Raw genomic sequence first — 72,089 nt, forward strand, 5'->3', positions numbered from 1 at the left:
GCCATTTTCATATCCACTCGCACTCCTCACCAAACTCTTCGGTTCCTTCAGTTTTCATCTCAAGTGAGCATCATGTCTTCTTCTTCATATTCTTCTTCCAAATGGTCTTCTTCTTCTTACAACTAGTTTTCTTCTTCTGGCGCCAATTTGCCTGGTTCACCTTCCGGTCGGCTAGGTATTACGATCATCCCGTCACGTTTACCTCCAAACCATCCCCCTCTACACCTATAGTTATACCTTCTTGTTCTCATTCTCCTTCCCCTCTAATGACCGCTCATTCTATATGCCCGACCACTATGAGCGGTCACCCCTCTTCCTCAACTCCTATATTGCTCATTCCTCTTAGAGCAATTCCTCTCCCACCTTCGGTTTAAAGACCCTTCTTCCTCTACCACTATCTCGCTTATTCCTCTCTAAGTAGTTTCTCACCTCCTTCGGTTGTAAGATATAGAATCCCCCCCCCCCCCCCCTCTCTTGAACTTCCATTCTCGACGTCAACAACCTCTGTTTTATCCGAGCGATGCTCGGTCCATCCGCCGATGTTGTACTAGACAACTCGCGTCTAATCCGTAATCCTCTAGAGGGAGGTTACGTAGGGGTGTCTTTGCAAGCCATTCTCTATAGCTTCCGCGTTCCCCCTCCTCCCCTTTTTAACGAGATCTATAGATATTTTAGTATAGTCCCAGGTAAGCTTCCTCCCAACTCCTTCCGTGTGCTATTTGGTTTCTTTACCATTTGCCATCGTCTAGAAATCCGTCAAACACTCTTCCATTTTGTTTAGCTGTTTCAAGTCACCGTGGTGGGCACTTAGTTCCTCCCCCCCCCCCCCCCCCCCCCCCCCCCCCCCATATCTCTATCTCTCAGCATGATACTTTGTGCTTTCTGGATGGTTTAGATACTTCTATGAAGTACTGGAAGGAGCAGTTCATATTCATTCGATCGGCTAACGGATCCTTCGATTTCTTGACCAATTGGCCTCAGTCGTATTATAAACTTAATCGTCTTCCTGAGCGATACATATTCGTTCGATCGGCAAGTGGATCCTTCGACTTTCTAACCCTGACCAGTTGGTTGCCAACCACAATCCCGCTCGCTAGAGCAATTCTCATCTCCACCCGCAGACCAGCCGTAATTACTCGCATTGTTGGGGTTATCATTGATTCTTCACTGATTGCCACTGTCACCGCTGTTGATAAGAGAAAGCAGTTAGATTCAGAGTCCGCTCAGAAAAAAAGTTGGGGTGATTCCTACCGACAAGACCACCAAACATCTTAGCAGGAGCTACAACCGCTGACACTAACGGTGGAATGTTGGTCTGATTCATCCATGGTCAGTAAATGCTCCAACTTCAACCCTTTAGATTGGACCGACAAGGTGGTTTTTCTTGTTGACCTGCATACACTTGTGACCACTAAGGATGAGAGTCTTCGCATGCTCTTTACTACTCTCTTCTACCGTGTAAGCATATTTTTCGATTGGATTCCGTTCAACTGCCTTGCTTATGACTTTTTCTTACTTTTTCTACAGGCCATTTCAATCAATGTGGAGGTCCACAAGCGGGCTAAGGTGCATTCCTCCGAGGTGGAGGTTTTGTGTAACACCCCCGATTTCCAGGCCAATTTAAACTTAAACGTTCAGATAATCTAACCATAATATAAGCATACATAGCGGAAGTCTTAACTATATAAAAGCTGGAAAACTAAGAGTGTTATGCCATGTCCACGCTAAGGTGAACGCACAGGCGAAAACAACATCCACATCATCAGTCTAAAGGAACAAGGTCAAACCATACACAAGTCCAAAATCCAACATAGAAGGCACACATGCCCAAAAACAAACTACAAAGTCTAAGGGATCTATACTATCTATTAGTAGGTCGCGCTCGCCACTACTCGGGACCTGAAAAGCACATAAATAAATGGGACGACGCCCGGTCAGCGAATGATGCTGGTAACCCACTAGTACATGTCAAAAGCATATATAGATAGATAGTATATACAAAATCATTTCGAAACGTAATACTGTATATAGCGGTTCAAAACCAAAGATGGAAGCCAACCACAAGACTTAATATCACTCACAACCGGGACAAGGGGGAACACATCCCAAAAACACATCAAGACACGAGCAACAACGGAATAACTCAACCGATACGGATAAACATCCACACACTGGCACTTCATGCCACAATGACACTTCATGTCACGAGTTCCAAGTTCCAACCTTATGCCCTATTCCAACCTTATGCCTACCCCCGGCCTTATTACGGTTCCAACCTTTACCTCTGAGTGCCACCCTATACTTCCAAGTCCAACCTTTTGCCTCCGGGAACCGTCGTTCCCCCTCCAACAACTGCCAAACTAAACCGCCGAACGCATAGTACACGAAGGTGCATTGCAAGGTCACATAACAAAACCGCCAAAACCGTGTGAGCTATACTCACGATAACAAACCACCAAACTCATGCATGGCCACCACGAGGACCACATCTGTACCTTGGTGATTAATATCTCATTCCATTAATCGTGCAATCCAGGTACAGCCATACACACATTCATCATAGGAATCAATCAATGGATCACAACAAAGATATGAAACCATACTCAACAAGAAAGGATCACCATCCGACAAAAAACGATGATCAACACAAGTTATCATCCACAATAGGAAAGGACAAACCACACACGCTAGCATTTCAACATCAAACCAGCATGCTTATCAAACGGATAAACAAAACATAGTTCCGAAGAACATACAAGACTCATCATGGTTCAACGAATCACAATGTTGAAAACTTAGCACGATTCAAGACACCAAATTCTACATGAAATCCTACCATATAGTTCTAGACATACGAAACATCAAGAAGTCACTCAAAAGCCCAACAAAAGAACATCGGGAAGCCAAAACATCGAATACCGAGTCAAAAGAATCACGGGGAACAAATCACCAACAATCAACACATACGTACCCGCGGGTGGGGCCACGGGTGGACCCCCACCCGTGGTTCCGCCCGCGGGAACCATCATCCCATGCCCTTGTACCCCGCGGGTGGTGCACTACCCGCCGTTCCGCCCGCGGGTACATGCTATACCACAAATTAATCCCTTCGGGGATTTTCAACACCAAGCTCAAATTCAAGTCCAAAACACCCAAAATCTCACCAAATACAACAAAATGACTTGAATCAAAGGAATAGCCAAGCAATGGCATACAAGAACCCTAATAACAAGCTCTAGATATGCATTCTCACAAGACAATGCATCAAATCTCACATTTCATAGCATAATCACATGTAGAAGTCATGAAATCATCATATAGGTAAGTAAAATAGATTTTGTAAAGCATGGGTTACCTCTTGAAAACAAATCCTTCACTTAAAACACTCCTCAAAGCCCCTAACATGGTTCACCTTCAACACCCACTTCAAGAACACACCAAAAGATCATAAAGATTTCATCTTTAGGAAAAGATACCTTAGAAAGCACTAAAAACACAAAAGGAACATAGATCTTACCCTCCTAGATGCTCAAGAGTAGGAAAGGTGGAATCTTGGAGACAAAATTTGAAGATCTTGGAAAGCCTCAACTTAGCTTGGAAGAAAAGCTAGCTAAATTTTAGAGAGAAGGAAGAGCTTATGTTTTGAAAGTGTAAGGGAAAGAATGCAAGGTGTCTTCTAGGTTAGCTTGTAATACAAACATGAGGTGAAATGTCTTCATTACCCTTACTAAGATGAAGAAGTGTAAGGGAACAAGAGAACTATTCTCAAAGCTTTAGGTACAACACCTTGACTTGGGTTGACTAGTCAATTACTAGTCACCGACTATTGAATTTTTAGGAATTTAAAGAATAATTCACCAATTAGATTAGGATTAATTACTTAATTAATCCCTAAATAGAATTTAGATTTGCGGGGTGTCACATCCTCTCCCCCTTAAAAGAAGCTTCGTCCCCGAAGCTTGGGTACGACGAATCAAAGCAAAAATGGTAAAGGAAACAACAATGTGACAAGAGTGTCAAGAACATCCTTTTGGTCAAAACTTAAAGAGTTCAAAGGATACCAAAACAAGTAAGGAATCATATCATTGCAAGGATTGAAAGCATTAACCAACGGAGATATTGAGCACATCAAACTCTAGACCAACACACCCTCAAAACTTCTAGCCAACACCACGGCTCTAAACAACTAGCACTTAAGGCAAGCCACAAAACTAACTTCTCAACTAAACAAGCAAGCAAGAACGAGCACACAAAGAAAACAACAAGCAACTAGCAACCGGTGGCAACAACTAAGAAGATAACGACAAGCTAAGGAAAGGTAGACGAGATTACCACAACACTGTGCTAGAACGACTCGCTCTCTAATTCATCGGTGCCCTCCTCAGACTCCTTGTAACACCCCGAAATTTTTCAGTTTTTAAGACGTATATGATAAAGGAAAATCTCATTAAATCCCAAAACATGATATAAAGAGTACGGGGTGTTATGCCACACCTGAGCTAGAGAACTCAGGTGCACAGGCTAACTAACTAATATCCTTAATAATGTAAATGCATAAGTGTGGAACGCAGGCCGAAGAGGAAACTATCTACTTCTACGCTCCAAGACTCTAGCGCGCTCCAGTGTCTACTCCTCTGTGCCTGAAAGCCAAATATATCTGTTCAGCGAGAGATGCTGGTAACCCACTCCAAAGCGTTGAAATACAATACATATAGGCATATATATATATATATATATATATATATATATATATATATAAGAAAAACCATTTCGAAGCATGAAGATATATCCTAAGAGACTCTAGCTTTTAAAACGAGGAAATGACTCGATAGATAGGGATAAGCGCAGTCAACAGTTATACAATTCACAAGCATAGAGAAACAGACTCGACAGATAGAGATAAGCACAGTCAACAGTTATACAATTCACAAGCATAGAGAGACAGACTCGACAAATAGAGATAAGCACAGCCAATAGTCATAACCAAGCATATACGGTTTACTAGCATGTATCCTATGGTCACGTTTTCATAGCATTCGTAACGTCAAACCATCCATATCTCATCACATAGCACACTTTGATGGCGCCACAGGACCAATCGCATGCCCATACATGAGGGTCAGCGCATATAGCTCTGACACGGCCCCGCAGCACCCTGCCCCGTATCGCAACACGGAGGGGTCGATCGCAACCGACCGATGAACCGCAGCTCATCATAATGTTTGATCGCAACCAAACAGTGGACCGCAGCCCAAGAGTAGTCATACCGCAGCCAGGAATATGAACTGCAGCTCATGTAAAACGTTTGATCGCAACTAAACGGTGGACCGCAGCCCGAGAGTGTAAATCTGACCGTAGCCAGCTTCTGAACCGTAGCTCAGGAATAACCAATTTGATCGCAACCAAATTGGGGTATCATGCACACATAACACATAGCAAACACATGCAACCCACATTGACACATTGGGAAGGGGGAGAAATCGTATAACGAAACCTATGCGTGATCATCCACATACTAAGAATACACCTAAGGGGTTCATACTTCTCACACCTAGGCCAACGGGATACCAATTCAACTAGCATGCAATATATAAGACTTATTCAACCTACGAATGGTAACCGAACATCAAACTAGACATGGGGACGATAGACGGAGTCCGTTGGGACACCACGGGGGTCGGGGGAACATCAAACGGGGAAGCCGGGATCCCGAAGTGGGACAATTTCCTGCGGGTAGCCGGTGGGTGAGGGGTCACCCGCCGGTGGCAAATTTCCGGGCAGCGGGTACCCGGCGGGCAGTCGCCTGCCCGCTGCCGGCGATGTCCATCCTGGCCGCGGGTTGGTGGCGGGTCCCCTACCCCCCACTGACTCTTTTTCACCAATAACGCCCCTGGAACCTTTGTGGAACCCGAAACCATGCTTAGACACTTTAAAACGCAATTGATGGCAACACGTAGACAATTAACGGATCAAAAACGGGAAACATACGTCACATATCCTATCATGATTTCTACACATAATTAACACCCCAAACATGCGAATTCCCACCCAATACATTGAGAATAACATCATAAGAGTTTCACGTTACATCCTAGGGCTCTAATCACAATTAAATCATCAAGAACGTAACCCATCTTTTAATATCAAGAAATATCAAGATTCGTCAAGAACATCACACAATCATCAAGAAACCCTTATCATCATCAAGAATATCAAGATAAAACCATATCACCAATTATCAAGATCACATCATCAATATCATAACAATTTACCAAGACACAGTAATATAGGAGGATGCCTAAGAGGGAGATCATAGCTAGGAAAGGTTTTGTCGAGACATGGGTTACCTCTTAGCCTTAATTGATTTCCTTGGCTATGAAGGGTCTTTCTCTAAGCCTTTCTTCTTTCTTGATTTCTCCTAGGGGAATTCTTGGAATTCCTTGTGTGGTGAGAGATTATTGTGGTGGGGTTCTAGGTGCCTCCTATGTCCCCTATTTATATGTCTAAGAGTCCTAATTAGGGCCCAAATACTATAGGCTCCCTAGCTCTATTCCTTTTAGGACTAGGGGTTGGGTTTTTAGAGGTGAGGTCCACGGACTATGGTGGGCCTTTTCCTAATTAATTATTGTAATTTAATTCTTTCTTTGGGTAATTGGTTAAATGATTAATTGGTTTTAGGGGGCGTAACACGGGGTGTTACACTCCCCCCCCCCCCCCCTTACAAGGGGCTTCGTCCCCGAAGCCCTGTGTGTTAATCCGTTCTTTCACCCCCTGGACATCCCTCATTTTGGCCTCCTGGTTAGGAACGTGGCCCCACGTTTTGTCTTAGCTGGGGTGGACTGGACTTCTGGTGTTGTGGTGATAGGAAAGTTTGGGTCTACCTGGGTCTCTTGCTCCGGAGCTGGATGCCCTGCAAGTGCCCAAGGTGGCCTCGATTGCTACCACCCTCTGATCTAATACGCGTGTCGTGCGGATTAAGGACGAGAACCCTTCCTCCATGATTTGGTTTTGCCGGTTGAGTTGCGCTAGGATGCGCTCATTGACCGAGCCCTCGTTTTGTTCCCTTGGGTTCCCTCCTGATCGTGGGTGTGCCGATGGGTTAGGCTCGTCATCCTCCCCCTGATCCTCATCTCCCTTTAAACCCCCACAATCTTGCATTGCTCGTTTGAGTTTTTTGTTGGAAATGTCCAATCGGTCGACCAATTCCCTTCGCTCCTCCTCGGGTTTTAGGCAAATTTCTTCGAGGGTGAGGTATTGTCCCCCTTCAGTGTAGTAGATATCATTGCGGCGGAGGTTCTGGGCGTTAAAGATCATGCCGTTTACAGTCTTGACCTCCGTGTGGCTTAGGTCCACCCCCTTTTTCTCCATGATCCAACTTAGGATCATCCCGTAGGGCAGGCTAAGTCAGTTGCTCGTCTTGCAAAACTCCATGTGTTTTAGCATGAGGGCCGGTAGGTTGAACTTGATTTTGTGTTTCAAGAGATAGGCAAAAGTGCACTCTAAACTCCCCACGTCCTTGCTCTTATTGTTTGTGGGCAAGAGGCTGTCGGTTACAATCATAACCAATATCTTTTGCTCCGCCGTCAGCCACTTCCTATTTGGTCTCGTGGCCGAGGTGAACCCTTCCTCTTTCCCGAGTAGGTACCCAAGGTAGTCCTTGTACCCCGTATTCTGGGTATCAATCCACCCTTTTTGGCCGTAATTTGACACACCCGTGGTGGTCAATTTCAAGAGCTTGGCCAAGCGGCCTATGATTTCCTTGTCGCGGACCTTGGTGGTGATTTCTAGTTTATCACCCCATTTGGTGGCTACTAGATGTTGATAGAATTCTTTTACCAATTCGGGGTACGTATCCCCCTTGATGGTGAGGTACGTATCCAAAAGCCCTTAGTGATTAAGCATATCGACCAATTCCGGAGAAAATTGGTCAGGTTCAAGGGCTTTACCTCCGATTACGATGTAGCCGGTGTTGCTCCACTCCGGGGTACGGGTTCCGAGGGGTTTCTTTGGCATTGTGAAACTTCTCTCGGTGACGAAGTTTTCAGGTGAACTTTCCGGCGGGACTCTGGCGCGTTTTCCGGCGGGTTTCCGGCGGCGCGTTTTCTCCGTTGGCAAGGAAGGCGGCGGCGAGCTTGGCTCCGGTGATGGCTCGGCGAGGGGAGGTGGCGGCTTTGGGGTGGAGTCGGGCAGTGCGTGGCAGCGGGTGGCGTCCAGGCGAGTGGCGGGCGGCGCTGGTGTTGCAGGTCCTCTCCGGCGGTGACGGCGGCGTGTAGCGGGGTGCGGCCTGGGCGGTCGATGGTGGTTCGGCTGCTGGTGGTGGTGGTTTTGTGGGTCCGGCGTTGGGGGGGCGGTGCGGTGTGTGGGAGAGGGGAGGAGAGAGGGAGAGGAAGTGAGGAAGAAGAAGAAGAAGGGTTTTTGATTTGGGGATTTTGTGGGTTTTTGGGATTTGTGGGGGTTTTAAGAAGGGAGTGTTCCCTTGAGGTTTCAAGAAGCACCCTTAGCTTAGTGGTCAAGACCTTGGTCTTGTATGTGGGAGGTTAAGGGTTTAATTCCCATTGGTAACACTAGGTTTTTTGATGGTGTGGTCCTTGTCTTTTTCCTTCTTTTGTCTTCTAGTGGTGGGAGGCTCGGCTTGTTTGTATAATTTTAGTTCCACCCCCGTAAGTAGGATCGAATTTCGATCTAATCTTTTATTTATAATAATTCCGAAGTAATTAAGCTAAGTAAGTAGTCCTACTACAAAGGTGGTTACAAGGAAATTTGCCAGTTTATCCTAGACAGAACTCGTCTTCTTGGTTTTCTTCCGCGGGGTTTGCGTGGTCCTCGTCTTCTGGGGTTAGGTTCCCCCCCTCGAGGTTGTTCTCGCTCCCGAGTTCGGCCTGGGTGCGGCTCATGACGAATATCTTTCCGGGAGCGCCGTAGTTTCCTTGGTGAGTGGTGCCCCCGTGTTGACCCGTGGTGGTGGGGCGTGGCCTTTGGGGTTGAGTGCACTGGAAGGCCTTGTGTCCTTCCTCCCCGCAGTTGAAGCATCGCCAGGGATTGCCCATGCAATCCTTGCCTCTATGGCTTTTGTTGCATTTCGGGCAAGGGGAGCTTCCTGTGTTAGCTCCATTGTTCCCTAGGGGTGGCCTTTGGCCGGCCAGGTTGCTCGGTCTTGTGTTGGTGTCGTTTCTTGTCCTTTTTACGGGTGGCGTTCCACCCCCGGTGCTTCTTTTCCGTATCTGTTCTTGGACCCCGCGTTGTAGCAGTTGGATTCGATAGAGATTTGCGGCACTGGAGTAAGCCTCGTTGAGGGTCCGGGGTCTGCTTACCACTAGTGCTTTTCGAGCTTCGAAGTTGAGGCCCGATACGAATCTCTCTATTTTGGTCACCTCCGTGGGGACTAGTTCCGGTGCGAAGCGCGCTAGTTCTAGGAATCGTTTATGGTATTCCATGACGGTGGTCGTTCCTTGTTTCAAATGGAGGAACTCTTCGTGCATAGATGCTTTTACGTGTGTTGGATAGAATCACTCTCGTAGGTGTGTTTTGAGGTTTTCCCAGTCGAACCCTGGTTCTTGTCGGTAAGCGAGTCCCTCGTGGATCCACCAAAGGTCTGCCTCGTGTCCGAAGTAGAACGAGGCTATCTCCATGCGACGTTCCTCTGGGCATTCTACTAGCCCTAGAATTTTGTCGAGGGTCCGGATCCATTCCTCCAGGATTACGGGGTCTTCTTCCCCTGAAAATGTGGGGGGTCGATGATTCGAAACTTGTCGGGCGACGTCCGAGTTTGTGTTTGATGGAGGTGGTGGGGGTCTGTTATTGCGAAGAGCCACGTCGCTTAGTGCTTGGGCGACTTGTGTCAGTTGCTGCAGGGTTTGGGTTAGAGGGTCGTGTATGTTGGGTTCTGGTGTCCTTGATTGCCTTCTGTTGGGTGCCATGTTATCGTCCTTCTGGGTCAATGTTTATAGGGATGTTAGGTGAGAGTTTTGTATCCTTACCTTGGCGTGATAAGCGGAGAGAAAGTTCCCTTTAGATAAGTGAAGGGTAAGGTGAGGGAGAGTTATGTGTAGGTTTCACAGTCTCACCGCGCGTCCTAAGGTTCCTGAGTACTATGTTCCTAAGTACCTAAAGTTCAAGCCTATTGTCTTAAAGTCTAGTCTTAAGAGTCTCCTAGGGTCAAACTAAGGCTCTGATACCAATTGTAACACCCCGAAATTTTTCAGCTTTTAAGACGTATATGATAAAGGTAAAATCTCATTAAATCCCAAAACATGATATAAAGAGTACGGGGTGCTATGTCACACCTGAGCTAGAGAACTCAGGTGCACAGGCTAACTAACTAATATCCTTAATAATGTAAATGCATAAGTGTGGCACGCAGGCCGAAGAGGAAACTATCTACTTCTACGCTCCAAGACTCTAGCGCGCTCCAGTGTCTACTCCTCTGTGCCTGAAAGCCAAATATATCTGTTCAACGAGAGATGCCGATAACCCACTCCAACGCGTTGAAATACAATACATATAAGCATATATATAGATATAAGAAAAACCATTTCGAAGCATGAAGATATATCCTAAGAGACTCTAGCTTTTAAAACGAGGAATAGACTCGACAGATAGGGATAAGCGCAGTCAACAGTTATACAATTCACAAGCATAGAGAGACAGACTCAACAGATAGAGATAAGCACAGTCAACAGTTATACAATTCACAAGCATAGAGAGACAGACTCGACAGATAGAGATAAGCACAGCCAATAGTCATAACCAAGCATATACGGTTTACTAGCATGTATCCTATGGTCACGTTTTCATAACATTCGTAACGTCAAACCATCCATATCTCATCACATAGCACACTTTGTTGGCGCCACAGGACCAATCGCATGCCCATACATGAGGGTCAGCGCATATAGCTCTGACACGGCCGCGCAGCACCCTGCCCCGTATCGCAACACGGAGGGGTCGATCGCAACCGACCGATGAACCGCAGCTCATCATAATGTTTGATCGCAACCAAACAGTGGACCGCAGCCCAAGAGCAGTCATCTGACCGCAGCCAGGAATATGAACCGCAGCTCAAGTAAAACGTTTGATCGCAACCAAACGGTGGACCGCAGCCCGAGAGTGTAAATCTAACCGCAGCCAGCTTCTGAACCGCAGCTCAGGAATAACCAATTTGATCGCAACCAAATTGGGGTATCATGCACACATAACACATAGCAAACACATGCAACCCACATTGACACATTGGGAAGGGGGAGAAATCGTATAACGAAACCTATGCGTGATCATCCACATACTAAGAATACACCTAAGGGGTTCATACTTCTCACACCTAGGCCAACGGGATACCAATTCAACTAGCATGCAATATATAAGACTTATTCAACCTACGAATGGTACCCGAACATCAAACTAGACATGGGCACGATAGACGGAGTCCGTTGGGACACCACGGGGGTTGGGGGAACATCAAACGGGGAAGCCGGGATCCCGAAGTGGGACAATTTCCAGCGGGTAGCAGGTGGGTGAGGGGTCACCCGCCGGTGGCAAATTTCCGGGCAGCGGGTGCCCGGCGGGCAGTCGCCTGCCCGCTGCCGGCGATGTCCATCCTGGCCGCGGGTAGGTGGCGGGTCCCCTACCCCCCACTGACTCTTTTTCACCAATAACGCCCCAGGAACCTTTGTGGAACCCGAAACCATGCTTAGACACTTTAAAACGCAATTGATGGCAACACGTAGACAATTAACGGATCAAAAACGGGAAACATATGTCACATATCCTATCATGCTTTCTACACATAATTAACACCCCAAACATGCGAATTCCCACCCAATACATTGAGAATAACATCATACGAGTTTCACGTTATATCCTAGGGCTCTAATCACAATTTTAAATCATCAAGAACGTAACCCATCTTTTAATATCAAGAAATATCAAGATTCGTCAAGAACATCACACAATCATCAAGAAACCCTTATCATCAACAAGAATATCAAGATAAAACCATATCACCAATTATCAAGATCACATCATCAATATCATAACAATTTACCAAGACACAATAATATAGGAGGATGCCTAAGAGGGAGATCATAGCTAGGAAAGGTTTTGTCGAGACATGGGTTACCTCTTAGCCTTAATTGATTTCCTTGGCTATGAAGGGCCTTTCTCTAAGCCTTTCTTCTTTCTTGATTTCTCCTAGGGGAATTCTTGGAATTCCTTGTGTGGTGAGAGATTATTGTGGTGGGGGTTCTAGGTGCCTCCTATGTCCCCTATTTATATGTCTAAGAGTCCTAATTAGGGCCCAAATACTATAGGCTCCCTAGCTCTATTCCTTTTAGGACTAGGGGTTGGGTTTTTAGAGGTGAGGCCCACGGACTATGGTGGGCCTTTTCCTAATTAGTTATTGTAATTTAATTCTTTCTTTGGATAATTGGTTAAATGATTAATTGGTTTTAGGGGGCGTAACACGGGGTGTTACACTCCTCCTCGTCTCCTCTTCGGCTCCAGCTGGCTTCTATCTGATCTAACCTCTGGTGAACTGCCACGAACTGCGTCTTCATAAAAGCAAAACCCTCCTCTAACATCTGGTTTTGTTGACGTAGCAAGGTGACTACACGCTCCTCGTGCGTCATAGAATCATGCTCTCTCTTCGTTCGGGCTTCTCTCCTCCTTCGGTTCTCTTCACTCTCCGGATCACTTTCCTCCACCTCGTCAGCTTCTCCCGCCTCCGGTTCCTGTTCTTGGCCTTCTTCTTCTTCATCCCCCACATCACCTCCTAGGCTCTGGACCGCGAGGTTCAACTTCCCGACAGGAATCTCGAGCTCCGCAACTAACTCATCTCTCTCCTCGGGGGTTTTCCTAGCAACTTCTTCAAGAGTGATATACTCACCGTCGTCCAACTGGAACAAGTTGCAACTTCGCAGATTGATAGCATCCAACACCATCTTTCATACGGGCTTCGGTACACAACCATCAACACTCACGCCCTTCCTAGCAAAGATCCAACTAAAAATCATCCCATAAGGTAGGTTCTTCCGGTTGTGGTCTCGACAGAAAACCATGTGTTGCAACATCAAAGCAGGCAGATTAAACTTTACCATATTCTTCAGACAAAAAGCGAAGGTACACTCTAGCTTTCCCAACAACCGACTTTTGTTGTTATTGGGTAACAAACAATCCGACACAAGCATCACCAAGATTCTTTGTTCAGCAGTCAACCACTTCTTCTCCGGTCTCGAGGCTTGAGTGAAACCACTCGTGCGACCCAACAGGTAACTCAAATAGTCCCGGTACCCCATGGTATCCGTACTAATCCAAGAGTTACCACTGTACTGTGAAACTCCCGTAGAGGTTAAACTTCAGACAAAACCACTTTCACGCCCCTCACTTTATAGGTGATTTCAAGCTTTCCTCCATCATTTGTCACAACCATGTGACGGTAAAACTCCTTATCTAAGCTTGGGTATGTCTCGGCCCTTATGGCAAGAAACCCATCTAACAAGCCTTGATACCTAAGCATATCCAACAAAGAACTAGGAAAAGATTCCGGGTCGAAAGCTTTACCTTCTAAAACGAGATAATGGGCATCCACCCATTTCACTTTCCTTGCCAAACTTGTTCTCCTAGGCATGATTGAAAGGTGAACCAAAGCTCAACAAAAAGACCCAAGGCTTTCCTCCTCTTTCCTTCTTCTTCTCTCTCTCGCGCTGCTCTCTCTCCCTCCCTCTCACTGCTCTCGGTTCTCGGTAGCACAGCAGGTCGGCGGCGGCACGGCTCCGGCGACGATGGCGTCAGCGGTGGCTCGGTGTTGTGACGGGGAAGACGACGGGCGGTGAAGGCAACGGGTTGGGGGGGTGGTCACGGCTGAACACACGGATAGAGGGGAAAGAGAAAAAGAAATTGGGATTTTAGGGATTTTGGGGAAAAAATTGGGAAAAGAAGATGATTTAATTTGGGGATTTTATGTAGAATGGGAATTTAAGGATGAAATAGGATTAAAATTGGGTACAATTCAAGTAATACAATTAGCTCAAGTGGTTCAAAGGTTGGGTTGACAAGTGATACACCCGGGTTTGAAACTCAAGGCTCACAAATTAAAATCGAAACCCAAGGAATATTTAAATAAATTTAGGTAACTTCTCAAGAAGGATGGGTTGCAAATTATAAGTCTAGAGGGGGGGTGAATAATCGAACCCAAATTATAAGTTTAGAGGGGAGGGGGGTGAATAGACTTTCAAACTTTTTTGCACAGCACAACAGAAACAGAAACTAGATTGTTAGAGTATGAATGTTAGAGTATGATGCGCGGAATTAAATAAAGTGTGTGTGAGATGTGAACAGTATATCTATCGTGTAGAGCAAGTAAAGAGCAGTAAGTAAAGAAAGCAGTAAAGAACACAAGACAATTATAGTGGTCCGCGAGGTGGTGTAATCCTCCTACTCTACTTGCTCTTATCTCCAAGAGCAATTCACTATATCCACCACTTCTTGGTTCCAAGATACAATGAATTTCGTGATCTAGTGCTTTGATCACCAAGCCCGCACTAATCACGCCCAGTGACACCACACTGCTGTTTCGGGTTTCACATCGCCGCGCTACTATCCCAGGATTTCACGACTCCGCGTTACTTTCCCCCCGTCTTCCACACTCCGGTAGAAACGTATCCCGTGATCTAGTGCTTTGATCACAAAGCCCACACTAATCACGCCCAGTGCCTCCGACACTGCTGCTTCGGATCTCACAGCTCCGTGTGACAATCCAGGATTTCACAGCTCCGTGCTACTTTCCTCCCTTCTCTTGTTTTGCTCCAAAACAAGTGTTGTCTTGCTTCCAACTTCTGAGACTCTGTAGATGATCTTCAATGATGCGCAGGTCTCTTTGATGAAGATGAAACACTCTGGAATGATTTCTCTTGAACGCTCTGAGTGTTTTCTCTCTTTGAGTGTATCAAGTAAAGCACTTGATTTTTATGCTCTGTTTAGCTCTGTTTAAGAACTCTCAGAATATTTTTCTTTTGAAGCTCTCTGAGTTCTTTTTCTTTTCTCACTTCCCACTTGAAGATTTTTGGTATGCTCTGTACCAAATGAGATTTTTGCTCTTTGCTCTTTTAAGCTCTATTGCTCTATTCGTTCCCCTTGATGAGTTCGTATGTCTTGCTCTATCTTCAAGTCTTTATATCTTCATATCTTCATCATTTTATAGCTGGTAATGAGAATCTGTCCGTTGGAAAGAAACGATCTCATTTTTGAATTCTTGTATCTTTTGTCAGAGATCTTATCTTATCTTCTGCAAAGTGTCAGAAGAGATAAGGTAGCCGTTGGTAGAGCTTCATCTCCATGTAAATGATTTCCCAACTTCATATGATATTCCTCTGGTTTTCTCACGTTTAGTGGAAATATCTGGGTCTCTGTTTTGTGTAGAATGGCTTTTCTGATCAGCTCTGAAGTGGTCCTTGTATCTTTGGGATTTAAAAATATTCTTCAATTTAATCCCATACTAGTTAGACTAGTATTTTTCCTTGTGAGAATATTTTCACTGTAAGTTTTTCTTCATCTTCTTCATTCTCACATCTAGGTGTTCTGATGTTTCAAACTGGCTTTGAACTTCCTCCCAATTTGAATTTCTCCTTTATAATTGACACCCAATTTCAATTGACTTCAATTTGAATTTCTCCATTGTAATTGGCTCCCAATTGACTTTGACTTGCAATTGGCTCCCAAACTTCTCCTGGTGCTTCAATTACTTCCAATTTTGAATTATGTTGACCTTGATTTCCAAATTGGCTCCTAGACTTCTCCTGGTATTGAATTTCATATCAATTAAATTGCTCCTTAATGTCTTCTTTTAATTGGTCCCCAATTTGAAATTGCATCACATACTACAACTTGATTTGGCTCCCAATTTCAATTTTACATTGGCTCCCAACTTGAATTTTGGCTCCCAATTTCAATTTTACATTGGCTCCCAACTTGAATTGATTTCACTGCCAATTTCAATTTTACATTGGCTCCCAACTTGAATTGATTCCATGTGAAACTTGCTCCCAATTTCAATCAATTTCTCTGAAACTAGCTCCCATTTCCAATTTCTCTGAATTAGCAATCGAATTTCATATCAATTCAATTGCTCCTTAATGTCTTCTTTTAATTGGTCCCCAATTTGAAATTGCATCACATACTACAACTTGAATTGGCTCCCAATTTCAATTTTACATTGGCTCCCAACTTGAATTGATTTCACTCCCAATTACTTGAATTGGCTCCCAATTTCAATTTTACATTGGCTCCCAACTTGAATTGCTTTCACTCCCAATTTTAATTTTACATTGGATCCCAACTTGAATTGATTCCATGTGAAACTTGCTCCCAATTTCTCTGAAACTAGCTCCCATTTCCAATTTCTCTGAATTAGCTCCCAATTTCAATTCCTAAAATTGCTCTTGTAATTGACGCCCAACTCCATACTTAATTAATCTTGGCTTCTCAAATTTTACCTTGTAAAATTGTTAATGGTGAGATTTGAACTTGAGCCATTTCACATAACATATCAAGCATCTTCCACTTCATCCATATAGCCTATTAGTTATATCTCCAATCATCTTTGATGTACTCCTTTCTTTCCATAGATGCTTGATCTTCAAGTCAAATTCATGCAATCTTCTAATCTTAATTTTCTTCGACGAAAATTCTTCTGGGATATCTTATTGAGTAGTAGCGACGTGAATATTATATCATTCATCTTCTTCTTCAATTTGTCATTTTCTCCAGACAAATTCTTGATTTTATGCTTTATATCTTCTTCTTCTATTTTCATGCATCTTCCTCTGTTTTTCTCTTTTCCATATTAAATAATTTCTCTATCATGGTCTAAGACTCTACTACACCAATAAAATAAAATTGGGGGATCTACAAATACATATTTGGCATATCAAAACTATTACACTATTCCTTACAGTGTGTGTGTGAATCTACATTTATATAATATATATTACATTTAATATTTATATTTAATAAATATAATGTATTATATAAATGTATATATATTTAATTAATTATATTTTTTATCTATCAATAAATATATATTTAAACAAATTATATGCGCACACACACACACACACACACACACACACACACACACACACACACACACACACACACACACACACACATATATATATATATATATATATATATATATATATATATATATATATAGAGAGAGAGAGAGAGAGAGGGTTGCATTCAAATACAAACCCCCTTAAAATACAAACCCCCCCCCCCCCCCCCCCTTAAAATACAAATTTGAGCTCGTGCACACATTAACATGCTTACATGCACACAGGGCGCACTGTCAATAATTTTTGGGATTAGCTCGTGCACACATTAACATACTTACATGCACACAGCGCGTAGGTGGAAAAATTGCAACCATCCATCAAAACTCGTGCACACATTAACATACTAACATGCACACAGTGCATAGGAAGAAAAAATGACAACCATCCATGCGTGAGTGTGTAATGTTAATGTGCGTGAGTTTTGTACTTAAGGTGTGTGAGTTTTGTACTTAAGGTGTGTGAGTCTTATGCCTAAGGTGCGTGAGTTGTGTGCTTAATGTGTGTGAGTGTGTAATGTTTAATGTGCTCCTGTTGCTCCTGTATATATACGTCTTCGTCTTCGTCTTCCCTTCCTACCCTTAATCCTCTCTTTTCCTCTCTCTCTGTTCTTCACCATATACGTTTTCATCTACGTCTTCGTCTTCTCTTCATATTCCCTTAATCCTCCATTCCACTCTCTCTGTTCTTCATCATATACGTCTTCATCTTCGTCTTCTCTTCCTAATAAAACAGTTTTCCTCTTTTCCCTTAATCCTCTCTTCCCCTCTCTCTGTTCTTCATTGCTTCTGATAGCGTGAGGTGTGAGTTTGTGGTTTGAATGTATTTTGTTTATAGCTTCCTGTGCGATTGTGTTAAAACTCACGCACATTAAGCACAAACCTCACGCACATTAAGCACAATACTCGGACACATTAAGCACAATACTCAGACACATTAAGTACAAAACTCACGCACATTAACATTACACACTCACGCACATTAAGTACAAATCTCAGGCACATTAAGCACAAGACTCACGCACATTAATCAACCGCACGGGAAGCCACAAATGCATCTGATACCTTCCCTATATATATATATATATGCTGCATTATATACCCATCACCAATATATCGCAGGATTCATCATGACAGGAGCTTTTATATATATATATATATATATATATATATATATATATATATATATATATATATATATATATATATATATATATATATATATCCAAGTCCACTAGAAAGGTATTCGTGAAAAAGAGCAGGTTAAGACATATCTTCTCGCTTTAGCTCTTCGCTCTTTGCCAGACACTTACTAAACTGCTCCGCTGCAGGTGCGTATGAATATTCATAGTGATACGTAAATCTTTCCTAAAGCCTGGCTTTGAGCCTTCCTTGAATGTGGCACTGAACCCTGGTTACTTTCGGTTGTGTATGGTAGTCCCAATGCAAGTCTTCGTAATTTTCTGTGGCAGGATTTGGCTAGCAATAGTATTGATCTTTCTGATCCCTGGCTTGCTGTAAGAGACTTTCACTCTGTCACCTCTTCTACGGAAGTCAGTTCAAACAGCCGAATCTCTAATAGACGTAGTGCTGGTTTTGTTGAATGGATTTTTTATCATGGTTTGATTGACATGGGGTATTATGGCTCTAAATTCACTTGGAGTAGGGGGTAACACTCTGAGTGCTGCTAGACTTGACCGGGTTCTTTGCAATCCGGCTTGGAGAGAAATGTTTGAGAGTGCCTCTGTGTCTCACCTCCCTAAGCATCAGTCTGATCATTGTCCTTTATTGGTCAGATTGGAGAATATATATATATATATATATATATATATATATATATATATATATATATATATATATGTATATACATATATATATATATATATATATATATATATATATGTATATACATATATGTATATACATATATATATATATATATATATATATATATATATATATATATATATATATATATATATATATATATATATATACATATATATACATGTATATGTATGTATATATATATATATATATATATATATATATATATATATATATATTTTAACCTAATACAGTAGATTTTTATTATTATACAATAAATAAATAACAACACAATCCAATTACCTCTCTAGTTTGGTAAATTTCATTGATAGTTTTATATCTTGAGCATTACATTGGGTCTGCTCCATCACTGGAAAGGATTCAATGCTCCTCATGGGTGTTTGCACACCACGAAGACTTAAACTAAAAATAGTAAAGTCATAAGAAACAAATTTTTAAAAAAAAATAGTACAATACTTAAAAATAAATTACTATTACCTCTCCCTAAAATCCAAAAACTCTTGAGATTGCTGGTTAATAATGACTTGTTTCACTTCATATGAACTTCAGAGCCTCACCTCGCCATCTAGATATATTTAACAAATTTTACACATATTTTATACAGAATAGTGTATATATAAGTATATATGTACTTACTCGTGGCATCTCTCCTAATTTGACAGAATTGCAAGATCACCACCATTGGTTCATGACTACTTGCATTAAAAAATGGCTCAATCTTACCAACATGATCATCCCATAGAGTACACCTATCCAGTGTAAAAGTTGAGGGAAATTAGATTTCTCAAACTTTTAATACCAAAAAATAAATAAGTACCTAACGTTTTATATATATATATATATATATATATATATATATATATATATATATATATATATATATATATATTTAATTGATATATAATACAGATTTAAATATATATTAAACAATTACCTTAAATCCTCAATGATAGTCTATAAGTCGAGTTGTTTTCCCAGAAATCATTTTTTCTTGAGGTGAGTATATTTCAGCCACTTTCCCAATTACATCTGTAATGCAATTTAAAAACAAAATTTAACACACTGGAACCAAAAGAAAAAAAAAAAAAAAAAAAAAAAGGGTAATTTCAACGTAATATACGTACCAACCAACAGCTTATCATTAACACCTTCAATTTTTAGAGCCTCAAATGGTGTGAGACGGAACATCTGACTTGGAAACTCAATTATTTTGAATTGCTTAGCTATAGTCTGGTAATTGAACTTGATCATGTAGTACTTGTGAGGGGTTGTCCTGTACATGTAGAAATTGTTGATGACCAAGAAATTCTTAACAGCCCAAACTGAACCTTCCTTAAATTTCTGAATAGACACCGGCATTGAAGGATTTAATTTTGTATCAACAATGTATTTAATTCTTTATTGATTTGTATTTGTATAATCCGAAAAGTTGCATCCTTATTTGTTCTTTTAAATATATCCTCTAATTTGTATGTATTTGATTTGAATTCTGAACAGACTTAAATTTTGAACAGACACGACATTGAATTTGTTAATTCAATATATATATATATATATATATATATATATATATATATATATATATATATATATATAACATTCAGTAAATCATAATCATTATTATTACCCTTATTATTATTAGTTTGTATAAGGGTATTATTTATGTATTTAACAGCACGTTTGGTTCACGGAATGAATTTTAAGGGAATATGCATGTTATTGCATTGGGAATGAAATAGAATAGGATTTGTATTACATTGTTTGGTTCACTAAAGAAATGGACTTTAGGAATATTATTCCAGTGTTTGGTTGGCTTAAGGAATACAAATGGAATATATGTTTAAATGGCATAAATACCCTTATACAAAATATATAATATGATGGTAGTGGTAGTTATTATTGATTTTTTTTTGCAAATGCAAAGGCAGAATCGAGAGATTGGTACCCAACATCCGGAAAAGGATCTGCTCGTCGACGTTTTCTGCATCATCAATTGTTCATAGCTACAGATTCAAGCAGGCTATTGTGGTGGGGAAGGCTAGGTACGGACTGGGATGGTCCAAATCTAACACTCCCGTGCTGACCCGGAGAACGACGCCGTTGATGAGAGCCGCCGGTGAGTCCTCGAGGTCTGAGGTGTGCCAACGTGGAGAACGATGATGAAGAAGGAGAAGCATATCATATTAAGCTAAATCAGATCCCGCCTAGTCTCTGAGGTGTGCAGTTAATTCATCCTCATTATTTTTTAGGATTTTTGTCTGTAAGATAAATCAAATTAAGCTATGGAGTAGTATAATCAGATGAAGCAGATGATGTTTATATTTATGTTTATGTTTCTGAAACTTGATAATCTTAAATGAAATATTTATTGATTATAACTTTGAGTTTTTCATCCTCATTATTTTTATGAATTTTTTTTTTTGTTGCTCTCTGTAAGCTATTTCAGATTCAGCTATGAAATAGAATAAACAGAAGATGATGTTTTAATGTTTATTTTGTATCTTAAAGACAGCAAAAATGGCACATATTCACTTGCTTGAGATTTGACAAAACTGAATTTTTGTTGATTATATGTGATGAATGAATGTTTTACGTAGATTCAAACTCTGACAGTTACACAGAGATAAAAGAGATAGAAGACTATCTAACTAACCCCACATAATAGTTGTGGGTTACAAGACTAAATCAACTCTAAATATAATGTTACATATAATTATACTAATAATGTAACACTACTAACATACCCCCTCAAGCTGAAGGTGGTGGAGACACAACATTAAGTTTGTCCCTCAAAGAGCTGAAGCGAGCAGAAGCAAGCGGCTTGGTGAAGATGTCAGCAAGTTGATCCTTCGTAGAGACGAAATTGACCAAGAACTCCCCTGTAGAGACCTTGTCACGGACAAAATGATAGTCAATCTCGACGTGCTTAGTCCTGGCATGAAACACGGGATTGGCACACATGTAAGTAGCCCCAAGATTGTCGCACCATAATGTAGCGGGGTTACGCGAATGGAGCCCAAGTTCCCGAAGAAGTGACATAACCCAGGTAACTTCAACGGCCACGTCAGCAAGACCTTTGTACTCTGCCTCAGTGGACGACCTAGCCACAGTCCGCTGTTTGCGAGAAACCCAAGAAATCATATTAGTCCCAAGAAACACGGCGTAGCCGCTAGTTGACTTCCTGTCCACTGGGCAACCAGCCCCGTCAGAGTCTTAATAAGCACGGACATCAGAAGAAGGTGACACAGAAAGTCATAAGCCGTGTGTGATAGTACCCTTCACATAACGAAGAACACGCTTCAGCATGGCCCAATGTTCATCAGTAGGAGTGTGCATGAACCGACAGAGTCTGTTGACTGCATAAGAGAAATCCGGGCGAGTGATAGTGAGATACTGTAGTGCCCCAGCCAACCGACGATACTGAGTCGGGTTCTCATAGGGATCTGTAGTTGGTGTTGCAGACTTCGTCACTGCTGCTGGAGTGGATAGAGATTTGCAGTCCGTCATACCAGCACGAGTGAGAATATCCTCCATGTAACGACGTTGAGAAAGTAATATGCCGCCATCTAGGGGAATAGTCTCAATGCCGAGGAAGAACGTAGGGCTTCCTAAATCCTTGATTTTGAAAGTGGAGGAGAGGCGACGTAGTGGCTCATCAAGGAGACTCGAGTCGTTACCCATCATGATGATGTCGTCTATGTATACAAGTAGATAAATACGTGAGTCATTCAATGTGTAATAAAATAAAGATACATCAGTTTTGGAGGCCACAAATCCTGACGTCAAAAGATAGTCATGAAGCCGATTAAACCAGGCTCGGGGGGCTTGCTTGAGATCATACAAGGACCGCTGTAGATGACAAACATAATCAGGGTGAACCGGGTCTTCATAACCCGGCGGCTGACGCATATAAACAGTCTCCGTCAGCAGACCGTTTAGGAAAGCGTTGTGAACATCAAGCTGGCGAAGTATCCACCCACGGGATACAGCCGTGGCAAGCAAGATACGGACCGTTGTCGGTTTAACAACCGGGCTAAATGTTTCAAAAAGGTCCTCGCCGGCTACTTGATTAAACCCTTTGGCAACCAGTCGGGCTTTATGGCGTTCAATTGTGCCATCGGCTTTCCGTTTAGTACGGTAGACCCACTTATAGCCGACAATGTTCATACCAGGTTTGGCCGAAATAAGACACCAAGTATTGTTATGTAAGAGGGCATTGAATTCCTGATCCATAGCATCACGCCATTCTGGATGTCCAACTGCCTGGCTATAGCACGTGGGATCTGTAGAGACCGTAAGAGCCTGAAAGGGCTCATCCGTTCCACGGGTTTGATGACGGAGCCGCATAACATGACCTCATTCTTGAGGTTGTGCCCGAATGCGCTTCCGAGCCCGTGGTCCGCGACACGGCACCGTAGCAGCCCCTGGCTGCTCTTGTATAGCTAAGGGCGGAACACATACGGCCAGAGGTGGCTCATTCAAGGGTATTGCAGTATGCTCAGTCGGTACCAAGGGACTAGATGCCCACGGCGTAGACTCACATGACTCATGTGGAGTAGCCGTGTCCTGTGTACCTGTTGCATAGGGAAAAACGGTTTCGTCAAACCTGACATGGCGACAGATAAAGGTCTTTCCCGATATTAGGTCCATGCATCAATAACCTCTATAGGACGTGGGATACCCTAGGAAGACACAGGGTGCAGAGCGATATTCTATCTTGTGGCGATTATAAGGCCGCAGATAAGGATAACACCTGTACCCAAAGACACGAAGAAACGTGTATGGAGGTGTTTTGTTATAGATGGACTCATAGGGACTGACGTGTTTTAGTGCAGACGACGGTAGACAATTTATAAGGTAGGAAGCAGTTTCAAAAGCGCAATCCCAATATTTTAAGGGTAACTGAGCTTTCTGCAAGTAGAGCTAGCCCGGTTTCGACAATGTGTCTGTTCCGACCCTCTACTCGTCCGTTCTGCTCATGTGTATAGGCGCAAGACTGCCTATGCACGATACCTAGAGATTGAAAAATTGTATGTAACCGGCGGTATTCGCCCCCCAGGTCAGACTGAATAGACTTGATAGAACGCGAGAATTGGCGTTCTACCATGACACGGAAAGACTCAAAAATCTTATAAATGTCTGATTTTAACCGCATAGGGTAAAACCAGCAAAAACGAGAGTGATCGTCTACAAATAAAACAAAATAACGAAAACCCCCGGCAGAAACAACGGGTGCCGGTCTCCAGATATCAGTGTATATTATGTCAAGTACATTATTACTACGGGAAATAACCCTATCTAACGGGAATCGAGATGATTTCCCGAGTTGACACGATGTACACAACCGCGGCATACTCGACTTTGTGGGAGTGACCGGACACTTTTGTAAGATACGAATTTGAGCCCGCTCATGTGGATGTCCAAGCCTACGGTGCCAAACATCAGACGTGGCACGAGCGGTTATTAATGCAACTGGTGACCGAGACAATGACAATCTGTATAAGCCTCCCGTGGTAGGACCCCTAAGGAGCACCGCCTTGGTTTGACAGTCCTTCACAGAAAAATGATCACGGTGAAACTCAAAAAACACGTTATTGTCAATGGTAAACCGATTAACAGATAATAACGGTAATGACAAGTCAGGCACATGAAGGATATTATGTAACTTTAACGATTTAGACGCGGAATGTAACGATGCATGGCCAATATTAGAAATACCCAAACCTGAACCGTTGCCAACACGCAACACATCCCCGCCGGAGTAAGGCTCGGAATGAGCCATCATCGATGCGTCGGGTGTGGCGTGCGGCGAAGCCCCTGTATCCGGGAACCACGCGTCGGGCGATGCTGTCTGCGAAGCTTCATCGGCGGAAACAGCAGCGTGAACCTGCGGTATCGTGGCTGTCCAGTGTAGCGCTGGTAACAATACACGGCAGTATGTCCTTGGGAACAACATATCTGACAGCGGGGAACACCACCGCGTCCTCTGTCGTTGCCGCCGCGGCCACCACCGCGACCTCGTCCTTGACCGGAACCCCCATGTCGAGGACCACCATTGTGGTGATTGCGCCCACGGCCGGCGACCAACGTCGTGTGCGACCCACCTGCCGGAACGCCGGACTGTGAGAATTCATCCGCCCAGATGAATTCTTGGGCCTGAAGAAAATCGGAGAGCTGCGGAATGGAGACCGGGGTCCCCGAAGCAGCGAGCGACGATGCCATGGACCTGAACTCCGGCCTGAGTCCTCGGAAGACATATAAATTCTGTCATCCAAGGACACAGGTCGGCCAACGAGAGCCAGATCCTCCACGAGTAATTGCGCGCGGCCTAGATATTCCCCAGGTGAGCTATCTCCTTGGCGCAAGGACTGGAATTGCGCAAGAAGGTTCAGGCATCTCGCCCGGGTGGATGATCCTAGTGCAGCGGTGATGGACGACCACACCTCATGCGAGGTACTGCGCCCCACGGCGAGGTATAAAACCTCATCGGCCATGGAAGATATGAGTAAGGACATGATCGATTGATCCTGCTGTTCCCACAATGCGTGCGCCGGATTCGGCGAAGTGGTGGTGGTGGTGCCTCCCGAGCCTGCTTCACTCGTCGCAGGTGTAGTCACGGTCGCCGGCGGACATGGCGTGTCACCCGTAACGTAGCCAAGCAAGCCTTGCCCTCGGAGAAAGGGGACCAGTTGGGTACGCCAAAATAAATAGTTTTTAGTGGTAAATTTCATTGACACAAAGTGATGTGCCGTAGATAATGTGTTTGGGGTAGTCGGAGAGGAGCGGGTAGCGGCCGTGACTGTCCTTTCACTGGAGTTCGTCGACATCGTGAGGGGAGAGGAGAGAGAAAAGTCTACCTGGCTAGCTGATACCAGATGAATGAATGTTTTACGTAGATTCAAACTCTGACAGTTACACAGAGATAAAAGAGATAGAAGACTATCTAACTAACCCCACATAATAGCTGTGGGTTACAAGACTAAATCAACTCTAAATATAATGTTACATATAATTATACTAATAATGTAACACTACTAACATATGTAAGCTTGAGTTGATGAGTTGATCCTCATTATTTCGATGATTCTTGTTTGTAATCTAATTCAGATTCGACTATGGAGTGGTATAAATAGCAGATGATGTTATAGATGCAAATGGTGGAAGAGAGGAGAAGATAGAGAGAAAGATAGCCTAAAAATTTTTAGTTTAAGCAAGGGTAAAATAGAGAATAAAATATATAGCCTAATACCTAAGGGGAGCCAGGAATCTCTATTCCCCTTGCAAGGAGAATAGATCATTCACAGGAACAGTGTTTCTGGGAATAGAAAGTTTTACCAAACAAAGGAATATGTCTATTACTGAGAATGTTATTCCATTGCAGGCCTATTTCGCGAACCAACAAAACGTTATAATACAATTTCAAACTCTATTCCTACACAAAACAATAGAATACAATTCATGTTCTATTCCTTACCTATTCCATTCACTATGGAATAACATTTCTATTCCCTCCAAATTCATTCAGTGAACCAAACGTGCTGTAAGAGTTTTATTGTGGTAAAATAACCATGAACTTTATTGGTACATTTCGCAGGTAGACCCAGAACAACTACAACATCATCCTTAGTAATTTTGAACTTGTTCCCATTGCGTAGGTGCACCGACATTTCCCAGGGTGAAAGTTTGACACCAACCAGTGCCCCAGTCGCAATGGAATATCTGTAATCTGCAAGTCAAGAAAACCCCCCAAGCCAATATCCCTCACATTCTAACGTTGGCGTGGCGTGAATGCCCTGACCAGGTGTACAAGTTCCTTCGACATCCCACGCACCTTGATGTTGGGGAACGAACCCACCTCTACCACCAGTGCAACACCCCGAGGGACAACACCTATCCCCACAAGGTGTCGTTTGAAAATCATCAACCGATTCGCTCCCCTCGTCGCTAATAGACACTACGCGTTGTATTTCCCGCGCTAGGTCATATAATGAAAAAGGAAACTAATAAGTGCGAGTGTAACAAAAAGGAAACACAACTAAACACCGCTACAAAGAAAACATTTCCACAAAAGAAAAAGAAAAAAGAAAACATGCAACCAAACTTATATTAAACACCATATAGCAGTCCACTTATAGACACCTGAGATGCACTACCTACAGCTGGCTTGCATTACAATCCCCACAGTGCTGCACAACTAACAAACAACTAAAATAATAAAGGAAACAATAAGATTTGATGTAAGAATGCACACCAAATAAACAAACTGATAAAAACACCAAAAAGCAATTCGGAGCATAGTTAAGACTATCAAAATTACGATCTAATTAAATGAAATTACACTCTCTGCTACCCCCAACACAACCTTAGCAGTTCATCATTATAGGGAACCAAATTCTAGATACCTCAAGTGAACTACCAGCAGCTGAAATGCATTACAGTTCCCACAATGGTGCACAACTAAATAAATGGCCAAGATGAGTACACAAGTTCACATTATAACAGAGGTTCACAAATGAAGATATGTATATATATATATATATATATATATATATATATATATATATATATATAATCGCACTCAGGTGCGAATGCTTCACCCATGAGCGAAATAGGAATAGATTCTGTCCGTTCACGTGTCCAGATCTAATGGATGAGAAACACTGATTTTTTTAAAAAAGCGCGGTGATATTTTCGTAAATAATTGAACATCGAAGTGCAAGTAAATGTATTACAAGTGCATGTAAAATGTATTATAGGTGCAAGTAAAAATTTACACTGAGTATCAATACTAAGTGCACCTATAGTTATAAGTAGTTGCACCTATAGTTCTAAGTAGTTGCACACAGTTATAAGTAGTTGCACCTAGGTGCACGAATGTTTGCGGGTGGTTTTCAGGGGTATTACTACCCGCTGAACTCAGATCAATGAATGTTAACAAGGCAAAATTGCATGCACTTATAAGTGAAAGTAGGTGCACCTATAGTTATAAGTAGTTGCACCTATACTTATAAATAGTTGCACCTATATTTATAAGCACACCTAAGTGCATGAATGTTTGCGGGAAGTGAGTGCTAACAAGACAAAATTACATGCACTTATAGGTGAAAGTAGGTGCAATTGTAAGTTATTTTACTTGCACTTCGATGTACAATTATTTACGAAAATGTCACCGCGTTTTTTTAAGCTATTAGATCTGGACACGTGTCGCGCGATAATTCGTTCGCATATTCCTTCCTGGGGACTTATTCGCACCTGAGTGCATCCATATATATATATATATATATATATATATATATATATATATATATATATATATATATATATATATATATATATATTGCTTATGATTAAGCATGTCAGCCTAATGTAAATGCCCCTCCAAAACCATTACCATCCAAGGTTTTTGTGTGAAATTGCCATGGATGACTTGCCTTGAGAAAATTTTCTGGTCCAAGCGAATTTGAATCTACGAGACAGGACCTCAACATTGACATTCGTGAATGTGACAGTTAATTTCCTTGGAGATGTTAAGAAGCACGCTTGAGTTTGCACATCGAGCTCTCAATGCGTGGTTGGTGAGGTGATCCCTTAGGTTTCCTCCCGACCTGATGGAGACGGTCGATTAGCGACTAGGGGTCTGTTGGGGCCGTTCTCGGTTGGGGCGATTTGGGTGCCACAAGAACCGTTTGTGTGGTGAGAGTTGGATCTTGATCTTGCCATGGTAGTCGATCGTGATAGTCTTGATAAACCAGATAATAAAGAACACGTTTGAGCTGGTACAGCAGCTCTCAACAAGAGCACCAATGATGGAATTAATTAAACAGGGGGTCCGGATTAATTAACCCGAATGAATAAATGAATGTAACAAGTATGGGATTAAAACGATAATAGGGGTACGAATATAGTCACGGGGACTGATATTGTATTAATTGACTATGTAAAGCTATTACAGAGGCATGAAACGTGTAATAACAAGACAAGAAAGTGTTTAGGACACAAAATAGAACATGCCCTTAACAAGACAATTATTAGGCTATTTAAGTAACACCCCGTGTTACACCCTTTAATTCCAGATTAATTATTTAATTAATTCCATTAAAGAATAGTTAAAAAGGATTTAATCTGATCAGGATCCCTTAATTAAGTAATGTGGTCCACGAAGGACCGTGGACCCTTAATAAGAACTTTAAGTCTTTTAGGAATAAAGAAAGTGGGTCTTTACTACTCAGATTCTGATTAGGAATCCTGGACCTATATACCTGTTAGGAATAAAAAGTAAGCTTTTACTATTCAGACTCTGATTAGGATTCCTAACTCTATAAATAGGGGATTAGAAAGCAATTAGAACCCTCACCACCCATATTTGTATTACACGAAATTATTTCCAAGAGATTCCCCACCACCAAGCCTAGGGAGATCAATCAGATGGAAATCTTAGAGAAGAACCTTAATAGCCAAGGGGGGATTAATTAAGGCTAAGAGGCCCATGTCTCAACAAAACCTATTTTCCTTGCTATATCTTATTTATTAGTTCCTTTGATAATCGTATGTGTAATTCTTTGATTGAGTCTTGATAGAGCCTATGCTTAGGATTTATATTGTGCTTATTTGATAATCTTGATGTTCTTGATATTGTGATTGACTATATGTATGATCTCGTATTTTAATTATGTCTAGAGCCCTAGGGTTTATATCGTAAATTTCGTATTATGACGTTCTTGGTATATTTGGGTGGGATTGTGCATATATGATCGGGTGTTGAGTCTAGTCTAGGACTGGTGTTTAGGACTTTGCATATAGATTTCTTGATATTCTTGTGGTTCCGGATGCTCCTGAACCATTATATGATTAATGTTGGGTCTTGGCATGTTTAGGATCGTGTTAGAACGTATTTGGTATGATTCTTGGTTTAATTCCGTTAATTGAATCCGTGGTGTTGTCGTTATGTGTTTGAATGTGTCTGGACATGGTTTCAGGTTCCACAAGTGATCCGGGGACCGAAAAGTAGCCTGTGTATCAGTAAGGGGTATGTGGGGGAATGGGTTCCTGCCCGCACCCGCTGGAACAGTGAGTCGCCGACCACCCGCCACCCACCCGCTGGAAACTTGCCTTGGTTCGTGATGTTTTTCCCAGTTTGTTGTTTCCCCGTGTCCCGTTGTACCCCGTTTGTCGTATATGAGTCTCGTTTGATGTTTTGAGTACCGTTCTAGGAATTTATGTGTAGTACGTGTCATTGTTGTTATGTCTTGACTGTTATTGATTGATTATGTGTTGCTTGATTGAGTGGTGATGAGTATCGTGGTCATTGCGCAATGACCGGTGTGACTGATGATGATGATGAGATTGTGATTGGTGGAAATGAATTGTTGGCGGTTGGCACCACTTGTGCCTGGTCATTGTACTAAAGATACAGGCCTAGCGGTTACTGTGCTAAAGGCACAAACCCACCTTTGACCTGCTTGCCGTTGAGCATGGGTCAGGTTATAAGTGCTGCGGTGTCATGTCAGGGTTATACGCGCTGACCCCTTGATATTGGCACTAGAGGTGCGGATCATGCGAATGGCACTGCGGCACTATCTAGATATGTTGGTGGTTGAAAGGTGGTTTATCGGTGAGGGCATGTAGTTGCCCGGAGGAATAAGGGAGGCGATATAAGGGTGGCTTGGAGGTATAGGTTGGAACTAATATAAGGACGGAGGGGAGCTACAAGGTTGGAACTTAGTATAAGGTTGGAAGATGGATTGTGTGCTTTGATGATTACTTGCTAACTGATTGTCTTGAATGTCATTGTTGTCTCTATTTGTTATTTATGTGTCTATCTGTCTGTTACGTCTTGTATCGTATTCTTAGGACGCATGCTAGTCTTTATGATTATTTTATACTGTTGAGTCTGTTGACGTATCTTGAGTCTTGATCTTAGATTTAAATTAGTGTCTCGTAAGTATATATGTATTCCAGTTTCAAAATGATTTCTTATATCTACCTATATTGTACTTAACGCGTTGGAGTGGGTTACCAGCATTATTCGCTGACGGTTGTTACACCGAATGTTTTTCAGGACCAATTGAGTAACTTCGGAGCGCGCTAGTCGGATTCGTGGACTTAGTTTAGCTAGTTCTAGCCTTGATGAGCCGGCCTGCGTGCCTTGATTTACATTTGGATATTCATGATGGTTTATGCTTTGTAAGATAGTTTAGCCTGTGCATCTGGGTTCTCCAGCTCAGATGTGGCATAGCACCCCGACTATTATGTTTCGTTAATGCTCTGTTTGGGATTAAAATATTAGATTCGCCTTTATTTTATAGGTTTTAAACATATCAAAATTTAGGGGTGTTACAATTTATGCAAAGGAAATTCCAACCAAGTACGGCTAAATTCGTGGAGGGTCACGGGACTAAATCCAAGCCCATGTGGTGGGCTGTGAGACTAAGTCAAGGCCCATCATTCTAGGCCCGGAGGTAAGCTCCGGGCTTGAGACTCTTCTTGAGCTGTTCGAATTATACATTTCCAAAACCGGGTCTCTATCACTGCAAGTGACAAATCATTATTAATAATTGATATTATAGTATAAATAGTATGAGTCTTTCTCCCAAAAGTTTGAATCTCTAATCTCAAGAGCTCTCACACCCCGACATAGCATTTAGAATGTTTGGCACCTCTCTATGTGATCGGGTAGTGGAGAACGGGAGATTGAGTTATTATTTTGAAGCTACAAAATAAGCATGACTTATTTACTATAACTAAGAGGATAATAAACATATCTTAACTATAATAAAGCTATATGGTTTGGGAAGTAATTAATGTTACAATTAATGTCACAACATCTTTTACTATTAAAAAAAAACATTTGAAAAATAAAATAGCTATTTAAAATATGAAACGATGCAATATTAATTAAATTTTTGGCTTTACAATGAAAGTATATTTGATATGATTTTGTTATTTATGGTGCTTCTTGCGATTACAATATTAATTAAATTTTTGATGAAAGCCTATTCGATATCCGAAACAGTGCAATTAATGCAACCTCTACATATAATTTTTCTCCTATAAAACACCCCAGATCAAATCCATATGAGCGTAAACTGCAGCAATTTGTCCTACCATTTGTGTATTTTCATGGACATGGCGGCGGAGGAGACAAAAGACAGTAGAATGTAGAGGAGGCTCTAACAATCACACCTACCAAAAAAAAAAAAGAGTAAACAAAAGAGAAGAATCATGGAAAGTAGTAGAAAAATGGAGCCAAACATTAAGGAACCCCCTTCTACAGGTAGAGATTGTGGAGTGTACTTTTCTATCTTCTCAAATGCTTCAAAGAAAGGGCAAGCGAGAATGGATGAAGAAAACAAATGTTGCGGGCCGTGGGTCAATTATTGGACTTCAGAATTTAAAAAAAAAAAAAAATCATTTGAGCCATAAATAAAAATTTAAATATATAAATGTATATATCATATGGGTCTTTAAATATTTTTTTTGGATTTCTAAACTTAGAACTTTTAAAAGAAAAAAAAAATCCATTTGAATTATCTCCACAAAACAAGTGGTCTTGGGATTATAGAATGACATTTGAGTTTATGGAATGACATGTGCATAAAAAATATATTATATAATCATATAAAAAATGTGTTCAATTAAATTTTAAATTTACTCATACAAAATTTGAAATTTGCTTTCTAAATGTAATTATCTCAGTTATTATTCGTATTGTGAAAATTATAATATAGATGAAATACAATTAAGAATAAATCAATGTAATTATGTAAATTCTCTCTATAAGTTTATTTGAATATGCACATAATTAGAGATTATATTAACCGTACAAAATTTTAATTTTAATTTTAATTGTAATTTTGTATTCTATAAAAACAATAAATACTTGACCAATGGAAGCTCAAAAATATTATTATATTAAATAATTTAAAATATTTTTATTTTTTGTATTTTTTATTTATATTTATAATAACACAATTTTTTTTCCGTGCTACGCGCGAGTGAATTACTAGTTATTTTACTATAACTAAAAGGATAATAATTAAGAATGAAGTATTTTCCTCTTTCGTTGTCTCCACATTCTCGTCAGTTGATATCAGCAGCTTGTAGTTTAAGTAAGAGGTCTCATGGTTTAATGGTTAGGACATTGGACTTTGAATCTAATAACTTGAGTTCAAATCTTGGTTTACTTGTATTATTTTATTGTTTCGATTTGTCAGTACAGGTTTAGCTCAATGGTTCAGTCTAAGCAAGAGGTCCCATGGTCGAGTGGTTAGGACATTTGTAGCTTGTAGTCTAAGCAAGAGGTCTAGTGGTTAGGACATTGGACTCTGAATCTGATTTGTCAGTACGAGTTTAGCAGCTCAATGGTCCAATAGACATTATATTATTTGGAAAAAAAGACCATAGTTCTTGTCATTCTCGTCAGTTGATATCAGTAGCTTGTAATTTAAATAAGAGGTCTCATGGTCTAGTGGTTAGGACATTGGACTCTGAATCCAGTAACTCGAGTTTAAATCTTGGTGGGACCTGCCATTTTATAGTTTCGATTTGTCCGTACGGATTTAGCTCAATGGTTTAGTAGATATTATTTGAAAAGAAAAAAAAAAACCATGGTTCTTGTCATTCTCGTCAGTTGATATCAGCAGCTTGTAGTCTAGTGGTTAGAACATATCTAGTTTTGATTTGATTGTCCAGACATTATTTGAAAAAAAAAAAAAAAAAAAAAAAAAAAAGGACCATGGTTCTCGTCATTCTCGTTAGTTGATATCAGCAGCTTGTATTATAAGTAAGAGGTCTCATGGTCTAGTGGTTAGGACATTGGACTTTGAATCCAATAACCCATGTTCAAATCTTGGTGGGACCTTGTATTTTATATTTTCGATTTGTTCGTACGGGTTTAGCTCAATGGTTCAGTAGACATTATTTGTAAGAAAAGACCATGGTTCTAACTTGTGTGTGGGAACAACAATGTACATTATGTTTTAAAATAATATAAAAACTGTATGTTGAAGGTGAGCGCGTGAAAAAATAAAATTAAGCAAAACGATGTCGTTTTTTTACCGTGGTCCAACAGCTGTTTGGACCACGGTCCACGCAATAACTATTGTGTGGGAACATGGCATGCCTCAATTTTCAGAGGACTCAATATTTATTTTTTAACACTACTAAGTAGTTTTAAGATGTTTTTTTTTTTTAATTTTATTTTTCTGTTTGTTTGGACTTTTGAGATAGTAGGTTAGTACGATTTTTATGATTGGTTTTAAAAATTGCACTTATACTTTTTTGTAGTGTCTTATTTATTTACAAGAACGAGATCACAAAAATCTAAAAAATGGCTTGGTGGAAATTATGCTCAAAGTTGACAGATCGCCTTGTGCGCAGGGGCGGAGCCACCCCTACCCCAAGGGGGCCCTGACCCCCCACCCCACCCCACCTCCATTTTAATAAATATATAGGTATATATTATTATAATATGGATAAATTATACTTTTGGCCCCCCTCCTAATTTTTTTTTAAAAAAATAATCTATTATGTATATATTTTTTTTGGTGATAGCCACACATTGTGGTCCGAATCTTTCTCTGTCCGTTTAACGGTCCAAGTCCACCCGGTCCGCTTCGGGAGGCACAGAAACTGGCCCAAAGGGAATCGTCACTTGTGGGAATCGAACCCAGGTTATCCCAGAATTCTCCCCCACAAAGAGAGCTCATTTGCCACTTGAGCTACCCTATTGGGTTATTATGTATATATTAAATGAACTCGAAAGTTACACTTTTTGTCCCTAAGTTATGAGATAATTGTAGAATTCGTCCATAATTGTTGTTCGTGTTCACTTTTCGTCTCTAAACTATAATTAACGTTGCAAATTTCGTCCTTTAAATGACATGTTGTGGTCACTCTTCCTTTCTAAGCTATACTTCGTTCTTAATGTTTTGTTAGTAAAGGGACGAAATTTGCAACATCAATTATGAAGTATATTTTAGGGACGAAAAGTAAGCATGACTAATAATTATGAATTTTTCAATTACCCTATAACTTAGTGGTTAAAAGTGTAGTTTTTCCTATTTTTTTACTATTGTATAATTTTTGTGTTATGTAAAAAAAATTCAAAAGTAATGTTTGACAATCTTAACGATCGTACTCATATAATTATATATTTCATATATTATTGTACATAGTATAATTAAAAATAATTATCAATAATAATTGGCACAATCATATATGGTATATATATAATAATATTGTGTGGTTGGTACTAATATCGACTAAGATAATAAATTTCTTCTATAAATTTAGCCCCCCCAACCCCAGCTTTCTGGCTCTGCCACTGCTTGTGCGCACCGGCATTTGGCCATGTCTGCTCAGTCATCGTGTTTTATATACTTCGAAATGCTCTGTCGGACTGGAATGTGGGGACCCTTAGAGTTGGGGATTCAACATTTCAACCTTTTTGGGAGAAGCTTGTAGTTTAAGCTTTCGATCTTGGCATTTAGTAGAGCAGTCGAGTCTGCCATTTGTGTTGTCTGGAAGAGAAAGGAGAGTTTGGGAAGGAATTGGCTTCCCTGATGGTTCAAGAATGGGGGGAAGCATACATACATGGATTACACTTCTCCCAAATTATAATGGACTGCTTCTTAAACACATTTTGAAATTTCGACCGTGGAATGTCAATCTGACATGTTAGAACATTTGAACTATCCATGTGAATCTAATAGTTGCATGTTCAGATAATCTGAAATTTGATGCTTTTTTTCCTGAGTCTGTGCCCCTGCCATGCATTTAACCATGAAGTAGGCAAGAGATTATAGCTACTTGATTATGTTTTTTGACTAGAAACCCACAACAATTATCCGACTACCCGAGGGTGTGCGATGATTAGACCCCGCCTTGTGATTCTAGTCAATAAAGGATCACAATAAGATAAACCAGCCTGGATTGCCCATAGCTGACGTGCTCAAACCAAGAACCGAATTGCGGCCATAACCCGCAAAGGACCAAACAAAGAAGGCCAATAGGCCGCTCCCACTAGAAGTCGAATTTGGTTGGGGTTGCCTCTAAAAACATATATTTTAATTTTTAAATGGCCTTGTGGCCTAGTGGAATGAAATCTCCCAAATGGGAGGTCATGGGTTCGAGCTCTAGTGGGACAAGTTGAGACAGTAGATATGATTATATGAACAGATACTACATTGTAACAAAGTGAGTAGTACTAAAAAGAAAACAGTGTACCTATGGTTAAGCTGTTTCCAAAATTAGACAAGGGATCAAATAAAGGTCCTTCACTATTTATTAACGATGAAGCTTAGAATATCTGACGTTGTCATTAACAAAGACTGTTACAAGAATAATATAGTTCCCAAAATTAGACAATTATATTCACTAAACAGAGATACAAGGGATCAAATAACGGTCCTTCACTATTTATTAACAATGAGGCTTAAAATATCTGAGGTTGTCATTAACAATTATATTCACTAAACAGAGATACAAGGGATCAAATAACGGTCCTTCACTATTTATTAACGATGAGGCTTAAAATATCTGAGGTTGTCATTAACAAAGACTGTTACAAGAATAATATAGAAAACGCAGAACTAGAATTTTAGTAGAGTACAAATATAATAGTCCTAACAGTCCCCCCAGTTTTAGTAGAGTACAAATATAATAGTCCTAACAGTCCCCCCTCAAGCACAGGGTTGTTAGCAACATTGAGCTTGCCCCTTAGGAAACCAAACCGCACAAAAGGCAGCGCCTTGGTGAATATATTGTTAGAAATAATTATTTCCTAACAATGATTTATATAATAAAGGTTGTAATTCCATAAGGTACTCACGTTGATGATTAGTGATGTGTAAATGCGGAATTACTGGGTGAAATTCCCTCCCTCTCATTCTGTTAAAATTTAAGTTTATAAGAGTTAAAAGATGTATAATGGATAAGGTTATGGGTTTCACAATCCTAAAGGGATTTCTATTCCTAAAGGAGGTCACATTCCTAAAGGGATTTCTATTCCTAAAGGAGGTTCCCCATTCCTCTTGAAAGAGGGTTTCTCATCACATCTATAAATACCCAGGAAAACTCTAGGGATCCAAAACGGTTTCAAATCTCTAAGTTTTCTAGTCTCCGTATCATCAGGAGGTGAATAAGGTATACGGATCAGAGAGGTGAAGCATTATATTCTTGATTCATTCGATTTAGAGATTACATCTTCAATGGAACCAAGTAAGTCATATCTTTCCTATTTAATTAAAAGTCCATTATCATGAACATTGTTTAGTTGATTGATTTGATTTACATGCGATCATTGTTAATTGTGCTTCCGCATTTAAGTTATAGCGCATAAAGGATCATTTAACATATATTAGCCAACTAATCCTTAGTGGAGATAAAATAAACATGCAGCTCCTTCTTGGACACCTTGTCACGAACAAAAGTCTATCTCCACATGCTTCGTCCTCGCATGAAACACAGGATTGTCACACAAATAAGTGGCACCCAAGTTATCACACCACAACTTGAACGTAGACGTTGGAGGCAAACCAATTTCCCTCAACAGCGAAACCAGCGAAGTCACCTCTGCAGACACATCAACCAATGCCTTGTAATCAGCCTCAGTAGAAAACCAAGCCCCTGTACGTTGCTTCCGACACGTCCACAATATCAAATTATTACCCAGGTGCACCGCAAAACCGCTAGTAAACTTGCGGTCATGCAGATTGCCAGCCTAATCTGAATTCGAAAAAGCATGAATATCAGCAGACATAGACTTCTTAATATGCAAACCAAAACCAAGAGTGTCTTTCACATAACGCAAAACACGCTTCAACATACTCCAATCAGCCGTGGTTGGCGCATGCATATGTTGACATAACTTATTAACAGCAAAAGATAAGTCAGGACGAGTTACCGTAAGATACTGAAGAGCACTAGCCAAACAGCAATACTGAGTAGGTTAAGCATATGGAACCGGAGTAGAATCATCAGACCTGGCAAGGGAAACCGGAGTAGAAATAGGCTTACAGTCAACCATAACAGCGCGCTTAAGAATATCCTTCATGTACCGCTGCTGAGAAAGAAGCATTCCACTAGAAATATGTATTATTAATTTATTATATACAGCCGGCCATATGCACACAAAATATGTAAGACTAAGATTACTGAAAATGCAATTCTAAAGGCCTTACCAATCACCTGGAAACCGAAGACAATGAGCAGTGTTTGCCTTCCCTTTTGTCATCTTGTCAACTACTTCACCAAAAATATAAAACAAGTCAATGAACTGTTGTACAAGTACAAGCATAGGATGCAATTCAATCTGTTTGCAAAGATCAATGATGTTAAAGAATTGAAATCCTAAACTTACAAAAGTTTCCACATGAAGAAGGAATCCTACGCTGGCCACCACAAGGGCAATAGATAGGCTGTAAAGACAGTATTGAAGAAGAACAAGATAAATTTGTATGAGAATTCAAGGAAGCTACACTTTGATACAGAATTTAGTAAAAGAGCCTTCTACCAGCACTACTAGATGATGTAATTATGTAACAATCCCCAAAGATGGTGCAAGCAGCAAGAGCTCAGACTAGGAATATGATTGCCAATAATCGTCTTTAATTTACAGAATAGTGTTTTCTATCTCAATGTAACTTTATGCATGTTTATGTACCAATCACATTGAAATATTTTCATTACAGATATGAGATATATGATAGTTAATACGGAATACTAAAGTTAACTAAAGATAGATGCATATTAATATGTGATGTGATACACTAGTTGGGCTCTGTGAAGTTGTGTTCTTTTATTTTCTTTTTTATTTTTTTCCAGCAGAACACTAAAGAAAAGGAACATAGTGCAGCAATTACACTTAAAATGGTAAGTTTTTAGACATGTTTCATTTGCAGATGAACAATAGTAAAATGTACACTGAACATCAATATTAAGTGCACTTAACGTTATAACTTGTTGCACATAACGTTATAATTAATTGTACCTAGGTGCACAAATGTTAACAAGGTAAATTACTTGCACTTGTAAGTGAAAATATGTGCACTTATAAGTGATTTTACTTACACCTTCTACTTGTAAAGGTGCACAAATTACTTGCATTTATAACACAATTACTTGCACCAAAGTTCGAGTTATTTACAAAAATGTCACCGCGTCGTTTTTTTAAAACTACATCTGATTCGTTAATCTGGACACGTGGACGGCTGTAAGTGATTCTTAATTCTCTCCTGGTTGCATTAATTAAAATGTGCCCCTATAATATATATATATATATATATATATATATATATATATATATATATATATATATATATATATATGAATGATGGATCACCATTTAAGAAAGCTGTTTTAACATGATGGATTTCAAATTTGTATATAGAAGTCAAATCAAGTAGTTGTCCTGGCAACTGGTGCATAATTGTCGAAAGAGTTCTATTATATATACGTCCAAATTCTACTACCTCACTTTACTCCATGACATAATAAACAAAGATTGATTATTTTCATCATGTGGGTCTCAGGGAATGTATCTACATCAAGAATTTGTGAAAGAGAGTAAAAATTGAGAATAAGAAATAGGAATGCGTGTAGTATTTTCCTTGTCAAAATAGTTAATGCATTCTTTTTGTGTAAAGCCCTAGCTAACAACCTTACTTTGAACTATCAATGGTTCTGTCTACTTTAATTTCTTTTTGAAGATCAATTTACAGCGGATTGTTTTGGAACCTGGTTGAAGATCTACGAAGTTTAAGTATTATTACTCACGATAGATGTCATTTCCTCTTCTGTCACTTCTTTCCAAAAGTTTGTATCCTTAGATTTCATTGCTTCATCATATGTGAGAAGATCCAACTCAATGTGCTGCGTAATTGCAGTTTGCTTTAGGTGTGAGTGTCTAGTATCTTCTACTAGAGTACTAGGTGCATAGTGAAGTTTTTTTTTTTTTTTTTTGAAAGCAGGTGCATAATTTTTTCACAAATTTTTAGGAGCCATGTAAGAGAGGAGGGAAGAAAAAGGGGGAAAATAATTGAGGGAATATATGAATAATTCAAGGAAAAAAAAATAGAGCATATAATTTAAGAAGAAAAAATGTCATTTTCCCTATATCTAATGTACACCAAATGTTATAAACTTCATTCCACTACTACTATGTTTCAACAAGCATAATCGTGATAAAGTAATTACCTCACAATTAATAACTTATCTATCATCTAAACATTAGATGTGATTATTTATAAACTTAACAACTCCAAATAATCACACAAACGTTAGATCATATGTACATAAACTATAAACTATGAATATTAATTTCTCTATAAATTTTCCTAAGAATTCATCCAAATTTTTCCTCCTCTCATCATACCTGAGAGATGAATGTGTATGATGAGCTAGCAACAGCACCTTTGTTGTGGTGTTGTCTTGGGTGAACTTGCTTCTTGATCCCTGATGAACCACCTTTGGCTCTGCGGTGGCGGCTGCCTTTGTGAACGTGATGAAGGTAATAGCGGTAATCAGCTTCGCCAGATGGATGGTGAGTAGATGTTCTCCTTTGGTGCTTATGATGATGATGATGATGATGTCTTGTTTCATGGTGCTTATGGTGGTGTCTCTTTAAGTGAAGTTTTAGCTGATGAGGATTGGAATGGTGCATCAATGAACTCCTGCTCCCTTTAGGGACTGAAAAGTGATCTTCCCACCAGTCATATATAGGATCAAATATCCCTTTCTGATGCAGAAGCCAAACAAGCACAACCACTGCATTTCAGAAAATGCAAATTGGATTCAGAATGTATAGATATAGTTAATTCCAGAGTTAATTATATCTGAAGTCCTCCAAGTATAGTTTAACCCGTGGCTCTTCAACTTTCAAATTTTAATCAACTGAGATCCTTTCAAAAGGGTCACGACTGGTTAAAATTTGAAAGTTGAAAAAACATAACAAGTTAAAATTTGAAAGTTGAAGAACTACGGGTAGTTAACTTGAAAGTTGAAGAACTACGGGTAGTTAACTTGAAAGTTGAAGGACCACTAGTGGTCAACTTGAAAGTTTAGAACTTGGCAAACCACTATTCTCGGAGAACCCCATATGACATTAACTCGTAATTCCAAGAATAGTCTCTTGACTACTGATAATTACTAATTTTTATCCTCGACTTTCAATTAAATGATCCCTTGGCTATTGACATTTACCAATTTTTTCATCGCCTTTCAACTTGACCATAAATGGACACTTGACTATTGATTTCGTTCCAGATTTGGTCCTTAAAATATCCATTTAGAGAACAAAAAATTTTAGGGTAATAATGTAAAGATTAGCTACCAGAATTGCCTCTTCATATTTGCATATTTAAAGGTGATGAAACAAATAATATAATCACCTCAAAATTTGTTACATCCTTACCTGTAAATTCAAGGGTTACTAAATTAATATTTAACCGAAGGACCAAATCTGGAACAAAACCTATAGTCAAAGGACCATTTAATGTCAAATTAAAAGTCGAGGATGAAAATTGGTAAAGATCAATAGTAAAAGGACTACTTTATAGAAAGTCGAAAATAAAAATTGATAAATGTTAATAGTTGAGGCCTTGAGGGACTATTCTTGAAATTAACTCTTCTTTTCCGGGAAAAACAAGTAGAGTGAATAAGCAACGTACAAGTTGGAAAGATTGCTGCGAATAGAGCAACCAAAACTATCCAATTCATACAAATGTACTGCACATGACAGCCCACATCAAAAATCCCAGAGCAGTTCCTTCTGCCCAGGCAAGAATCGGATTGAAGAGTTAAAACTTGCCTAATCATATCCATTAATTCGAATAATTTCTCTTCGCGCAATGTCAATCCTTGGAAACTATCATGAACACAAGGCACGTACCTGCAGCTTTCTCCTGTGAGAAAATCCACCAAACCTTCCCACAACTTGTTCCACAATTCTTCGATTGTTTCAAAGAAACCATGTATGCTTGTCTTGGGGGGTTGGAATGGTATCTGTGATCCGTTATCAAAAACAGTAGCAGTTGTTGTGAATTGACACTCTGCTCGATCAACTTCACCAAAATCAGAGTCTTTAAGTATAGCTGCGAACAAGAGTAATCAGCATCGAGAACTCAATGATTTAATAAACAAAACTCCTTCACTAATGTATAGTACGTGTACCAGAACAGAAATAATTTGCAGCTTGATCACTTGATGGGTTCAACTTGAATGCTCGAGTAACAAGTTCATTTGGCTTCATTATGTAAAATTGTTCCTGAAAACAATGAAATATGTAAAATTATACTTTTATTGTTCCATGTAGATCATCGACTCGTGGTTTGCTGATGGATAAAAACTTCCATTAAAATAATGAAACAAAACTGCAACCTCCATTAGGCTGACACCACCTGAGCAATCAAACTGCAATAAAATAAAATAAAGAGAATATTAAACAGTTCAATTGCAAAAGATTCACAATATAAGTATGGTCTATACATTTTGGTAGTGTTAAAGCTTAAATTGATGTCTGATGAAAGGCAATACCAAAATCTCTAACTGGAAGAAGATAAACTACTTGTTTACCGTCAGGCTGTAGGACGCTTCTACTTCACCAATATTTTTAGTTGTGATTTTTGCCGTCCCTAATTGAGTAAGTGCTTCAAAAGTCGGAACAATAATGTCCACAATTTTTCCCGGGCTCCTGAAGAAAGAACGTACAGAAGAGAAGCCCTAATGTGGTTCAAAGTAAACTGCAATTTATGACAAAATTCTACTTTACACGCAACTAACCTTTGATAGACATACTCTATATCATCTGCACTCAGTTCTATTAAGAGATTGGTATTCAGAACTTCAGTGATTCCTATGGAAAATGCATGAATTCCAGCATTCTGTAACACACATAATTATTAAAATGCAATAGAAATAAATTATTTTAACTATAAAATCAAATGTTATGAATCATAACTGGATGTTGGTTGATCCTCTCAAACCTTCCTTGCACACAATACAGTGGTACCTGGTTTCTGGCGATTCGGTTCTGATCTGCCTGATAGATGCAATAGATTGCTCTAAGATAAAAAGACATGGGGGAGGGGTTGTTGCTTCCCAACATTCTTGGATGTTAAGAGTCTCACATTAAAAAAATAAGAGAATATATGAGTTTATAAGACCATGGGTTAGACTAGCTAATTGATTGGATTCAATCTTTTAGTGTGGTTTGACCCCTGTTTGGTCCAAGCTTTCGTTTCAGGGGGAGGGTCCAATCCCAAGCCCGCTTGTTCGAATGGCCTTGGCCCAATCTTAGATTACAACATTGGACAAAAAAAAATTACTTACATCCCAAAAGTTCCATAGTTGATTATGCAGGCAACTCCAAAATGGTGCTGAGCAAAAATCAGGCTGTGAATTGAAGGCATCATAACCAACACCAATTTTGTTACACTCAAGACCATCTAGCGTAAACCTAACTCGTTCAAGCAGCATCCACGTGGAGAAATTGCTGCCTAGATTTTGTGGTTGACCTGCACCACCCTTTAACAACGGGAAGTTTGCAGCAAGAACAAGATCAACAGCAAATATATACAAAAACCACAAGAGAAAAGAATAAAAATGTTCCAATTATAAATAGCAACAAAGAAGATGAATTGAACAGGAGACTCCCCAAATGTAGAAACTTTATAATATAACAGATCCATAATTGTGGTCATAGAACATTGGACAAAATCTGCAGGTAAAGTGGTGCTGCAAAAGTTACTAAGTGAGATTAATGAGAAGAAGCAATACCTGTCTAGGGATAACAAGGTAGTAATCCTCAAAAGATGGAATATCTGTATACCCAACATAGTCTCCAACAAGATTTACTCGTAAAAAATTATCATTGGATGCAGCAGTCCTATTACCAGGACCCACAGTCACTTCCTGATTCAAGAAAAAGAGGGGAGAATGAATAAGGTCATGAAAGACATGAATACAACCTAGATCATAGTCCATTGCTAGAAAACATTATTAATTTCATCAATTTTAAGTTGGGATGGCTATAATCCTAGGATGATCAATTCAAAGTATTCAAGGCATCAAAGATCAATCCTCTTTCCTCTTCTTCACTTCTCATGCTGTCTTATTTTGATAACTATTAATACTTTAAACAAATGTTAAGAACCGAAGCTTCAAAATTGCCAAGGATGAAAATAAAAACATTACAAATACCAGGAAATTCAAGCAAAACTATAAAATCAAGTACAGTGAAGATTTTCAGAAGATTCAGATTACATACTGATACTTGGGATCTCGTCTTGACTTCAATTCTAATACTAAATCCAACTGAGCGATGCCCAATGCCAAACACATGGAACCTAAGTGTAAAAAGAAAATTATGCATAACATTCGGCTTTCATTTATTTGCTTATATATATGAATTACTGCACCACATATATAAAACAATATTGGGAGGCAGAACTGGATGCTAAAAAGAAAAGGCAATGATTAAGTGATTAACATTAAATGCAAACAAAGAATCTCATCTGATTGAAGTAGACCTTTTGCATACAAAATATGTATTATTAATTTATTATATACAGCCATCTGCACACAAAATATGTAAGACTAAGATTACTGAAAATGCAATTCTAAAGGCCTTACCAATCACCTGGAAACCGAAGACAATGAGCAGTGTTTGCCTTCCCTTTTGTCATCTTGTCAACTAATTCACCAAAAATATAAAACAAGTCAATGAACTGTTTTACAAGTACAACCATAGGATGCAATCTGTTTGCAAAGATCAATGATGTTAGAAGAATTGAAATCCTAAACTTACAAAAGTTTCCACATGAAGAAGGAATCCTACGCTGGCCACCACAAGGGCAACAGATAGGCTGTAAAGACAGTATTGAAGAAGAACAAGATAAATTTGTATGAGAATTCAAGGACGCTACACTTTCATACAGAATTTAGTAAAAGAACCTTCTACCAGCACTACTACATGATGTAATTATGTAACAATCCCCAAAGATGGTGCAAGCAGCAAGAACTCAGACTAGGAATATGATTGCCAATAATCGTCTTTACAGAACAGTGTTTTCTATCTCAAGTAAAAGAGTAACTTTATGCTTGTTTATATGACAGTCACATTGAAATATTTTCATTACAGATATGAGATATATGATAGTTAATACGGAATACTAAAGTTAACTAAAGATAGATGCATATTAATATGTGATGTGATACACTAGTTGGGCTCTGTGAAGTTGTGTTCTTTTATTTTTCTTTTTTTTTTTTCCAGCAGAACACTAAAGAAAAGGAACATAGTGCAGCAATTACACTTAAAATGGTAAGTTTTTAGACATTTTTCATTTGCAGATGAACAATAGTAAGAAATCTTCATCTACCTGAGTGTGGTCAATAACATTCCCATTCTCGTCTTTCAACCTATGTAGATCAAGAAATTATATACAGTAGGGAAAGAATAAAACTTTTAGATAAAAAAAAAATAATAAGAAAACAATTTGTAGTTTTCAGAACTATTTGATGGGGCATCACACAAAGAAGTATGTTTATACCATCAATAAACAGAACTTGCCTTTCACATATCCGGACAACATCTGAACCGGCATTACGCTTACACTTTCTTGTCTTAACATACAACTCTTCTGGTTTGTAAGCAACGTCCTGGATGAAAAGTTTACTTTCTTTTAAAATGTTAGACTTAGAATAGGACTGATTAACAATTTCAAACACAAGAGACGCAAAACCTAACATACTCTTATGTATGTCAATTCATACAAAGCATAGGCAGCTGATTTTTGGACAGTAATCACTGGCGGAGACCGAAGGGTTCGCATGTTCGTCGCATCCTCTTCCACTTCTACTATCTCTGCCACCATTGAAGCCTCATTTCCGCTCTGCCCCGGTAACCAAAAACAGAAGAAACTCAAAACTTACATCTGGAGATGAGTATGTACGCGTGCATATATAGCGGAAGAGATTCCTTACGGATTCACTTGGAACGGCTAAGTCGATGACAATCTTGTTAGTGCAATTGAGTTGTTGGTTAGAATCAGAGGCTTTCTCGCATTTTTGGAGCTTTGATTTAGAGATGATTTGAATTGAGTAAACAGATTGCATAGAGAGATAGAATGCAAAGAAGATTGTTAGAGCCAGTGGCTTCATTGTGTAGACAAAGCATCACAGTTTCTTCCCTATGAAGACAAAAAATCTAAGTATTAGTGCCCACACCAAACAATCAAAGCAAAATTATTCCAAGACAATAGTCATCAATGCCAATACCACAACACAGATTTCACTTCTTTTTCAGCATACTTCAGAAACATCTTTAAGTTCTGCACATTTTGATGAGTAAAAATCGATGTTGGTGGAGAAAAACATACTTAAGGAGCACTATGTTATGAACACTGAATTGTATGGTTATGTATATTATATAACAGCAAAACCAGCAATATCTCTGATGATGAGAAGAATCAGTCATATTTCATAAAATACCTACCAATCAAAGCATAAAATGTCCCTTTTAGTAGATTTAAACTTTTAATGGATACACATTACACATACACTGGCAGAGTGGCAGTACACACTGTTTTAACAAGGTTTTATACACTGACAGTATATACAAGCAAAAATTTATACAAACACAGTTTTATACACGGTTCAATATCAATAATTAAACAAAATAAAATAAATTAAAAGGTATTAAAATAAATTTATTTACCTGGCTGGCTAATGGGCAATGGCTATGCTATTGCTGGCCTACGACTTGGAGCTCTGTAATGGAGTCTGAAGACTGGACTACTGGAACAGGAGTGCCGCCTATGGCCGACGTCGCTGCGTCGTCGAGGAATTCCGAAGGGGGTCGGGGGTCGGGGGTCGGGCGTCGTCGCCTACTCTCTCGTCTCTCTGTAACTGCGTCTGCGATTGTAAATTGGGAAGGGAAAATTAAGGATTAAGAATTTACCGCCGGTTTGCGTTTGGTTGATGGAAAATATTTTAGGGAAAATGAAAATGAAATTGAAATGATATGGAAAAGAAATTATAGAAAAGATTAATTACATTGTTTAGTTGGTGAAAAATAAATTTTACAAATATTAATTTTATTATTTGATTGAGTTTGGAAGAGTTAATTATTAAAATGGTTTTTTAACTATAGCAAAAATATCGTCTTGGTTTTCAATTTATTTTTTTGACTAATTCAGTCATTAATTATTCAATTTTTTACCCTTCAATTTTTTACGCATATGGTTCTCTGTCTATTTAGGGGCAATTCGCCATCCAATCTGAGGGCATAATAGTCCTTTCACTTGCCACTTTGAGGGCATTATAGACTAATCTTTCTTTCCCGCTTTTCTACCGTTCACCAGCATAACTTACTCTCTAATTCTCTCTGTGTAACACCCCTAATTTTTAAAACATTTAAAACTTACGAAATAAAGGTGAATCTATCATTAATTCCCCAAACAGAGCATAAGAGTTAGGGTGTTATGCCACATCCAAGCTGAAGAACTTAGATGCACAGGCTAACTAACTAAACAGAATATAATTCGAATTCAATATCCAAAAATACAAGTCAAGGCACGCAGGCCATCTACCAATACTAAAACTATCTAAGCTAAGTCCTTGCATCCATCTAGCGCACTCCGAAACTACTGATCTGTACCTGAAAAACATATAGTGTAACAACCGTCAGCGAATAATGCTGAGTAACTCACTCCCACCTGTTGAGTACAATAAGTATAAGTATAGGAAATCATTTTGAGACTGGAATACATATATAGAACTAAGAAACTCTAACTTTAAAACCAAGATCGGGACTCGAGACCCCACAGCAGGCAGAACACTATAAAACAACATAAAGATACTAGCATAAATCCTAAGATCATAAGACAAGATAATAACAAGACTCAATAATAACAAACAATGTCAACAATAAGACTCAACAACAATCAAACACTGCGAGTAAACCACAGAGAGTACATCCTTCATCCAACCTTATACCAAGTTCCAACCTTTACTCATCTCCATCCTTATATCAGTTCCAACATGTACCTCCAGGCCACCCTTATAATGCCTCTCTTATCCCTCCGGAGCACGCATGCTCCCCACCGACATACCTCCAACAAATCCACCGATCTGATAGCGCCGCAGTACCATTAACACATGATCTGTGCCTATAGCACAATAATCAAGGGGTCATGCATACAAAGACGTAGCATCGCAGCGCTTATAACTTGATCCATGCCTTTAGCAAGCAAATCAAGGGTGGTCTGTGCATATAGCACAATGACCGAGCACTCGTAGTGCTAACCGCCAACAATTCATTTCCACCAATCTCATCACATTTCCCCTGAGGGACAAATCAATCACAACAACCGGTGCACCGCGTTAACTACAACCAACAACATTCAATCAACAACGATAATCAACTCTCAACAATAACAACAGGCCAAGCACAACAACAACAATAACCACGATACACAACTCGTAAAACGGTACTTGGAAACATCACCCGAGACTCATAAACATCAAACGGGGCACAACGGGGTACGAAAAAACACTAAACGGGGTAAAACAACACACCACGCCGCCCGTACCAGCGGGTGGTTGACCACCCGCCGTCCACCCGCCAGCGAGTGGCACTGTACCAGCGGGTACACGGCGGGTAGTTGTCCACCGTCGTCCACCCACTGGTACGGTGGACAGTACCGGCGGGTGGTCAGGTGGGGGTTCGTCCCCCCACCGACCCCCCACTGGTACGATGTTAACTTTGGGATTTTTCCCTCTGGGAATTCATTAATTAAACCCGAGATCAAGTCCAAACACATCCCAAAACATATCAACAACGACGTGGACTCGAACAACAAGAATTAAACCAAGAAACACCACAATTATACCCTAAACACAATCCCTAAACATGCCAAGACTTGAGATTAATCACATAACGGTCCAAGAGCATCAAGAACCTCAATATCATTAAGAAACTTATATGCAAAGCCCTAAAAACAAGCCCCAACCTTGAATCAACACCCGAGCATGCATAAACTCACCCAAGAACGCCAAGAGCATCACAATGACAAGAATTACAATATAAACCCTAAGGACAAGCTCTAAACACAATTAAATACCAGGACATACCAAGACCACACAGGGCCACCAAGAATATCAAGAATAACAATAATCCATATCACAAATTCCTAAGGACAAGCTCTAACAAAGCACCAACACAAAATCATACATTCAATCATTCAATGGAGCCAATCAGTAAAAGATAGCAAGGAAAATAGGTTTTGTAAGACATTGGTTACCTTTTAGCCTTAACTATCCCTTGGCTATTAAGGTTTTTTTCCAAGATTTTCCTTCGATTGATTTTCCTAGGCTTGGTGGTGGGGAACTCCTCTGGCCAGGTTTCTTGGGCGATTCATGACTATGAGAGGTGAAAGGGGTTCTAAATGCTTTCTAATCCCTATTTATAAGTTTAAGAAATCCTATTTGGAATCAGAGTGATAAGGCCCACTTTCTTTATCCTTAACAGGCCTAAGGCTCTAGTTCAGGCAAGGGTTCACGATCCATTGTGGACCACATTAATTAATTAAGGAAATTCTAACCAAATTACACCCCAAAATCCCCAAAATCCTGTAACCTAAATTCACAAAGCACCTAATTCCAGCGACAATATGTGCCTGGGTGGATTGTACGAAGGTCTTTGATGGCTTCAAGCAGCACACCCGGCAGCAAAGGTAAGTCTATTTCTTCTTAAGTTCATACATTTATGTACAATTCGAATGTTTATTTCTGGCAACGTTTATTCTTGTGTACAAGTGTGTTGAGTTGATACATATATTTATGGTGTGTTGTTTTATGTTAAGTGACAGTAAAGTGAGTGTTAGGGACCAGTTGTGAATGTCTTTTTCGAAAGCAAGTGTTGTTGAATGTCTTATCCAAAACTGGGGACCAGTGTGTATTTTTTTGCTTCCCTATTTGTTTACTGTTTCTTTCATTTTACCAAAAACTGGGGACCAGTTTTTTGTTGTTATCGTTTACTTGTTTAATTTTTCTGAAAAAAAGTATGTTGTTTAGTTGGGGACCATCATATGTATCTTTATTGTTGTTATTATATGCTTTCAGCTTTGACCATGTGAAAAGTGAGTTTAATATTTGTGTTTAATCAATTAGGTGGACAGACTTATAAATTCTGTTTGAAGTTAAGATATGGTGGTAGCATAAATCAAAGTAAACCACCTACATACTTGGGAGGGAAATTGAGTACATTTTCTAACATGGACTCGGATGAATGGGGCATAATGACACTTATGGAAAAGGTTGTAGAAATAAGATTTAACAATGATGAAAATCTGAGGTTTTTTACCGTGATTGACAAAGGACTATTTGAGCTTTTCAGTGATTTGGAGACATAGAACTTAGTAAATAATGTGCTTAGACCCAAAGTAGTAGATATTTGGGTTATTCCAGGGGTTACTATGGATGAGGCAGAAGTAGATGGACATCCAGATGAGAATGCAGATGTAGATAGTGATGGGGAAGGAGTTGGGGGTAGTTCAGGTGGGTCTGAGGGAAGTGATTGGGAAGATGGGGATTCTGCAAATGATGAGTTAGAGGAGTTTGAGGATAGTGAATATGAAAATGACAAGGGTGATGATGAAGACTTTGTGGAACATGTGGATTCCCAGGTTGAGTATGGAGGGGTTGCAGTTCCTAAAAATGATGAGGCTGAAAAACAAGCAAACACAATCCAGAATGAGGCTACGTGAAATATTTCAGATGATGAGGGTGGGGGAGGGGTTCAAGTTCATATTCCTAGTAGGCCCATTCCTGAGTTACCATCTCCACTATGGCATGGTAGAACATTTAGTAATAAAGTGGATTTCAAAGATGCAGTGAAGGTGTATGCTATTCAGTTTGGAAAGGAGTTGAAATTCATGAAGAATGTCAAAGTCAAGTGTGTTGTTAAATGCATGAAAGAGGGCTGCAAAGGGACCTTATTGGACCTTATGAAGCATATTACACATTTATGTCTGATAAGCAAAAAGGTTTGATTCCAGCTTTTGAAGAGGTGTTACCTATGGTAACTCATAGGTATTGTGTTAGATACCTTCATGGTAACATGAAAGTGGCATGATTTGGTGGTCAACCAATTAAGGATGCACTTTGGAAAGCAGCTAGGGCCACCACTGTCACCAGTTTCACTGTTGCTATGACAGAGCTTAAAGCATTGGATGTTGATGCTTTTTAGCTGGTTAGGTGACAAACATCCTACAAAGTGGTCTAGGTCTCATTTCTCCCCAACTCCAAACTGTGATATGTTTGTAAACAGTATCTGTGAATGTTTCAATTCAATGATAAAGGGTGCAAGGGATAGTCTCTTGATTAACTGCGGGCCTTGAGATTCTGAGAAAATAAGTGATGGTTAGGCTGTTTGAGTGCAAAAAACAAGCAAGTAACTGGCCAGGACTGCTCTATCCAGTCATAACAAAAAAATTAGATGTGTTTGAAAAACAAGCAGGAGGATATTGGGCTTACCAAAGTGATGAGCACTTATTTGAGGTGAAAGGATCCATTGACCAACACCAAGTTGATCCCAATGCTAAGGCATGTTCTTGTAGAAAGTGGCAACTGACAAGCATACCCTTTAGACATGTTATATCTGCCATTTGGACAAAAAAGATGGCAGTGTATGACTTTGTGGATTCATGCTATAGATTTGAAACCTATTTGAAGACATATGGTGGTTGTATTCACCCAATGACTGAGTCTCATGATTGGCCAATTAGCACTAGACAACCTCCACTTCTACCTAGGGAGGCCAAAGAAATAGAGGAAGAAATATGCTGATGAATAAAAAAAGAAGCAGTTCATATGTTTAGAAAGTTTGTCACTTTTCATTGTTCTACATGCAAGCAAAAAGGCCATAATTCCAGAAAGTGTCCTTTGAAACCACAGAATGCAGGCCAGGTATTTACATTAACTCATTAGTAACTTATAATTTCATTTATAGATTTGTAATTAATCATATTCTTTTTTGTTATAGAGAGGGGTTGTGGCAGAAGAAATTCAAGCAAATGACAATGAAAAGGTAGCTGTAGAGCAGGTAATTTATACTTCATGGTTTCTTAACAATGTCAGTTAGGGTTTAGACTAATGCATTTGACTAAATTTTGGTTATAGAGAGAGGTTGTGGCAGAAGAAATTCAAGCAAATGACAATAGAAATGCAGCTCTAGAGCAGGTAATGCATTGTATAGTTACTCAACAATGTCAGTTAGGGTTTTGACTAATGCATTGTATTCATTTTGGTTATAGAGAGAGGTTATGGTTAAAATTCCAGTTAATACTCAACCATTTGAAGATGATGAACTCTTAGATTATTTGACTGTCAAGTCCAAGGAATTCCAAATATAGGTTATCATACACTTAAAAGGTAATTACATTCTACTTCCATTTTAATATGATATATATATATATATATATATATATATATATATATATATATATATATATATGAAATATAACATCAATTAAACCATCTAATTGTGGCATACTGTATAGTTGATCCATTGCTGGATATTGGGACTAGTCAAATGGAGATCACTGGTATGTTATATTGTCTATTTAAACTTATTTGGTCATTTATGTTCACTGCATGTTATATTGACTAATTAAACTGATTTGGTGATTTGTATAGGTCAATTGTAGTGTGACAACCCAAAATATTTTTCCCAAATTCCTATTTTATAAAGTTTCAAAATATAATTATTTTATTTCTATGATGATTATTCTAAATTGTTGACCCAAAAGTCTATCTGAGACGAATTATTCATATAAATTTTCCTAGCCTAAATGATTTTGGGTGAGCCCAAATGTATTTATTCTAGTCCAAAAGTGTAGCTCAATCTTTTTACCCAAACCCAAGAGTTAAGCCCAAATAATTTAATCTCTAAGTTTTAGAATTATTCTTGAGCCCAAAGAAAATACCCAACCCAACATTTCTAGCCCAATTCAATGATAAAAGCCTAGCCCAATCTATGAAACCTAACCCTACTAGGAATAGATATGTATTTACTGATACATATATGTTTGTCTGGTGTGTTTATCTTGAACTGAAAAGAAAGAAATCTCCCCTTTTCCCGTCTCACTCTTAGGGGTGACCACCGTTCGGTTCGAATCGGAGGTTCGAACCGTAATCGTTACTGTGCTAACCGGAACTGAAACCGAACCGTCCGTACGGTTCCGGTTCCTAACCGGAACCAATAAGTTTCCGGTTAAGATTTTCCTAATAAAGGAACCGGAACCGCCGATTTCGGTTCCGGGTTCCTAACCGGAACCAATAAAGTTCCGGTTAAGGTTTTTCTAATAAAGGAACCCGAACCGCCGGTTCCGGTTCGGAACCGAACGATTGTGAAATTTAAAAAAAATTTAAAATAAAATGGCCAGTAGGCCACTAGGCCGGTGGCCTACTGGCCACTTTCTCAAGTTGGCCTGGCGCAAAGGCCAAGTTGGCCTTTGCGCCAGGCTTTGTTGGGCGTGTAACACCAACAAACAACATACTTATGATTATTAAAAAAAAAAAAAAAAAAAGAGAAATCACGGTTAGAACCGGCGGTTCAAGAACCGGAACCAGAACCTTATATTAAGGTTCCGGTTCCGGTTTGTCCATTTTTGGAACCGGAACCGGCGGTTCCGAATCGGAACCGAACTGAAACCGGAATCGTGGTCATGCCTACTCCCTCTCTCGCTGCAATGAAAGTAGAAACCAGCAACCTCCTATCTTCACGCCATATCCACCATAGCTGGCCACCTTAACACCACATCAAGCAGCCACCACCACCCTTCTAGCTCTCTCCCTCCCTATCTTCACGACGGTAGTAGGAGTGACGGCGCGGCGGAGCTCCGGCGAAGCAACCTCGCAATCCCTGTCTCTCGCCTTCTTCTCTCTTCCCGGCGTCGGCAAGCAGCAAGGATGGGTCGTGACAACACCAGCCAGTGTCGTTTTTTTTATTTTGGTGGCCCCGTTCTGATAAATAAATGAGGCCCTACGGCCCCTATCAAAAGTATAAGCGAAATATTTAAAACCAATACCGTAAATTATATGATTTTTATTTATATATTATTTTTCAATATAAAGAAGAAAAATTCAAATAACTTTGTTTATTATAAATAAAATTCTAACATAATGCAAGCAAGAGATCTTTTATTTAAAAATAGATGTCCTTCTAGCATTCTTTGATGCAAATTCATCGATCAACTCTTCATAATCTACTTTATCCAAAAGATCATTTTCAATAGATATCATTGCTAATCCATTGAGTCGTTCTTGTGACATTGTAGACCGTAAGTTGGACTTCAACAATTTCAACTTGGAAAAACTTCTTTCTGCAGATGCAACAGTAACATGAATAGTTAATAAAATTCTGTATGCAATAACCGCATTAGGATAACAATCAAACAATTTTAAATCTTTCAAAATTTCAATGGGTCCTATTTTTCATGTCCATACAACTCTCTTCTTAGTTTTAACTCCACATACAACTCATCTCCATTAATATCTAAATGTCCATTATGCTTAAGAGCATTTTCAAGACGACTACAGGAAGACTTCAAACTCATATCATCTAAAGAATTTAACCTGTCAGAATTAAACAAGAAACCAAATATTTTCTCATATTCTTGAAATTGCTCAAACCTACTTTTAAGAGAAACAACGGCCTGATCAACCATGAAAAGAAAATAGTTAACTCTAAATGAATCTTTTGCAGGTAATGAAACTTATAAATGAATCTTCTGCAGGTAATGAATCTTTTCCAATGATCTTTCTCCTTCTTAATTAATTCTTGAGCGACTTTGTCAATTGTTTGATTTTTCTTAAACCTTTGACGCAAACCATACCAAGTCATCATATTTTTAATATGTTCCATACAAGTCTCATGTTCTCGAAGTCTTTCACCAATATGAGCCCAATTATTGAAACCTTCATTTGTTAATTGACCTCTACCAATACTATTTTCAAAGATTTTGCAACAAAAACAAAAAACTCTATCAAGCTCTTTGGAGTAAACTAACCATTCTCTATCACATCTTTCTCCATTTGATAAGACCCTAGCATACAAATTTGCATTAAAACGCCTAGAAAACTTATCTTTAGGACCTTTTACAATAGAATTATCTCTCTTAGGACCTTTGATTACTAATAAATCAATCATTTTTGAATCAAGTCCATCCCAGTTTCTTGGATCAAAAATATCAATTTCATATAAAACATCATCATCATTGTTGGGTGAATTATTCATATTTTTATTCTCTACTTGATCAATATTAATATGCACATTATCACCATTTTCAACATTAACATCATGATTATCCACATTATTTGCATTCTCAACATCAACACCAACATTTGGATTTTCAGAAGAAACTTGTGTTGTTTTAATTACAAACTTATCTAATGCTCCTCTATGTAATCGTTGTAACTATTTTCAAAAAAAAAAAAAATGTAATCGTTGTAACTCTTCAATTTTTTTTTTTTCTTACGTTTTTTCATAACCAGATTCATATTTTCTAATGCCGGGAGCCATAATATGAAAATATGCAATTCACAGATTCAACAATTGAAATCAAAGTTATCAAACAACAATATTCTAACAAAGAGGCAAGGAACAAATATTAAAACATATAAAATTAAAATTTTAAAGTGAAAAAGGATTGAAACAACCTGATCGAAAAATCCTTATTTTTTTGTTTATGTTCTTCGTCTGCTACTGCCCACGGACCTAACGGACGTCGACCAGCACTCCGGTGGCAGGTGCGGTCTCCACTCTCCTAGTCTCCCGCCGGCGACAGTCTACAATCTACCGGCCTGTAAAAACGCAGAATAAATTTGATTAAAAAAAACGCAGATTGAAAAAACAGCGGCACTGGACAGAGTAAACAGAATAATTGCTACTTACTTGCCTAATGCCTACTTTGCTACGGAGAAACGCAAAACTGCAGAAGAAACGCAGAAGTGGATGATTCTGTTCGTGCCTTCATGGAGTCACCGGAGTGTCCGAGCGGCGAGTGTGGAGTTGATTAGTTGAATTGCGAACTTGCGGTTAGCGACTAAGAGACAGAGACAGATGAATTGCGGTCCTTGCGGACATCGACTAAGAGACAGAGATGACTTGCGGAGTTGCGGACGCAGCGGACAGCGGCTAAGAGTGAGAGGCAGAGATGAATGGCGGACAGTGACTGAGAGACAGATAAATTGCGGACGTAGAAGAAACATCGGGAAATTGGGTTACTGGGTATTGGAAATTTTTGTTTACGAAGAGTCGAAGAAGTATTAGGAACGCCAGAGATGAATTGAAATCTAACTCTTCTGATTCCTCTCAATCCTTTTACGTTTAATTGGAATTTTTTTTTTTAATTTCTGAGGTATATTAGGTATACTGGGCCTCTAAAATTTTGGAGCCCTCTAAAATTAGGGGCCCTGTGCGGTAGCCCAGCTTACACAGCCTCAAATCCGGCCTTGACACCAGCAGCAGCGGCTCTGGTGGTCGGCGGTAGGCAGCGAACGACAGACCCGGCGAGCAGCTTCCTCCGTCTCTCTTTCTCTCGAACAGCAGCAGCGACGCCCCAGATCCGCCCCTATTTCTCCGGCGACCACGACTCTAGCGGGTAGTGTCGGTTTCGGCGGCGATAGCTCTCCGGCAGTGGACTTCCCTTCGGCGTTGGGTGCTTCCAGTGGAATGTAGCAGAAGTGGCAGTAGTTTGGGTAATTTGCTGAGGATTATGTTTATCTAAATTTGTTAATGCAGTTTTAATGAGGATTAGTTGTTAATGAAGGCATTTATAATTCTGTTGCCCAAATCAATAATTAGAAGTCAGTGTGGAATGGTGGTTAAAGAGTTGGGTTGGTATAGTGAAAACTCAGGTTCAATCCTAGTTATTAACGTTCTTAGTTTTCTTTTTATACTTATTTATTTTGGATAGACTAATGAAGTATTAATGGATTATTAATGATGGAGAGTATTGATAGTGAAGATGATAAATGTCATGAGGGTTTTATGAATGTGGTTATTGTTTAATAATTGGAATTATGAACTAATTATGAGATGAGGATGATTAAGGATAATTAGTGAATAATGATTATGAATACTTATTTTGGATAGACTAATGAAGTATTAATGGACTATTAATGATGGAGATTAGTGATAGTGAAGATGATAGATGTCATGAGGGTTTTATGACTCTGGTTATTGTTTAATAATTGGAATTATGAGCTAATTATGAGATGATGATGATGATTAAGGATAATTAGTGAATAATGATTATGAAAACGGTGGAGTGATAATCGAATAGGGACTAAGTTGAATTAAGTGAAGTGGTGACGGGGTTATGGAATCAATCATGCTAAGGAGGGAAGTATTGGATTAACAATAACAAGATATAGTTTAATACTATACTATTATTGTTAATAATAATAGTATGTGACTATGTGTAACGAAAGAGGATCGGTTGATCTACAGGTTCTTCATTAAAGTGGCTAGCTTGGGACTGAGCTCAAGAATCGAATGCTTAACTTTGGAGCTCGGTTAAAGGTATAAACCATGGATTCCCAAATCTATTATTTTAGCTCTTTGAGTGGGAGATTTCTTGAGATTTGATGTTTGGAGATGATTGAGAATGCATGATAATATGTTTATTGTGTGTTATTGATATTATATGATTTATCCATGGTTGTTTGAAAGTGTTTTGTTGAGGTCTTAGTTGAGAAAATTGGACTTTGTATCATCTGGTGCATTGCAGAGAAGCCTACTGTCTCAGACCTGGTTTGGCCGTTAGGGCCTAGCCAACGGATCCAAAGGGAGTTCGTTGGCCTGGTCCGTTGATCAACGGACCAGTGTGACGGATCATGGAGTGATCCGTCACTCCAATCCGTGACTTGGCGGAGCCAAGTGGCGGGACTCCTCAAGACCCGCCACCAAGCTCCGCCAGGTCTTTTGAGGAGAGGCTGGGCCCTTGAGGCTCAACTATGTGTTGTTTCGGACCGGGATTCGTGGGCCTGTGAGGCTCGGACACTTGGGCTCGTAACAACACGCTAGTATGAGTTGTATTTGTATAATTTTTGAGTAGAAGCATGTCAACAGACAAAGTATGATTTTGGTCCTTGAGTATTTGTTTAGCTTTTGAGTTCAAAGTTATGAAATATATGATTGGCATTTGCTTACAAGAATTATTTGATTAAATGTGCTAATTGCATTGCTTAGCTCATGAATAGTAGAATTGTTGAGATTATTGAGATTTCTTGCATAAGTCACTGTTTTACAAACTTTGCATTTGAAAAGGACATTTTGCCACTTTTAAAGATTAAGTACAGTAAAGGCTCAAAGTGAAGCCCTAAGCATATTTCAAAACCTTATATCTATTTTGGAAAATCTATATCTATATGCATTGAGGAGCTTGTATGATATTTAGATTTCCATTATAAGAAAGAGAAGTTATATGAGATGTTTATTTGCATTGAGAAGCTTGCATGACATCTAGATTACTAGCTTGAGTGAAGAAGTTGCATGTGTTATATATGCTATATTGTGAGGAAAACCTTGTTTTGGAGGTCCCCGTTAATACTATGTCCTTTCGAAAAAAAAAGAGAAAGAAAGAAGCTTTGAGAAAAGAAAGAAACAGTCACAAAGGACCGACAACTATTTTTGAAGTAACTTGGTCGATATTCCCGAGTTGCTAGGTTGGATACTACCCGTTGGGCTTGGAATCCCCGTTAGGGGGTGTGCATACTGAAAGTACGATACTTGATTCCACAGAGTTTATAGGAACCACGAATACCGGTTCTGTGGGCGAGATGAGTATTAGGCCGGCTAGATGTCGAGCCCGGATAGGTCCATTCACGATTCGTGAAGTTCCTACCTCGCCCACGAGTTCAGAAAGAAAGCAAGAAAGAGGAAAGAAGAGAAAAGCGAGTCAAGTGACTCAACAGAGATCCTTCACAGAAAAAGTATTTCTTTTGATAAAGAGCGAGAGTGTAAGTATATGTATCTATGTAGATATATGTATAGCATCATATCCTTATTCATATCATGTCATAGTTTGAGTCTCATCTTGAGTACCTGAAAAGTACAGTATCATTCGTTGTTAAAGTAGTAACATGAAAGCATGACCTTACTTGTTAAACATCATTCATTTCATTATCTATCTTGAAAGTATCAACATGTTTGTAAAAGTGCATAGTAGAATATAGAAGATTGTTATATATGTTAAGTACATGTATGTGCAAAAGTATGAGGTACGAGTTAATGTCGTTGATATGAGAATATAGGTTGTTGAGCATATAGAAGTATATAAGTATACCTATTGAGATCGTTTGACTGAGTGTCTTGATTGCTTATATTCATACTTGAGAATGTGTATGAATGCAAATGTTTTCCAACCTATATTTATAGTACTTTACAGGGTTGAGTGGTCTTATACTTAGCATTAATTGCTAACGGGTTTATTTTCCTATATGTTTTATAACCCCTTTCAGGTGGACCTAGTGCATGATGAGAGCGCGCTTTGATAGAGTAGTGTGTAGCTCTAGTTTTAGTATATGCTAGACTAGTATCCCTCTTCCCTTTTTAGTGTTTTTTTTTTATAATTATTATTATGGTTGTAGCTAGACTACAGTTGTTGTGGTGGTGCGTAGACACAGGGGATTACTTCTCCTTTTTGTTCTCTTTGAGCAGTGGCTCCAGTTTTTAGTAGATCAGTTTAACCTGTATAGTTACTCATGAGTGGGTAGCTGTGGCGGTAACACTTCCCCTCAGTTTATGTTTTGGATTCTATCCTAGTTTATATTAATCATTTGATTATATTCTAGTTTGAATGTTTAATTTACGGTCTCTAGAGTTTAGAAAAAGGGGGTGTTACATGTAGTGTGATGAAATGGTTAATACCTCATAGCACCAGGAAATGGAGATCACACCATCAGGTATACTGATTTATACTGCCAGTTGGTCATTTGGTCATTTATTGGTCATTCAAGTTAACTGCCATGATATATTGAATAATAACACTAATTTGGTCCTTTGTATAGGTAATATACATTGTGATGAAATGGTTAATACATCACAACACCTGGAAATTGATAACACAGTCATGATGAATGCTTCTGAGCCACTGCCAACAAAAAGAAAGCAGAAACAAGTTCAAATTGAGCCCAAATCAAAGGAAAAAAAGTCATTTGGACTGACCAACTCAAGAACTAAGGTGGCAAAGAGATACAGAACAAGGTCTTCCAACGTAATGAAGTTCAAAAATGACAAGGATTTAGCGATTGAGAGAGACTGAAGTTGTGGACAATGAGATTTAGTGTTTTTATTTTTATTTTTTATTTTTGGGAAACCAAATCATGTAATTTTGTGGCAAACAAACATAACTAATAGTCAAATTTGGTGGTGATTTCGTAATCAAAACTGTTTTATTGTATCACTTTCCCTTTATTCAATTGTCATATAATAATGTATCAATCTATATATATATATATATATATATATATATATATATATATATATATATATATATATAAATTCTCCTACATCATTTTCCCGCTTAAACTTTTTTACACAATTACTTAAATATCTTAATTATTGGTCAAATAATTAATAAATCTTATTTGGCAACCAAATATTTAATAAAAATTAATTAAAATATATTAATATATTAATTGATAATAATATTGCATATTTACGGTATTGCCTATGTGAATACTATGCAATACCATAATTATGAAATATCATAATTAAGACAAGAGTATATATATAGAATCAGTATCCGTTTATTATTTTTTTTCAATTATATATTTAATTAATTTTAATTATAAAAATATTTACAGAATATTAATTTCATATATGGTCAATTTTCTGTGGCTATAAAATGATAAGATTTGCCTCTCCCTGTACTACTCGATCAGAGATTCAAGAATCAGATTCTCTCTCTAAGGTTTTTTTAAGAATGGTGGATTGCCGTCATCGTTCCGTTCCCGGTCCCCGCACAAGAGAGTGTCCCAGTCTTGCTCGGCATTAACATTTCCTTTCGTATGTATTCTCTCTCGGTTTTCTTTTCAACTTCTGAGTTTTCTTTTAGTACATCATTTTCCCGCCCAAACTTTTTTACTCAATTACTTAAATATCTTAATTATTGGTCAAATAATTAATAAATATTATTTGGTAGCCAAATATTTAATAAAAATTAATTATATATTAATATATTAATTGATAATAATATTGCATATTTATGGTATTGTGTATGCGAATACTATGCAATACCATAATTATGAAATATCATAATTAAGACAAGAGTATATATATATATATATATATATATATATATATATATATAATCAGTATCCGTTTATTATTTTTTCAATTATATGTTTAATTAATTTTAATTATAAAAATATTTACAGAATATTAATTTCATATATGGTCAATTTTTTGTGGTTATAAAATGATAAGATTTGCCTCTCCCTGTACTACTCGATCAGAGATTCAAGAATCAGATTCTCTCTCTAAGATTTTTTCAAGAATGGTGGATTGCCGTCATCGTTCCGTTCTTGGTCCCCGCACACGAGAGTGTCCCAGTCTTGGTCGGCATTAACATTTCCTTTCGTATGTATTCCCTCTCGGTTTTCTTTTTAAATTCTGAGTTTTCCACGTGTATGTGTATGTTTATCAACACGTCTTCCGTGTGCAGGTATTTCAAAAACGAATAGAAATTGTGTCATAACGTTGGACAAAGCTTTATGTATTCAACTTGGGGAATGAAGTTTCGAACAACAATATTTTTGTAAATTCTCTCCGGTGTATTTTTTTAATTCTTATTTCACATTTATTCATACACATAGATAATCTGGGTGTGTGCATGCAGGAACTGTTTTCATATATTGGTTATTTGAATTCGTCCACACTCCACATATGTAATTTGTTTTGTCTTTTTTTTTTTTTTTTTTTTTTTTTTTTTTTTTGTGGATTTTCCAATATTTAAATAAAAAAAGTGGTTTGTAATAAAAAATGTTGATATATATATATATATATATATATATATATATATATATATATATATATATATATATATATATATATATATATATATATATATATATATATATATATAGGGACGCACTCAGGTGCGAATAAGTGCCCAGGAAGGAAATGCGAACGAATCAGCGCGTGACACGTGTCCAGATCTAATAACTTAAAAAAAAAGCAGTGGCATTTTCGTAAATAATTGAACATCGAAGTGCAAGTAAAATCTCTTATAAGTGCACCTATTTTCACCTATAAGTGCATGTAATTTTGCCTTGTTAGCATTCACTTTCCGCAACCATTCATGCACCTGGGTGTGCTTATAACTATATGTGCAACTATTTATAACTATATGTGCAACTACTTATGACTATATGTGCACCTACTTTCACCTATAAGTGCATGTAATTTTGCCTTGTTAGCATTCACTTTCCGCAAACATTCATGCACCTGGGTGTGCTTATAACTATATGTGCAACTATTTATAACTATATGTGCAACTACTTATAACTATAGGTGCACCTACTTTCACCTATAAGTGCATGTAATTTTGCCTTGTTAACATTCACTGATCTGAGTTCAGCGGGTAGTAATACCCCTGAAAACCACTCGCAAACATTCATACACCTAAGTGCAACTACTTATAACTATATGTGCAACTACTTAGAACTATAGGTGCAACTACTTAGAACTATAGGTGCAACTAAGTATTGATGCTTAGTGTAAATTTTTACTTGCACCTATAATACATTTTACATGCACTTGTAATACATTTTACTTGCACTTCGATGTTCAATTATTTACGAAAATGCCATCGCATTTTTTTAAAAAATCAGTGTTTCTCATCCATTAGATCTGGACACGTGGACGAACCGAATTCATTCCTATTTCGCGCCTGGGCGAAGCATTCGCACCTGAGTGCGATTCTATATATATATATATATATATATATATATATATATATATATATATATATATATATATATATATATATATTTGTATTTGTGGAGAAGATACGGATCTAGAAAGATTGATCGGGAAGCAATAGAGTTCGTTGCTCATCGAGTGGATAAAGTTTGAGGAGGGACGGATTCTGTGTATATGTAAAGAGATATAGAGGGAAGCATGATAAGAATACAGTAAAACCAAAATGAAATTCAAAGACTTTTTAGCTAGTTGTCAATATATCAAAGTGTTGAGCTTTGTTTCGATTCAATCTCTTCGTCTTTAAAGTGTGCATTTTCTGTTATAAGAGAGTAGTTTGTCTCTCCCTTCAAGAGGTTTTTCTTGCCATTAAAACATTTTTTTTGGGTACAAAAAAATTATGAAGTACTGTAGCTTAGTTTGAATAGGGTATTATTTTGATTTTATTCTTTAGCTGACTTCCCTTGATTCAAAATCACTTTTCTAATGTGAAATAATGTTATTGACTTACCATGTTTGCTTCGATATGCTAAGTCATTTAAAATATAATAAAATTTATAATTGTAATACTTTCATAATAATATTGAATAAATATTAACCATATGTTTAGATTTAATAATATATTATATTAAAAGATTAATATCTAATATAGTGATGGTTAATACAGATAAACCATATATAAGAATAATCTAATATAGAAAAATATTCATTATTAACCATATGTAACTTAAGGAATAAATAAACTTATTGAAACTTAATTATTTATAACTTCAACTTTGATCTAAATATATGACTTTAAATATATAGTTTTAATATATGAAATTAATAAGATTTTTCTTAATGTGGATCTATATATTTTTAATAATTTCGATTTAATAATATTATACCTTAATTATAAAAATTCTATCTAACAACTTTTAGTATTACATGACATACAATAATTACCATAAATAATATTTAATAATTGATAATTTGTATTAGGCAATAAAAATTAATAGTTAACTATTATGTCAATTATAAATCTTTTGTACTGTGAACAAATTATTTTTTATTATTTTGATTTAATAATATTATTATATCTTATTTATAAAAATTAAAAGTAATACTTTTAGTACTATAGATGTGATTAATAATTAACTTTTTTTTGAATGCTACTAGCTCTATTACATTGTAGTATCTGTTCATATACTTTCTCAACCTACTGAAACACAAAGAGCTAATAACGCCTCCACGGAGGCTCGAACTCACAACCTTCCAAGTGGAAGTCCAACCCGGGTACCATTGGACCACATAGTCCTGGTAGTAGCATGAAATCAATTAGTGGGACAATTATATTAGGCAATCTAATTAATAATTGACTTTTTAAATTATATTCCATTTTTAATAATGAGTATTTTCCTAAAGTATATACATACACAAATTATGTTTATCAAATATAGAATTAAAAATGTGTGTATATAATTAATGAAATTATTTTATAGAAATTTCCATATATATATATATATATATATATATATATATATATATATATATATATATATATATATATATATATATATATATATATATATGCAAAATTCTCATATTTAATTTTTTCTGTCCAAACTTTTGTAGTCAATTAATTAAATATTTTATTGGTCAAATAATTAATAAGGCTTATTTGGTAAGAAAATGTAAAATGAAAGTTAACTAAAATATATTAATTAGTAATATTATGCATGGTATTATTTTTATAATATAATTGATAATATTATTGTTCAAGTATAATAAAAATCTTAATTTTAATTCGTAATATAATAAAAATCATAATCGTGACCGGCCCTCTTAATTTATAATCTATACTATAAATAAAAAAAAAATCCTATTTACCTAAATTATGTCAATTGAAAAAAGAAATGAATATTAATAATTGACTCAAAATTAAAAATTAAAAAAGAACGGAAATTAGGTTAATTGAAAAAAAATAAATATTAATAACTGGTTGAAAAAAATGATTCATAATTGACAAAAATGGAAAAGAAAATGGTCAGATCATTACTTTTTAATTTTTCACTATAATATTACACTATAGAATAAATCAAATCACAATTATATCATAAATATTTCACAAATTTAAACAATGGAACAGAAATTAAAAATAGAACGAAAATATTTCAATAATAATATTCTACATCATCAAGTAAAGGTAAATTTAAAATGAAATCAAAATATTTCAATAAAAATATTGTACATCATCAATAGTAAAGGCATATTTTAAACAATAGTAAAGGTAAATTAAAAATAGAACAAGAATATTTCAATAATAATATTTTACATCATCAGTTAAAAATTGAATGAAAATTATTTAAAAATATCACTGCATCTGATTTCTAATTGACTGACTGAAAAAGAAAAAATAATGACTGAAAATGAATATGATATTACTAATTGACTGAAAATATAAAAGGATTGACTACAAATAAAAAATGATTCATAATTGACTAAAGTGAAAAAAAAAAGGGTCAAATCATTGTATTTTAATTAAAAATTGGACGGAAATATTTCAATAATAATATTCTACATCATCAATAGTAAATGCATATTTTAAACAATAGTAAAGGTAAATTAAAAATGGAATGGAAATATTTCAATAATAATATTCTACATCATCAATTAAAAATAGAACGGAAATTAGGTAAAAATATTACTACATCTAATATTCTAATTGACCAATTGACATAAAATAAAAAAGAACAATTGGTTGAAAATATAAAATGATCACTAATTTGACTGATATTCTACGATTATATATTTTCACCCGAGTCACCCATCGTAATGGACTGAAGATATTAACTATAGACGAGGATTGACAAGATTGTGTTGCTACTACCAATGTCGTATACAATGAGGTTTCAATAATGTGTAAATACAGTCGGTGATATTATGTTCTTTTAAATGACAAAATTGTCATATATCTAGACAAAAAATATATTTTCCATACAAATGAATTAGGATAACAATTTATTTCTATAACTAAGTTGCTAAAGAATGAGCACGTTTGCCTAATTTATAAAAATACTAAACAATGATAAATAAAATCTTCAAAGTTACAGCACCGCATGCGTACATCTACACATTAGCTATTAATTTGAGCAATTATTTGCTCAAATTCAAGCAATGATAACATTAAAACATATAAACGATCCAAATCATATTTTCAATTGCACTATATAATATTTGATATTCTAATTTAAATAATTATATATCAATTCAAATATTCTTAGGGGGTGTATTCAATCATGACTTTTGTACAGTTTTAAAGACTTTTAAAATTATAGATTTTAATAAACTTTGATTGACTTTCATAGAGTCGTTCAAAACTTTTTAAAACTTTTTAAAAGTTTATATAAAAAATATTTATAGACTTTTATTAACTTTTTATTTTAAAAAGTCTACAAAAGTCATTGAAATTCTAAATTGAATACATCCTTAAAAACTTTCATTGATTTTGATTCTTATCATTTATAATTTTCTTACAAAACATTTATAATATATCATAAAAGTCTTCTTATTATATAGTTCTTCACCCACATCAACATTCTCAACATTATTATATTTATCCATAGTATGCTGAGATTTCTATGCTAATTACTTATTCTTCATTTCTTCAAAAAAGAATGCTAATTACTTATATATATATATATATATATATATATATATATATATATATATATATATATATATATATATATATATAATTAATTAATTAATAAAATCAACAAAAAAAAATCATTTCATTACAAATTCATAACAATATTGAACAATAAAATTTATAATAAAAGAATTGATCAAATAAAATATTTAAAAATATAATTACAAGTTGCATAAAATAAAAAAATAAAAATCTAATATTAATAATATATATAAAAAATTATACTTGATATATTGCTAGGCATCACACAAAGTACTATTATTTGCAATAGCAATTTGAGACTGCGAACAATAACAAGGTGCTACTATTTGGAACCCCAAATTGTTGTTGCGAACAGTAGTTCGCTATTCGTAGTAACCTGTTGTTAAAAAATGAAAAATATATATTACGAATATAAACATAAAAAGAATAAAAATCAAAATATATAAGTATTTATATGAATATTATGAAACATATACTAAAATTTGACGATAAAAAATTTGCTTTGTTCATGTATTTAGGGAGAATTAGAGAAAGTTAGGGATAAAAAATTCATAGAGAAAATAAAAATCAATAGAAATAAGCAATAATGAACTAAAAATAATATTATTTTGAACTTTTAGATGAAGATTGTAAAGTTTAGGAGAGAGAGAAAGAAAAATTAGTAGAGTTTAGATATGAGGAAAATGTAGGATAATGAAGAAAAAAAATAATTTTATTGAATTTAGATAGGTTTATAAACATTTTCAAAAAAAAAAAGATAGGTTTATAAACTTTAAGTAGGGAGAAAAATATAGTTTAAATAGAGAGAGAACGTTCAAAGTTGTTAGAAATAAAATTTTGAAATCTTGGGATTGATGGTTGGATTTCAACTATTTATATTTGAGAAGGAAAAGTCTACAAATGTCTTAAAATTAAAAAGTCTATAAAAGTTCATAACTTTTTGAATACCACATGAGTTTTAAAGACTCTTTAAAAGTCTTAATCGAATACCATACGATTTTTAAAGACTCTTTAAAAATCTTGATTGAATACCGCCCAACTTTTAAAGACTCTCTAATAGTTTGAATTGAATACCTCCAAACTTTTAAAGTTCATAAAAGTCTTTAAAACTCTATGAAAGTCATGATTGAATACACCCCCTTTAATATATTACAACAAATCTATTCCGTGCATCGCACATGCGCAAATACTAGTTACATAAAACAACCAAACATCATTTCATTAAACAAGCAAAGACCATTGCAATACATTTATACAATTACCTAAGCACGAGTGAGCCTTTTCACCACTTCTACACTACCAACACTACAATTGACATAATAGAAAATCACAACCATGATTTACAACATAAACCAAGCCATCAGAACTCTAAATGAACAATTAAATTTAGAATTCTTCTTCCTAGTAGCAGTAGTAGTAGCTCTTCGTTTGCAGCCTTTCAATTTCTTCCTCATTTCGATTTAACCTCCTTAACAACCCATGGATTATTGCATTTGATCTTGAACACATTAGTGGGTCATATCATCTTACAAATCCACACCCACCAACGCTCATTCCCTAAACCAAAAACCTCTTCATAATAAAAAAAAAAAAATAACAATAAAAAAAAACCAGCAATCAAATAATTACAAGGGAATGGTCCTCTACTAACCTTATCCTTCGTACAAACCCAAAACCTCCTGCCCAGATTCTCATTCGTCCACGACGTTCGAAGCTGCAACGATTGGCTACATTGACAAATAGGAATCGGCGTTGAAGTTCTTGATGATGTCTCACTCTACACGCTATCGCTATTGACGACAGACTGCATCTCGCAGCTTGGAAGATTAAATTAGGGTTCGCAGCAAGGTGAGGAAGGAAAACGGGGAAGGAGAATATATAACTAACAAGGTGGGAAATGCAGGAAATAAGCAGATTGGAAGGCGAGTTAACCCCCAAACAGACGGAGAACCATATAGGTCAAAAATTGAATAGTTGATGACTGAATTGGTCAAAAAAATAAGCCGAGGACCAAGTTGGTACTTTCACTATAGTCAAGGGACCATTTTGATAATTAACTCAGTTTGGAATGATTAAGAATAATGTGTATAAGGACAATTATACCCCTACACAATAATAATAATAATAATAATAATAATAATAATAATAATAATAATAATAATAATAATAATAATAATAATAATAAAAAATAAAAGTTGGTGAAAGTATAAGGCCTCTTTTGGTTCGTAGAAAATATTTGAGGGGAAATGGAATTGAAATTCTATGGAAAAGAAATTATTGGGAAGATTAATTACATTGTTTGTTTGGTAGAAAATAAATTACTAGGAATATCGATTCAATTGTTTGGTTGAGTTTGGAATTGTAAGAAATAATGAGTATAAAGACAATTATACCCATACATAATAATAACAACAACAATAATAATGGTAATTCAGAAAAGTTGGTGAGGGAATAATTGTCTTACTTGATTTCCATGGAAAATATTTTTCATGGAAAACAAAGTACCAAGGGGTCACCATGGAAAATGGTTTCCTCATTTTTGAGGAAAATGTTTTCCATGGACCAAACAAAGGAAAATCCTTAGTTTTCCTCAAATTCAAAGAAAACATTTTCCATGAACCAAACATGCCCTAATTATCCTACTTGTTTTTCATGAAAAACAAAATACCAAAGGGGGGCCATAGAAACTGTTTTCCCTCATTCTTGAGGAAAATATTTTTCATTAACCAAACAAAGAAAAAGTCAGTTTTCCTCAAATTCACGAAAAACATTTTTCTTAGAAACATTTTCCAGCGAACCAAACATGCCCTTAAAGATTTAGGGGAAATAGTGCAACTAGGGATTAGGGGAAAGGTCTGGAATAATGGATCTAAAACCTATCTATACATTAATGCAAAAACATTTGTTACATAAAAGTAAACTAATTTAGATAATTTATTCTCAAGGTGAGAAATATTTACCTCATTTACTCTTCTTGAAGATGTGTCTTCTCTACATCCAAACTATTGTGAATTGGCAGTCATGATTGATATTAACTCTCTAGCTTTTTAGGAAGTTTTGTTCACTATATTACCTCCACTAGCTGCATCCGTCAACTTTTTCTCCATAGGAAGCAATCCTTCATAGAAGTATTGAATGAGGAGTTGTTCAGAAACTCCATGTTGGGGGCAACTTGCACACAGTTGTTTGAAGCGTTCCCAGTACTCGTGGAAGGTCTCTATGTCTCTTTTCTTGAAGCCACATATTTCTCTTCTAATGCTGGAAAAAACTTTTCAAGAAACAGTCTTACCATTTCATCCCATGTGGTTATTGAGCTTGGAGGAAGGTAAATAACCAATCCTTTGCTCTATCGGCTAATGAGAATGGGAAGGCGCGCAATTTAATCTGCTACTCCGTCACTCCTTCTGGTTTCAAGCTTGAACACATCACGTGGAACTTTTTCAGATACTTATGAGGATCTTCATTCTCGAGGCCAGGAAAGGTCGGAAGTAGTTGAATCAAACCTAATCTTAATTCCAAACCAACCTCTAAGGCAGGATGTTGAATGCAAAGGGGTTGTTGATTTAGATTTGGTGCAGAAAGCTCCCGCAAAGTCCTTTGTTCTTCGGCCATTGCTTGCTCTACTTCAGAATCACAACAAAAGGCAGTCAATTCAGTTGTGTTATTTGATTGAAGGGATGTTGATGAAAGGGCTTGATTTTTGCGCAATTTAGCTATTAGAAATAATTATTTTCTAACATTGGTTTATATAATAAAGGTTGTAGTTCTATAAGGAACTCACTGTGATAATTAGTGATGTGTAAAGACAGAATTACTGGGTGAAATTCCCCCCCCCCCCCCCCCCCCTTTCATTCTATTTAAATTTAAGTTTATAAGGGTTAAAATATGTATAATGGAAAAGGTTATGGGTTTCCTAAAAGGAAGTTTCACATTCTTAAAAGGATTTCTATTCTTTTTACACAAAGAGCCAATATCTCTCGCCTCCACTGAGGCTCAAACCCACAACCTCCCCTAAGAGGGAGCAAGTTGGTGCCATTAGATTACAAGGTCCTTGGAAGAGATTTTTAATCTTAAAAGGAAGTTTTACATTTCACTTGAAAGAGGGTTTCCCATTGACATAGATCAGAAATACTTTTTAGTTCTTTATTTTTTTTAATACTAATTGGTTGTTAATGTTAGGACTATTATATTTGTACTCTACTAGGACTCTAGTTCTGTGTTTTCTATATTATTCTTGTAACAGACACTGTTAATGATAACGTCAGATATTCTAAGCCTCATCTGGTATCGGTTGTATCCATGTTTTCTTCTCTAATGGCAGCCCTCGGTAGTGATAACAGTTCTCTTAACGAGTCTTCGGAACGGACTGTTTCCACGGTTGCTGCCGCTCCTCCTCCTCCTCCCACCGCCAGTTTGTCTTCCGCCCATCACTTCGTCTCCATCAAGTTAACTACTTGGAATTACTTGTTTTGGAGGATGTAGTTGATTCCTTTTTTGAACGGTTTATTAGGCTATGTCGACGATTCTATTTCCTGTCCGGAGGCCTCTCCGCCTGCAGCGTCGACGGTGGACGGTGGACGGTGGCAACGTTGATGTGACCCCAGCCTTGACGCGGCAGCAGTGGTGTAACACCCCACTTTTCTTAAACTTAATTAACAGACTTAACCTTGAAAGGGAAGCTAAGACAACGGAATAAAATTACTAAATAACTTAACAGAGGTGACACCGCCACAATCACCCTTCGCGGTGATTACACAGGCTAAGATTAAACTAACTAAACCATTAAAGTTTTACTAATCATCAAACAAACTTGAGGATAAAACCCCGGTGTCCAGCACCATCAAAATCTCAAAGGAAAGTTAACTACAAATCTCAAAACATCCATCATCAAGAGTTTAGACTACAACTAGCTATCTATGCTAATATAGTCTAACTCGTACTCTCTCACGAACTGGGCCCACCTGAAAGGGGTTAACAAACAACAAGTAGAAAACAAACCCGTTAGCACGAAGCTAAGTATAACGCTACTCAACCCTGTAAAATACTACAGTATATACTTTTGGAAAACATTTGTTTCACATACTTAGATCGAGTATTCTCAATCACTTAAGCAACAATTAAATGCTCATCAGGGTTTCTATATGCTTGCAACCTAATTATCAAATAGTCATTCTTTCTCAATTATTCAAATTAACAACAATCTCATGCTTGCACATACTTAACTTATCATGACGATATACACTAATCATGCTCAACTGATGGGTAATAATCTACTTAAGCTTTAACAAGTAATCTCATGCTAACATATATCTCAACAAACAATCTCATATCATCATATATCTCAATGAACATTATCATGATATCATATATCACACTAAGCGATCTCATGCTATCATATAACTAATTAAGCAATCCCATGCTCTCATATACTCAATAAGCTATTTCATGCTATTATATACTCAATAAGCAATCTCATG

At 37.6% G+C, this 72,089-nt stretch overlaps 1 protein-coding gene and 1 non-coding gene across 8 annotated transcripts; one reads left to right on the forward strand and one right to left on the reverse strand.

Moving 5' to 3' along the window:
• The first annotated feature begins 33,740 nt into the window (after positions 1–33,740).
• TRNAQ-UUG lies at positions 33,741–33,812 on the forward strand. The gene has a single exon. It is a non-coding gene; the product is annotated as a tRNA-Gln (tRNA).
• Positions 33,813–40,132: 6,320 nt separating this feature from the next.
• LOC109157408 (protein HAPLESS 2) lies at positions 40,133–46,906 on the reverse strand. 7 transcript variants are annotated; one of them, XM_019305313.1, is made up of 19 exons: positions 46,665–46,902; positions 46,226–46,278; positions 45,932–46,137; positions 45,700–45,840; positions 45,519–45,607; positions 45,328–45,367; positions 44,757–44,814; positions 44,582–44,642; positions 44,217–44,295; positions 43,727–43,861; positions 43,280–43,474; positions 42,909–42,989; positions 42,731–42,831; positions 42,524–42,641; positions 42,329–42,361; positions 42,122–42,215; positions 41,841–42,042; positions 41,620–41,720; positions 40,133–40,717 (listed from the first exon to the last, which is right to left on the reverse strand). In XM_019305313.1, exons 3-19 carry the CDS (start codon positions 46,106–46,108, stop codon positions 40,320–40,322), a joined length of 2,103 nt encoding a protein of 700 aa, XP_019160858.1. In that variant the 5' UTR covers positions 46,109–46,137; positions 46,226–46,278; positions 46,665–46,902; the 3' UTR covers positions 40,133–40,319. The 7 variants fall into 7 exon arrangements, with proteins under 7 accessions (XP_019160858.1, XP_019160863.1, XP_019160860.1 ...); XM_019305318.1 differs by lacking the exon at positions 46,226–46,278 and having other exon boundaries at positions 45,932–46,021; positions 46,665–46,692; positions 46,843–46,880; XM_019305315.1 differs by lacking the exon at positions 46,226–46,278 and having other exon boundaries at positions 42,960–42,989.
• Between the last annotated feature and the right edge of the window lie 25,183 nt (positions 46,907–72,089).

Source organism: Ipomoea nil, unplaced genomic scaffold (genome assembly GCF_001879475.1).
Source record: "Ipomoea nil cultivar Tokyo-kokei standard unplaced genomic scaffold, Asagao_1.1 scaffold2780, whole genome shotgun sequence".
Taxonomy (NCBI): Eukaryota; Viridiplantae; Streptophyta; class Magnoliopsida; order Solanales; family Convolvulaceae; genus Ipomoea; species Ipomoea nil.

Coding starts and splice junctions, on each gene's coding strand:
- LOC109157408 (XM_019305313.1), bottom strand. CDS start 46,108: ATGAAGCCACTGGCTCTAACAATCTTCTTTGCATTCTATCTCTCTATG. Junction 45,368..45,518: donor GTTGTCCGGATATGTGAAAG/GCAAGTTCTGTT, acceptor TGATCTACATAG/GTTGAAAGACGAGAATGGGA. Junction 41,721..41,840: donor CTCACAGGAGAAAGCTGCAG/GTACGTGCCTTG, acceptor TTGCCTGGGCAG/AAGGAACTGCTCTGGGATTT.